Genomic DNA, 72,089 nt, shown 5'->3' with positions numbered 1-72,089 from the left:
ATATCTAGGGGGAAATCCTAGACTAAACCCAACTTTTGAAAGTCTAGTAAAATTGGAGTTTTGAAAACTGTTTTTCCTAGAATTTGAAAACAAAATAATAATAGTAAGATATCTATTCTACCCAACACATTCCTATTTGCCTTATAAGTCCACTGAACTCAAGTTCAGGTAAGGGTTTTGTAAAAATGTCAGCTAGGTTTGATTTGGACTCAACGTGGTTGAGTGCAATTTCACCTTTAGCTACATGATCCCTTACAAAGTGGTGTTTTACCTCTATGTGTTTGGTCCTAGAGTGGTGTATAGGATTTTTGGTCAGATTAATTGAGCTGATATTATCAATAAAGATTTTAGTATTTTTATAGTCTAGTTGATAGTCTTTTAGTGTATGCATCATCCATAACAATTGAGATGCACATTCTCCTAGAGCTATGTATTCAGCTTCTGTAGTGGATAGAGCAACACAATGTTGCTTTCTGCTTGACCAACTTACTAGGCACTGACCTAGAATCTGGCAGCCACCACTTGTACTTTTTCTGTCTAGCTTGCACCCGGCATAGTCTGAATCAGAATAGCCATAAAGGTCAAAAGTGCAAGTTCTTGGATACCAAAGTCCTACATTTAGAGTTCCTTTAATATACCTCAGTATTCTTTTAACATATGTTAGGTGTGACTCTTTTGCACAGGATTGGTATCTTGCACACATACCTACTGCAAATAATATGTCGGGTCGACTTGCAGTTAGATAGAGTAAGCTACCTATGGCACTTCTATAGTATTTTGAGTCAACTGGTTTTCCTTCAGGGTCAGAGTCAATGTTTATGTTGGTTGCCATTGGAGTATTTATTATTTTTGAATTTTCCATACAGAATTTTTTAATTAACTCTTTAACATATTTAGTTTGATAAATGTAGATTCCATCTTTAGTTTGTTTAATTTGTAAACCTAAGAAGAAATTAAGTTCTCCAACCATACTCATTTCAAATTCATTTTCCATTAATTTGACGAATTCTTTTAAGAATTTTGAATTGGTTGAACCAAAGATTATGTCGTCAACATAAATTTGGGCTATAAAGATGTCTTTTCCTATGGTTTTCACGAACAAAGTAGGATCGATTTGTCCTTGGTTAAATTCTTTGGATATTAAGTAATTAGATAATCTTTCATACCATGCTCTAGGGGCTTGTTTTAGTCCATATAGTGCCTTTTTTAATTTAAATACGTGATTATGGTAGTCTATGTCTTCAAACCCTAGAGGTTGGCTTACGTAGACCTCTTCCTTGATAAAACCATTTAAAAAGGCTGACTTAACGTCCATTTGGTACAATTTGAATCCTTTATTGGCTGCATAGGCTAATAACATCCTAATAGACTCGAGTCTAGCTACTGGAGCATAAGTTTCATCATAGTCTAAGCCTTCGACTTGACTAAACCCTTTGGCTACTAACCTTGCTTTGTTTCTTACTATATTACCGTGATCATCCAACTTGTTCCTAAAAACCCATTTAGTGTCTATTATTGATTTATCTATGGGTTTAGGTACAAGGTCCCAGACCTGGTTTCTCTCAAATTGGGCTAATTCTTCCTGCATCGCAATGACCCAGTCTGGATCAGGCAGGGCTTCTTCTATAGTTTTAGGTTCAATTTTAGAAATTAGAGCAATCTGACTAAGGTTTCAATAGGACGATCTAGTTCTGACTCATCGGTTTGGGTCACCCAAAATTTGGTCAGGTGGGTGAGAGGAGCTTATTCTAGTTGGTCTTATTTGTGAGTCAGAAACTGGTTCTTCTGACTCATTAAGGTTAGATTGGATTTCATCATCGTCTGCTGCTCTAGGATTAGTGTCAATATTTTCATTTATATTAGGTAAATTGTTTTCTTCATCAAATATTACATTAGTTGTTTCTTCAACTTTCAAGGTATTTTGATTAAATACTCTAAAGGCTCTACTGGTTGAGGAGTATCCTAAGAATATTCCTTGGTTAGATTTGGGTGTAAATTTTTCTAAGTAATCTTTAGTATTTAAAATGTGAACTTTACACCCAAATACTTTTAGATAGTTTAGATTGGGAATTTTATCATAGTAGAGTTCATATGCTGTTTTATTATGAAATTTATTAATTAAAATTCTGTTTTGAATGTAATTTGCAGTATTTATTGCTTCATCCCAAAATTGATGATTTAAGTGATATTCATTTAACATAGTTCTAGCTGCTTCTTGTAAAGTTCTATTTTTACGTTCCACTAGTCCATTTTGTTGGGGGGTTCTAGGATATGAAAATTCATGTTGGTATCCATTTATTTTACAAAATTGGGTGAACTTATGATTTTCAAATTCCCCTCCGTGATCACTTCTTATTCTTTTAATTTTAGTATCTTTTTCATTTTCCGTTAAGTTGCAAAAATTACTAAATATTTCATAGGTTTCATCTTTTGTTTTTAGAAATTTCACCCAAGTGTACCTAGAGTAGTCATCAATTATCACTAAGCAATATTGGTTCTTGTTTAGTGATTTGGCTCCATGTGAATCAAATAGATCAAGGTGAAGAAGCTCAAGTATGGTGTTGGATCTTTCTAGGTTAGTTGACTTGTGGGTTGACTTGGTTTGTTTTCCTTTTTGACATGCATCACAGATTGAATTTTCAATAAATTTTAATTTGGGCAAACCTCTAACTAGACCATTTTGACTCATTTTTGAAATAAGTCTTGTGTGTGTGTGACCCAGCCTTCGGTGCCACAGTTGGGTTTCCTCTTGCTGTGTTAGGAGACACTTTATTGAGGAAATTGATAAATCAATTGTGTAGATGTTATTTTTTCTAAGTCCCTTAAGTTTAATTTCTGGATGTTCAATATTTTTAACTAGACATCCAGATTTATCGAAATTAACTAGGTATCCGCTGTCACACAATTGACTTATACTTAGTAAATTAAAGTTAAAATTTTCAACCAATAAAACATTTCGAATAATGAAATCGGAACTAAGTTCAATATTACCTTTTCCGATTACTTTAAGTTTACCGTTGTTGCCGAATGCAACTGATCCTAGACTCTTGTACTTGAGTTTGGTAAACTTCAATTTATCTCCAGTCATATGTCTGGAGCATCCACTATCCAACATCCATTGATCCAATTCCTACACATGAAGTAGTTGAATTGGTTTCTTTTTAATGGAGATAGCGTGATTGAAGCAGACACTATGTTTATTGATTGAGATTTACGGTCTTCAAATAATTTTGAATTTTAAGTTTTTCAAATAATTTTGAAATTGATTTTTGAAAAGATTTTTAAGTAATTTTGAAATTCATTTTTGTAAAGATTTTTAAATAATTTTGAAATGATTTTTTAAATAATTTTGAAATTGATTTTTGTAAAGATTTTTAAGTAATTTTGAAATTCATTTTGAAAAGATTTTTAAGTAATTTTGAAATGATTTTTGAAAAGATTTTTAAATAATTTTGAAATGGTTTTTGAAAAGATTTTTAAATAATTTTGAAATGGTTTTTGAAAAGATTTTTAAATAATTTTGAAATTGATTTTTGAAAATATTTTGAAATAATTTTGAAATGATTTTTAAAAAGATTTTTAAACAATTTTGAAATGATTTTTAAAAAGATTTTAAAACAATTTTGAAATGATTTTTAAAAACAATTTTTAAACAATTTTGAAATGATTTTTAAAAAAAAAATTAAACAATTTTGAAATGATTTTTTAAATAATTTTGAAAAGATTTTTAAATAATTTTTGAAATTGATTTTTGAAAAGATTTTTAAATAATTTTGAAATGATTTTTTAGATAATTTTGAAAAGATTTTTAAATAATTTTTTAAATAATTTTTGAAATTGATTTTTGAAAAGATTTTTAAATAATTTTTTAAATAATTTTTGAAATTGATTTTTGAAAAGATTTTTAAATAATTTTGAAATGATTTTTAAAAAGATTTTTAAACAATTTTGAAATGATTTTTAAAAATAATTTTATTCCTTAGTCATCTCACCCGATTTACATTGTCAATCAGGGAATCATATAATTGATGTGAGATGAATTGAGGTTCAATTTACAGGTTTAGTTTAAATTTGTGTTAGATTCAGGTTTAGCTTTGGGTTTAACAAGTAGGCATTCTTTGGATAAACTTCTGGGCTATGGTGAGTCACAAGGAACTCATTTAAGTAACCATGCCTTCGAGGTTTCCCAAATAGTCCTACCCACTGAACTTAATACTAACCCTTGGTGTAACTAGTTAGGATCCATTTAAGGGTAGCTTCGGTCAGTTCCACTTGGCCAAATGCACCAGGTCGAAGCCATATCTTCCTAGACATGCGATGCCCAAGTTTCCCTAACGTACTATCATCCAAAAATTTCACCAGTACTGTCTTTCAAGTTAAATCCAACCCTTTTTAATCTATCCTTAATTACCCTACCTCCGGGTAAATTAGGTTCAGTTACCCTGTCGGGTAGTTCAGTTGGAGGTGCCAGCTAGTTTGGATCCTCTATCTACTTTTCACAATTTTGATTTGTTGAATTTTGAATTTGTTTTTTAATTTTGAATTTTGAATTTGATTTTTAATTTTAGATTTTTAATTTAATTTCGAATTTTGAATTTTGAATTTGATTTTTGATTTTAGATTTTTAATTTAATTTCAAATTTTGAATTTTGAATTTGTTTTTTAATTTTAGATTTTTAATTTAATTTTGAATTTTGAATTTTGAATTTGATTTTTAATTTAATTTCGAATTTTTAAATTAAGATCGTTTTCATTTTAGCTTTCCCTGGATCACGGCCTCGATATGGTCTATCGAGGTAGTATATTTGATCCTTCGGAACCCAGTATTGGCCAAGTCCAATTTGATTGATCAATTTGGACTTGGGGACCCATGCTTGGACTGATTTACTACTTTGTTTGTTTATTAAGGATAAATAGGATTTATATTTCTTTTTATATCCTAGCCCAGTTCTATTGTAGACGGCTCTTTGTGTCCCAAGAATTAGATCCAAATTCTTGGAGCCCAGAGAGAATTTTTCTAAAGTAATTTTTAAATCTTTTAACTGATTTTTCAGATTTAAATTTTCTTTCTCAAGTTGTTGTACTTGAGTTGAATCTTCAGTTAACGGTTTTGATTTAGTTACTTCTTTAAGAATGATTACCTCTTTTAAAAGTGACTTAATTTTCAAATTTGACTTGGCTAATTTGCGAAGTAAATAATTGACTAAATTATTAAGCCTAGGAATACTTACAGCGGAGTCTGGCCCTTCGGAAACGGATGCGGATCCGTGGCTTTGTTCGGAGTCTGCTTCTGACTCGCTCTCGGATTCGCTGATCTGGTCCTGGGCCATCAATGCGAGTAAACTCGTTTGGTTGAGTTCGTCGTCTTCGTCCTCCGAAGAAGATTCGTCCCAGGTTGCCTTTAGGACTTTCCTTCTTCTTTGCTTCTTGGCTTCCTTTTGATTGGGGCAGTTGGCTTTTATATGCCCCTTTTGGTTGCACCCGTAGCAAGTGACTTCGAACTTTGTCTTTGAGTTCTGTTGAGCCTCCTTGGATTGAACTGCCTTCTTTAGATCTTTCTTGTTGAAGCCCTTCTTCTTCTTGTAGAGTTTCTTTACAAGATTCACAAATTCGCTGGCCAGTTCATCTTCTGAATCTTCTGAATCGGGTTCGTCTTCTGATTCCGATTCAACTTTTCGTCGTCCTCTTGATTCCCGTGTTCGACTCGTTCCTGCAACCAAAGCAATCCCTTTCTCGGATGGCTGTGCATTAGTTTGTTCATGGAGTTCAAACTCACTAAATAATTCGTCTAATTTTAAGGAGGACAAATCCTTAGAGACTTTGTAGGCATCTACCATTGATGCCCACAATGTATTCCTTGGAAATGAGTTTAAAGCATACCTTATGACGTCCCGATTCTCTATCTTCTGCACGATTCCGTGAAGAGAGTTGAGGATGTCTTGGATTCTCGCATGTACAGAACTCGCCATCTCGCCTTCCTGCATTTTTAGATTATATAACTTATTAAGTAGAAGATCTCTTTTACTTACCTTGGTGTCATCAGTGCCTTCGTGGAGTTCGATTAGCTTTTCCCAGAGCTCCTTTGCGGAGGTGAATGGGCCGACCCTGTTGAGCTCTTCCTTGGTAAGGCCGCACTGGAGGGTGCAGGTAGCTTTGGCGTCGGCTTCCACCTTTTTGATTAGAGAGGCGTCCCACTTCTCGCAGGGAGTCGGTTTGCCGTCGTCATCGGATGGTAGCTGAAGTCCCGTCTTAATGATCATCCATGTTTCGAACTGAATCTTCAGATACGTCTCCATTCTTCCCTTCCAGTAACCGAAATCATCTCCGGAGAATAGTGGGGGACGAACAGTACTGAACCCCTCTTGTTGAGACATTTTGATCTGAAAAAGTGCAAAAACACGAAGATCTATTCCAAGACTGAGTCTTGGATTAGTAGTGCTGGAGGCAGAAAAACGAGCTCAAGAGGTATTGACCAACTTTGAGCAAAAACCGATTCGATAAAAGAATTAAAATATAGCTATATAGCTAAATGTTAATTGACCCTTTTTTTTTTTTTTAAAAAAATACCACGGAAAAAATTTGTTTTGAAAGGTGGTTGCACCAATTCAAAACGACCCCGCTCTGATACCAATTGTTGGATCGAGACCGCGCTAGAGGGGGGGGTGAATAGCGCTCGTGGCTAAAATCGTTCGATTATCGGAATCGTAAAACGTAAGAGTTAATGCAGCGGAAATTAAGCTAAGAGACACAGACACAAAGGAGTTACTTCGTTCGGAGCCTAAGGCGACTCCTACTCGAAGGCCCGCGATCCTTGATCGCTTTCGGTGGGCAACAACTATAAATCCGTTAAATAGTTACAGATTGCAAGTACAATAATAAACTATACCAACAACAATGTAGAATCGAAAAGACTGAACTCCGGGTCGTCGGGGTGTACTTGGAGCACTTCAGGATGGTCGTATTCGCAGCACGTTGCAGAAGATCGCTTTTCCAAGTTCTGTTTGAAGCTGCACCTCAACCCTCCTTTTATATGCGGTTCCGGGCGCCTGGATCCCTTCCAGGCACCTGGAGTGTGACGTGGTCAACCAACCTGGATGCTCCACGTGGCGAAGTCGCGCAGGGGATAAACTTTGGTCCCGGGCGCCCGGACCTGTTCCGGGCGCCCGGACCTCCGGGCGCTCGGATCCATTCCGGGCGCTCGGACACTCTTTTTCCAGCAGGTTCCTCACCTGCAAACAAAGGTTAGTCTGAGCAAAATACCCTGTAAGACAGTGTTAGAATATGATAAAACATAGTAAGGAATAAACGACAGTCTTCGGACTGTCCGAGTCTGACTTTGGATTTCCTGTAAGATATCACAAAATTAAATAATAAATATTATTGGACGAAAAATCTTATTGGATTTTCAGAAATTTTTAGATATTTTTCGGGATTTAAACGGAGTCTTTTTGACCCGTTTTGAGGGGATGAATTCAGGGTATAGTAAAAGCCTATTTGAAACATCATTTAAGTAGGAGTTGATTTAGGATTTAACTGAAGGTTTAATTAACTTAAACCTAGGTTTTTATTTCCTTTTTCTCTATTTTTCCTTTATTTCCCCCGATTCTTTTTCTTCCCCGATTCGTGCCGAGACCTTCCTTCCCCGATCTCTCCCGGCTCTCTCGCGAGACCTCCTCCTCGCCCGATCGCCGGCCACCGCGAGTTCACCGGCGGCAGCGACCTTTCCTCCGCGTGCCTCACCAACGCCAAGCTCTCTTGGTTACCAGGTGGCTCGATCCTCTCCTCCCTCTCCCTCGCGATTCCTCCCCAAACCCACGACGCCGACCCTGTGCTGCTCCGATTCGTCGGTCGCCGGACATCCATGAGTAGCCGATGCTAGCCACCGCTTCCTGAGCCCTAGCTTCGGGTCTATAACCTCTTTCTTGACCCACGACGCCACCCTAGCTCAACTTGATCTTGGACCAGAGCAAGAATCGGAGCATAGCTCCCATTCCTCGTCGCAGTAGCTGTGGATCGCACAACATCAGCTGTGGGGATTGGTTGAGGAGGCGATGTCGGATCAACCTAGTGATGGATTTTCCTTGAGCAGGACTTCATCTTCTCCATTTCTTGTGGCTGTCAGGGCCTTAGGTGAAGAAGTGGAGGGTTGTTTAGGTGAGTTTGGTACTGTGAGTTAGGGTTTCAATAAATCCTTTGCTATATGATTGGATTTATGGATTGAATTTTGGAAGAATTGGTGTAGGTAGTCTGTTGTAGCTCCCGGATAGTGGATGGCTGGATGTTAGCTACTGGATTGCTGCCCTACGTCAAGGTAAATGCCTTACAGTGATGTATTGCTGGGTTACTCATTTGTAGGTTGCTAAATTAAGTTTTTCTAATGGGTTGTAGGGTTTTGTGCTTGCTTAGTTTATGAGTGGTGTGATGTGGATTGGTTGATATTGTGGATTAAGGATTAAGGTTTTGCCTCTAGTGGTAAGTATTGTTTTGGTTGATATAGATTATTATGTGATCATTTTTAGGAGCATTGGATTGGTTGTTGATTGGATTATCAGATGAGGTAGGTTGATGATTTGGTTGTTTGGTTGATGTGGATTTATGATGGAGATTTGAGCTTATGATAGGTTTAATGGTTGATATCATTATGTGGTGGGTTGGTAATTAAGAGAATAGATTTATTATTGGATTAAATGTGTTGTTTTGGGGGAGTTTTGGAGGTGTATCATCTATGACCTAATCTAATTAGGTTATATTATGATTAAGGTTAGTTGGAGGATTAATCCATAAGCATATTTGATTAGGGTTATCCTAATTAGGTGGGGGAAAGTTGTTTAATTATTTACTTCATATGTAATTAGCTAAATATACTATATAATCGCAGGACTTGGATTCGGGACGAGCGTCTCGACGTGAGATTTATTTTGGACACGATCTACAGATAAAGGCGGGTATTTCTTCCTTTGCCTCTATGTATTTTATTTGAGCTAAGTGCATGGTTGTTGTTTGACGGATTAGGTTGCTTTACCCTATATCGTGTTCGTTTGCTGTTTTCCCTGCTTGATACTTTGCTTGAGCTTTGAGATGATCTAGTTTTATCATATACAGTCTCAACTTTTGATATCTACTCTGCTGGGATTACACGTGTAGAGTATGTATAGTGGGGATTGTCGAGTTGTTGGATTTATCATGCTGATTTATGCATATAATGTTGATTGTATGTAGCTTGGTATGTATTTTAGGAGTCATCATGTTGACCCTACATTTGCATGTTATATGTACACACGTGTTTGGTTATGTATTTTTGGAGGAGTTGTGTTGATTGTATGTTTATGGTTTATACACGTGTCTGATGTGGTTATTATTGGAGGATACATGTTGATTGTACTTACGTTCGGTGCATATGTGTCCAGTGGATTATTGGAGATTTTTGGTTGATTATACGCATATAGTTGTGTATATGTGTTTCGTGGGATGTGTGGATTTATCATGACGATTATATTCATGTTGTGGAGTGCTTATGAGGAGTTAGAGTTTGCATGGATGATGACGGTGTCTGTATCATGATTATATATATATATATATATCATGTTCATCATTCATTGCATACTGACGACTATCGTCTCCTTTGTAGTTGAGAGGGTTGTCAGTTTTTATAGCTGTCCACTCTACCACTGATCGAGAGTGGTAGCTGGGAGTGGAGCTATGTCCTGTCGTGCCACCCGGTCACGAGGTTTAGTGAGATCCGGCGTTGTGAGCAGTCAGGGACCCTAATACTATGTAGCTAGATAGTTACTAGTGGACTGTCCGCCTCGACCACTATATAGTGGGCTGGAGGGTAGTACAGTCGTCACAGACCCAAGCCTCTCGGCCATACAGGGGTCGTGGTGTCTGGAGAGGTGGCGGGGGTGACCATGGAGCATGCATACGCAGTTATTATTCTTGCATTTGATGCGCGGTGCATCTGCATTTGCATACATGCCTAGTAGATACTAGTTGCATGTGATTGTCGTTGTTGCACTTGATTGAGATATAGTTGTTGCATTTGGTTGCCATACTGCATACATGTCATTTATTTTACATGTATATGCAGTCGTATTTATATTGCACAGGTGTCACGGGTATATCTATTGCAGATCCAGTGAGTTTACTGATCATTGTACCATGTGTCGATTCCAGATTGGGTATGTATCTGTCATTATGCTAGTTGTGGTTTGTACAGTTTATACGTCAGGTTATTATGTCAGATATGTTTAGGTGCATTGATTATGACAGTATGATCATGTTCTTTATTCCCTACTGAGACTGTATACTTTTGATCTCCATGTTTTATTTGTAGACCGTGCACTGTCTTTGCTATTACCCGCTGAGTTACCTATACTCACCACCGCATGTATACATTTATGTTTTCAGGTAGCCTGTAGATGGTTGGTGTCGCTCGGAGTATCCTGTCTGCCGGGTCCTACGTCACATCCGAAGGTTGTTTTTAGTTTTGTATATGTTTTATTTGTATTTGTTGTATTTGGTGGGTTGTTGTATTTGTTGTTGTGGTTGTTGTATAAAGCCTAGCCGGCTAGCAGTGTGTTGATTGTGTTGTATTGGGCTTTCCGTTTTTATTTTTCCGCTGTGTTGGTTTTGTTTTATATATAACTGCGTGGTTGTGATTGTTTCATTCCAGCCGTGTGGGCTGTTATTATAACTGCGTAGTTGTGTATATAAATATTCCAGCCGCATGTGGCTGATGTATATTTTGTTTGTAGTGATGCTTCATATTGTCACCCGTACAGGGGAGATGCTGCCGGATTTTTGTCTAGCAGAGACTCCTTTGGGGGCGTGACATTTCCAGCCGGAAACCCTAGGTCGACCCGACGCCTACTGTTCCCTCTGCGGGGAACGCGTCCTCACCTACTCCACTCAGGAGATTTACCTGTTGCCAGCCGATCCTCCAGATCGACTGGACTTTTGCTCAGCACCCGATGCTTCCGGACTTTCTGCTGGACATCCGCTTCCCCGGCTAGTCCAGTCTTTCACCTGGTTCGCGACACCAGGACTTTTCACCTAGGGTTACCACCCCCTAGGACTTTTGCCTGAAGCCCTCGACCTGCCAAGACTTTCCGCATAGGGTTACCACCCCCTATGACCTAGGGTTACCGCCCCCTAGGGTTTTCCCTTTGCCTAACCGCAGCTAGGACTTTCCTGAAATCCTCAAGTAGACTTGTTAGACTAACAAACATCTTAACTTTGAATTCTTTGCCGTTATCAAAACACGAGTTCGATCGTCGGGTGCTTCCCGCACCAACAAATTTGAAACTACCCAACTAAACAATTAATCAAGCATCAAATAAGACTTAAACTAAGCTTCAACAAGGTAATAAAATACTAACTACTTGCGAAAAACATAACGAACATAAAATGAATCTGATCTAAGCTATAAAACAGTAATAAAATCAACTAAAAAGGTAAACCAATCCATTCTCACAATCAATTCCACAAGTTTCACACTCTCGTCACACAAGAGGCCGAAATCGAAACCACCCAATTTCGGACCTCAGTGGAGCATCTCAGTGTCGTATCAGCTCGAGGAATGCTCACAAGTGCCGACGGACCACCCCCGGCACGTTAGAAACAACCCAAACCCCCAAGAATGGCCGAAATCTGAAATCTGGTCTCTGGATCTGATGGAAGGCTGTGGAACGCGGATGAACGTCGAGTAAAGCTCAGGAACACCGGAAGACCACCTCCGAATGTTGCTGATGGGAATCAGAGCCGTCGATTGGAAGACCACCTCCATATCGAGCTGGAAAAGGGAGATACCGCGAGCCAAATTCCACCGGAGAGAACACACTCCAATGGCTCCAGAAGATCGGGATGATGCCGCCGAGATGCTCACTACCGAGATTGAAGCTCGGGAGAGTGATTGGAGAAGGAAAGGGGCCGAAATCCGGAAGATTACCACGAGGATGAGGTTGTTGCGCGTTGTGGAGTCGACGAAGAAGCTGGACACTGTAGCTTCTCTGTTTTAAATAGATCTCAGATTTGAACCAACGGCTGAGATTGATTTGGAGCTAAATCAACGGTGAAAGTTTGCCCAAAATCTGATCCGAAGGTACTGATCTTGATCTAGGGTCTGGATCTACCCTCCCGTAGGTCGGATCGATTAGACCATCACTGGATGGCCCAGATCGGCCCAGTCTTCATTGAACGACCCAGATTAATTCGGCTTGATCAATGGCTAGATGAACTCAGATCTGGATCAAAACTTCTGGATCTTCATCAATGGCTCAGATCTGCTCTCCATTAAGTTGAATCAGCCAGATCTTCAACGGATGGTCCAGATCTGCCCTATTCTTGATAAACGGCCCATAATGCTTCAAAGCTTGATCTTCTTGTTTGAACTCCGATTCGAGCCCAATTTCGGTCCAAATCCAAGATCCTTTGATGCCTACAAAATAAGAATCAAATATTAGCATCAAATAACACAAAAATATAATAATTTACAATTAGGTCCAAAATAGATACAATGCACAAAATATGATGTAACCATGATTTAAACCTATAAAATCAACATCAAACCATGCATATATGAATCAAAATAATGCAATGAAATCATGGTTATCAACTACCTTCTAATAGACCGCGGCGACTGACCGTCTCCTTACCATCTGGTGATACCTTGGATGTCACACAGGAGGTCAGAGGTTGCCCGTTAGATTTTGGTAGCATTATACTCACTGTAGATTTGTTAGTACTGGAAATGGTCGAGTTCGATATTATCCTGGGCATGGATTGGTTGTCTGCATATCATGCCACAGTTGATTTCCAGAAGAGGTGGTTACGTTCCGACCTCCGAACCAACCCTCTTGGGATTTCACTTGCATTAGAGACGATGGGATATCGACCATTTCTGTGATACAGGCGCAGAAACTGCTATCACATGGATGTCAGGGATTCCTATTATCTTTGATTAGTACTGACGACAGCAGTAGTCCTCAGCTCTCAGACGTTCTGGTGGTCCGAGAGTATCCAGACGTTTTTCCAGACGAGTTACCAGGTTTGCCTCCCCGAAGGCAAGTGGAGTTTGCTATTGAGCTGATTCCAGGGACTGCGCCAACATCGAAAGCTCCTTATCGTATGGCACCGAAAGAGTTGGACGAACTGAAGGTTCAACTCCGAGAGTTATTGGATAGGGGATTTATTCGCCCTAGTGTATCTCCGTGGGGTTCTCCTGTACTATTCTTCAAGAAGAAGGACGGTACTCTGAGGTTGTGCATCGATTATAGGCAGCTGAATGCAGTGACTATCAGAAATAAGTACCCCTTGCCACGGATTGAGGATTTATTTGATCAGCTTAGAGATACATCAGTGTATTCTAAGATCGATCTGCGGTCTGGATATCATCAGCTGAGAGTTAGAGATTCTGACATTTAGAAGACAGCATTTCACACCAGATACGGACATTACGAGTTTTTGGTAATGCCATTTGGGCTTACCAATGCTCCTGTAGTATTTATGGATATGATGAACCGTATCTTTCTGGAGTATCTAGATCAGTTCGTCATTGTGTTTATCGATGACATATTGATCTATTCGCGTTTCGAGGAGGAACATGCACAGCATCTTCGCATAGTCTTGGAGACTCTGCGACGACATCATCTGTATGCGAAGTTCAGCAAGTGTACATTTTGGCTATCTTCAGTTGGTTTTCTGGGACACGTGGTGTCAAGACAAGGTATTTCAGTAGATCCTCAGAAGATCGAGGCTATCACCAGCTGGGAGCAGCCGAAGTCAGTCCAGGAGATTCGTAGTTTCTTGGGCTTGGCTGGATATTACCGACGATTCGTTGAGGGTTTCTCCAGTATTGTTATGCCGTTGACACGTCTGACCAGGAAAGGCGTGAAGTTCACGTGGTCAGAGGCTTGTGAGACCAGCTTCCAGGAGCTGAAGAGGAGATTGGTATCAACACCAGTTTTGGTTTTGCCTTCTGGTGACGACGGATTCGTACTTTACACAGATGCATCTCTACAGGGCTTGGGCGCTGTTTTGATGCAGCACGGCAGGGTAGTCTCCTATACTTCTCGTCAGTTGAAGGAGCATGAGAAGAACTACCCAGTACATGATTTAGAGCTAGCCTCTATTATCTTTGCTTTGAAGATTTGGCGACATCATCTTTATGGTATTACTTTTGAGATTCTTACTGATCATAAGAGTCTCAAATATATTTTCACACAGAAGGAACTCAATCTCCGACAGAGGGGATGGATGGAGTTCCTGAAGGATTATGATTGTACTATTAGCTACCATCCGGGTAAAGCTAATGTTGTTGCTGATGCACTTAGCAGGAAGTCCAGAGGGACTTTAGCTTGTCACCGAGATTTAGTCACGGACTTGATTCAGGGATTCTCTGAGTTGGGCCTTGAGGAGCAAGGACGGACAGAGAAGGGTATTCTTGTTACTATGGTTGCTCAGTCGTCGATCAGGATGAGGATTCGAGAGGCCAAGGCCGGAGATCAGCATTTACAGTTCATTAGCAGCCAGATAGCTTCCGGAAAGCAGACCGAGTTTACACGAGATGACGAGGGTATTGTTTATTTCCGAGGCAGATTGTGTGTGCCTCAGTCTCACCCGGTCATGGAGGAGTTACTTCAGGAGGCTCATCGTGCTAGATTTGCTATCCACCCAGGTGGGACTCGTATGTATCGTGATTTGAGACGTTCCTATTGGTGGAACTACATGAAGAAAGGCATCGCAGATTTTGTAGCTAGATGTCTTATTTGTCAGCAGGTGAAGGCCGAACACCAGAGACCTGCTGGGTTACTTCAGAGGATCCCTATTCCCGAGTCGAAGTGGGAGCATATTACTATGGATTTTGTGGTAGGATTACCTAGGTCTCGACGAGGTCATGATGCGATTTGGGTAATCGTTGACCGATTAACCAAATCCACACACTTTTTAGTGATCCGAAAGATTGATTCTCTGGATCGATTAGCTGAGTTATACTGTCGTGAGATTATCAGATTGCATGGAGTTCCGTTGAGCATTATATCTGATAGAGACCCACGGTTCACTTCTCGATTCTGACAGAGTCTGCAGCAGGCCTTGGGCACACAGCTTCGTTTCAGTACGGCATTCCATCCGCAGACAGATGGGCAGTCAGAGCGGACTATTCAGACTTTGGAGGATTTACTGAGGTCTTGTGTTATGGACTTCGGGGGCAACTGGGAGGACCACCTGCCATTAGTGGAGTTCGCCTACAACAACAGCTATCATTCGGCTATCCAGATGGCACCGTTTGAGGCGTTGTATGGTAGACCGCGTCGGACACCCATCCTTTGGGAGGAGGTTGGGGAGGCCCAGCTGTTAGGATCTCAGAGAGCTCAGTAGGAGGCAGAGTTGGTTCGTACAATTAGACGGAGGATGTCTGAGGCTCAGGACCGTCAGAAGAGTTATGCTGATCAGAGACGGAGACCCCTGGAATTCTCCATTGGTGATCATGTATCTCTTAGAGTTTCACCCACGAAAGGGGTGAAGAGATTTGGTCTCCGAGGTAAGCTAGCTCCCCGATATATTGGGTCATTCCAGATCTTGGAGATGATTGGAGCAGTAGCTTACCGTCTGGCGCTACCACCATCACTAGCTGGCATTCACGATGTATTCCACGTATCTATGCTGAGAAGATACGTATCTGATCCGGCACATGTTCTGTCAGATACATCTGTTCCTATTCATCCTGATGTTACTTACAAGGAGGTTCCGGTGCGGATTCTGGACCACAGAGAGCGTCAGTTGCGGAACAAGATGGTCCGACTAGTTAAAGTCGGATGGCAGCATCATTCTGATGAGGAGGTTACTTAGGAGTTGGAGGATACCCTCATCTTTTTACTTGAGGTATGTGGGTTAGAGTTTCTTTCAGCATTTATACTGTTAGGTTATATTCTAGTGTTTGTTGTTGGTTATAGCGAAATTTGGGGACCAAATTTTTATTAGTAGGGGAGGATGTAAGATATCGGAAAATTTAAATCAATAGGTTAATTGGGAAATAGCCTTACAAATTTTTATTGGAAATTTAGGAATTTTCTGGGAATTTTTCGGAGCTCGTACAATGAGTTTTGAGGGGATCAATTACGGGTACGGATAAAGCCTGTTTGGGATACCCATTTAAGAGAGGAAATGTTGGATTATATAAATTCCTCTTCTTATTTCCTCCCCACACGCCGAACCCAACCCGCTCCTTCACTTCTTCCCCGACTTCTCCTCCTCCTCCCCCGATCTCCCCTCTGCTCGAAGCCGATCTCCTTCTTTCCCTCTTCTTCTTCTCGCTACCCCTCTCATGGACGAATTGGCGCCGAGGTTGGAGGAGCACGTCACCGGAGCTCGACGGGAACCAGTGGGCTTCAGGTCATCTTCGGCCGAGGGTTGTTGTTCGGTGGATTCGGCGGTCGGACGTTGACGGCACGGTACCTAGGGCACGACGGAGGCTTGATTCGCGTTGTCTCCCAACCGATCGACCTCCCCTTAGCTCTCATCGTGCTGCTTACAGTGCGATCCATCTCGGATTGGATCGGGCGACACCACCGAGGAGCAATCGTTTCCTCGGCCGGTTCTTGCGCACAAGTGACGATGGCTAGGTGGCTAGGGCGCGGTGGAGGGCTTGATGTGCATTGTCTCTGATCAATTGACCCTTCGTTTCCTCCTTCTTGAGTTGTTCACAAAATGATACGTGGCTCCTCAAGGTGGATCGGATTGGGTGATACCTTCTGGAGACAACCGATTGAGGTAAGCTTAGGTCTTCTTCTCTGTTACCGATCCTCATCTTCTTTTCAGTTGAATTAGGTCACAGATTTGGAGATGTTGGTATCAGGGAGGTGTTCTTGAGTTGTCGGGCAGAGGCTAGAAGGATGGTTGTGCTTGATCAGTAGTCTTCCTGCTGGATTCCTGCTTGATTCGATTGATGGCAGCAAGGTGAGGTTCTGTTCCATTTCTATGGTGTTGATTTCTTGATCGCCTGAGATGTTATCTTCATCCGATCAGTAGGAAGGATTTTAGCAGCGAGGTTGTGTTGCTGTGATGCTGGAATTGTGGTCATTGAGGTGGTTTACAGCAGCGTTTCTAGTTCCGACAATTCTCCAACAGCAGCTACCTTTCCTGGCAGCACCATTTCTTTGTGTGGATCTACAGAACAGTGCTAGGAATTTAGGTAAGGTATTGTATTTTCGATCTTAGTTATAGATCATGGTGTGATTTGATTTCTAGATGGTTATGCATGATGTAGATGAATTATACTAGTTGTTAATTGTATGTAGGGTTCTTTATCTTGCTGTAGAATAATTATTTTAGGTTTATGTATTGCATTAGGGATAATTTGATTTCATGATTAGTGTGATTAGATTTAATTACTTAAGTTAATCTAATGGAATGATTAGGGTTAAAACAATTAACCCTAGTCAATTATTAGATTTAATTTAAGTTTATGTTTCTAATCTAACTGGTGATTAGGGATTAAGTAACTAACCCTAATTGACCGTTAGATTTTATTTAGGTAGGATGCGATAGACTTGATTAGGGTTTTGCCCTAATTTGGTTTTATGGATTTTATATAGCTATTCATTTGAATTTATCTAAATAAAATATATATATTGTTTGTTTGACACAGGACTTTGATTCGAGACGGGCGTCTCGACTTTGAATCGCTTGATTGTACCTTCTATTTGAGGCGGGTACCCTTTGACTTATCTTTTCATACTGTTTATGATATGTATAGTTATATATAATTACTAGTGGTAGATGGTAGATTTATCTCTTCCCTGGTCTTAGCTTAGTTGATACCTATCACATGCTTCTTCTGTTAGTTGCTTTACTTTAGAACTGGATGCTTTTATCTTTTGCCATCTATATATATGTTTATGGAGATGGATAGGTACATTTAGTGTTACTTTCCACTGGATTAATTGCTGTAGGTACTTGTTATATGTGGTTGGATTTATGTTGCTTATATTTCTGTTATATATGCATTTACCTTTTTGGCACCTACGCATATGGAGGAGGATATGTTCGGGTATGACATACTGTAGCCGCACGCACCATATTACATGATTGCATGCTGGGCGATTGACGACTCCATTATTGTTGAGCTCGTCGGCCGGCTACATAAGGGCCTACACACAGTGTGACTACTGCATGGGTAGTGGCACATCACTCAGGGTGTGTATGGCAGGTTGCTCGGTGGTGCACCGCCGGGGTGCTCATGGGTAGCACGATACAGCGGGGTTGCAGCCGAGATCCCTCCCCGTCATCGCGTACCGGGAGATGAGAGCATTGCGCTCCCTCACTATGTCTGAGGTAGGAGTATAGGTGTACTCCGACAGCATCCCGTCCACTCGGTCACTCATCAGGGGTAGTGACGGTAGAGTGCACGGTGTCACAGCCCTACCCACTCAGTCTCGCCATCGCGTGTGAGACGGCTGACTGGCGTCAAGGGTGACCATGTCATATTGCATCATATGCACGGATTGCATTCTTTATGATTGATGCATTTTGGTGATTGCATATGATTGACATGCATACAGGTGTCACGCTCCGCAAGTGTACGGAAATGTCGCAAGTAATATAAAAGATTATCGTATCCACAGGGACTGGAATAATCACTAGAAATGTCTCAATGCGAATTAGCTAAACAACTATCCAATCGTTTCAAATGCAAAGTGAAGGTAAACAAATATAATATTATAGATCAACAAACAAGAGTTTAGTGTTTTGGGTTATGATAAGGGAGATTCTAGGAGTTTCGGTTTCTTTGTAAGTTTTCTTGAATGTAAATGGTTCACCAATTCTTATCCCTCAATTGCCAAACACTTGTAGAAAGTTGCCGGTTCTCTCTTGCAATAGATAACCGGCTAAGTACTGAGAAATGTTTCTAAATATGATCAATTAGATGTGAACCTACGTTGTCCTTACACAGAAGCGCACCTATTACTATGCCTTCCTCGGATATCAACATAGAAGCCCACAACTTATTAATCTATCAAGATACAAGAAACTAATCACAAAATCCATCCTACTCTCTTGAATATTCCTATTTCCTCTTCAAAATTATCTCTCAAACGTCCTTACACGGGCTTGCACCTATCACGTGGATCCCTCGGATGATCGAGTGAGAGTTTATCTTTACAAAGTCCACAAGAAATCCAAACAATCAATCAAGAATGAGAATTAAGCACAAATTACCATTAATCATTCAAGATCTAATTGATACAAGCAAGACAATGTCATTGAAACAATAAAATGGCAAATCCATAAGAGATTACATCAATCCATCATACAAATACTCCCTTAATCCTAGAATACAAGATCTACTCCATGAATCGAGGAAGAATATCCGAAGAAATGAAGATTACAAGCATTTCTTAAATCCCCAATCCAAGAAACCAAGAAAAGGGGGAAAGAGAAAACTTATCTACGAAGAAGCCTCGTCTTCGGATCTAATCCTCGCTCCGGAGTCGAAATCGTCAAGAACTCCCTTAGAATCGCCCAGAAATCCTCCCAAGAATGGGAGGAAACCACCAAATCTTGCCTTCTCCCAAAGGAGGAGAGATCCCCTTTCAATTCATGAAGGAGGGTTTAAATAGAGGAGGGAATCGGGCGCCACACGACCCCGTGACACGGCCGTGTGAGATTCACACGGCCATGTCCAGTTCCTTCTCTGCCAAAGCTGCACGGCCGTGTGACTCACACAGCTAGGACCCTTCTGCTCTCTGGAAATTCTACACGACCATGTGGTGCACACAGCCACAACCTGCTTGGTTTCTGGAAACCTCACACGGCCGTGTAGATCCACACGGCCATGTAAGGCTTCTGCTCTGGTTGGCTTCAAATCTTGACACGGCCGTGTGAGGTTCACACGGCCATGTCATCTTCCTCTTCTGTTGCCGAGCTCCATACCAGTGCAGGGCCGTGTGAGGTACACGGCCTGGTGCTTTCTCCCTTTGTTTCCTCCAAGGCTTGCCCAAAGATGTAGATTCTTCACCAAATCGACTCCTGTGTACAAAAAATGCACAAAAAGCAGATCTCCGAACCAAAAGAGTAAATATGCTAAAAGGAAAGCTGGAAGTATAAAAATGCATAGATCAAGCATGCTCAAAGTATGTAAATGTGCGTAAAAACATGCATAAAAGAGTATATAATCTATGCACATCACACCCCCAGACTTAAACCTTTGCTTGTCCTCAAGCAAAATGCCGCAGTCTAAATTCATATGTTCTACAACACATTCATAAAACCTAGTGCACTTTCCTAACTCTATCAAAAAGTTTCATTAACAAGCATGATCATAGAAACAAGTAAAGTATGGTTCAAGCATAAGAATCTTGTGCACAGTGTAAAAGTAATTCAACACCCTTCAAGTTTCAATCCATGTCCTAGTCAAGTTGTTATCAAATTTGAATTCCTTGTGTTTCCAGTGAAAGACAAGTAACCAGTGATAGGCACTTACTCACCATTCACTTGGTTCATATTTCTCAACTAACCCAAGGTCTCAAAGGTGTGCTCAATCTCAAGGGAAGCTAAGCAGTCATTTCCCCAGTAACCTAACTCGGTCTCAAAGGGGTGACTTGCTAGATTCCACTCATGACAACTGTTTTTTATATCCCTTATTTTTTTTTATAAGTGTTTGCATTGTGCAAAACTTATTCACAAATGTACTTTTTAGCACACATGTTGGGATATTTTGATTTTTCCAAATGAGCTTTAATGATTTGAGCCTCATCCAGTAACCAAAATGAAAGTTGAGAAATCACCATGGAAACCAAGTACTAAGAAAACAAGATGAATCATGACTATTTCAATGACATCAACTATTCAAGCATCAAGCACAAGTGTAGTGAAGATAAAATCCTTAAGGTTGAACCAAAACTAAAACTCATCACCATAAGATTCTCAGCTTATTAATGCTTCCCAAGATAGAAAAAAGAACTACACAAAGTTTACTACTAGCATCATTCGAACACCATGAATCATGACAATAATCGTGCTAACATTTCACTTCAATCCAAGAAAGCATATAAGTGAAGATTTGATGTTCTCAAATTTTTTTGCCATGATTATTTCAAAAGCAAGCAAAATAAAGCAACAAGCAATGAAAATAAGAACCAACATGAAAAACTAACAAAACTAAAAACTGAAAACCAAACCATGACAGTACATAACACCCCCCCAGACTTAAACGTTTCATTGTCCCAATGAGAACTAAAAACAATGTGGAGAAGATTTATGAAATTTAGAGAAGTTACCAAGTGATGAGCTCCAAATGGTTGACATTCATATTTTAAAAATACTCCTCTATCCAATGCTCACATTCCTCTACAACTTTGAATTCTATAAAAATAGTAGACAAGAAAAATTAAGTAGAGGATACATGTTTATTATAAAGAAAGAACTAAAGACATAAAAGAAAATAAGGAAAATGAACTTGGGTTGCCTCCCAAGAAGCTCTTGTTTAAGGTCATTAGCTCGACCACCTCATTAGATTCATCGAAATCTCTCTCTTGGAGGGGTAAGATATTTTAGAACCTTCTTACCAAGGGTTCTTATTATGGAGGGAGCTTTCAATATTGGAGTTAAAAAGTGAAGTATCGCCCTCTCCATCTTTGCCTTCTTTAAAGTTCTTTCAGGTGGTCGAAGATGGTTCAGTATGAGCTTCCAATTATTGGCTTCTTGAAAACCTTCACACCAAAAAGAAAAACAAACCTCCCACAAGCATGTTATATAAGAAGGAACTAAAACCATATTAGTATGAATTGAGTATGTATCAAAAAATGAATCACATCCAACAAAATCAATTATAGGTACATCTATGAAATTTTCTAAAAGATCACTAAGAATACTAACCTTGCATTGTTGAGATGTACTTGAAAGTTCTAAACAATGGGATGTGACTTCTTCAGAATTATATAGTGTCTCTAGCTCAGACTCAAATGGTGGTGCTTCTGAAAATGGTGATTCTTGGCACTTTGCTTCCATTGCATAAGTCCCTACACAATTATCATCAACCAATTCTATTCTTACACATTCCATAGTATCAATTGGTTGTGTGACCAAAGGAGGTGATCCTTGGGACATATCCTCCATAGTACATGTCCCTACACTTTTATCCACCACATCATCATCATAAGTAGTGAAGAGTCCACTAACATCAATATCATCAATAGAGGAATCAACAACTTTATTGGAATTTTGTAGTAGTAGTCGTAAAGCTAAGATTCCCCGTTGTACCATTAGCTCTTCAGAATCTTGTGTTGTGGTCTTCATCTGATTGGGAGCAAGAGTATTTGAGTTTTGGGAGTCCTCCCAAACAATTGGCTCATCAAATTGTGAACGATGTGGTCCATCTAATGAAGAATCATCCTGAAATTTTGACAAACTCTGATTTACTTGGGAAGTATACACAACATTTTGTATGTAGTTGTAGTCCAAATTTTGTTGATTCATCCAAAAGTGATTATAATGTTGAGGAGGGTCAGAGATCTGCTGCTGGAATAATGACTGCTCACTCTGCTCTGAAATTAGCTGGGGTTGAAGGTACTGAATTTGATGATCTTCCCAGTCATAGCCATAAGTATCAGGAACTTGCTCATATGTATCTTGATATTGAGGTTGAACCAAACACTGAAGTTCCGGAGTTATAGCAGTCTTTTGAAAAAAATGGCAAATAGCAGCTGGATGAGATGTGCTACCACACACTCACAAAGAAACTCAAATTGATCATCTTCTGAACCACAATATTCATCAATGGAAGATCTTATGCTCATGGGTGTGAAAAATACTCTTGAAGCTCTGCTTGACATGTTAGTGCTCAAGATATCTAAAAAAAATTACAAGCAAAACTAAAAATGCAGAATTAAAGACAAGAAATAAAGTGCATAATGAAAACAAGAAAGAAAAGATAAAAGGAAAAAGAAAAATGTCTAGAATAATTCATATGCTAAAGATTGCAAGATATGTTTACAAAAGAAAAGAAGAAAGCAACTAGATCAAAAGAGAAAACAGAGAAAAGTTAGATTAGAGTGCTAGAAATCAAGAATGCAAAGTTAGAATTAGAATTAGAATTGCAACAAAAAGAATTGTCAAGAATGTTATTCAAGAAAAGAAAAGCTTATAGAAATAGAATTCTAAAAGAAAATTAGTTACAACTATGGAAATGTAAAGAAAGAAAGAAAAGTTATGTTTAGTCTAACTCAATTGATAATTCCTAATGTTATAGCGCAGTCCCCGGCAACGGCGCCAAAAACTTGTCACGCTCCGCAAGTGTACGGAAATGTCGCAAGTAATATAAAAGATTATCGTATCCACAGGGACTGGAATAAGCACTAGAAATGTCTCAATGCGAATTAGCTAAACAACTATCCAATCGTTTCAAATGCAAAGTGAAGGTAAACAAATATAATATTATAGATCAACAAACAAGAGTTTAGTGTTTTGGGTTATGATAAGGGAGATTCTAGGAGTTTCGGTTTCTTTGTAAGATTTCTTGAATGTAAATGGTTCACCAATTCTTATCCCTCAATTGCCAAACACTTGTAGAAAGTTGCCGGTTCTCTCTTGCAATAGATAACCGGCTAAGGACTGAGAAATGTATCTAAATATGATCAATTAGACGTGAACCTACGTTGTCCTTACACAGAAGCGTACCTATTACTATGCCTTCCTCGGATATCAACATAGAAGCCCACAACTTATTAATCTATCAAGATACAAGAAACTAATCACAAAATCCATCCTACTCTCTTGAATATTCCTATTTCCTCTTCAAGATTATCTCTCAAACGTCCTTACACGGGCTTGCACCTGTCACGTGGATCCCTCGGATGATCGAGTGAGAGTTTATCTTTACAAAGTCCACAAGAAATCCAAACAATCAATCAAGAATGAGAATTAAGCACAAATCACCATTAATCATTCAAGATCTAATTGATACAAGCAAGACAATGTCATTGAAACAAGAAAATGGCAAATCCATAAGAGATTACATCAATCCATCATACAAATACTCCCTTAATCCTAGAATACAAGATCTACTCCATGAATCGAGGAAGAATATCCGAAGAAATGAAGATTACAAGCATTTCTTAAATCCCCAATCCAAGAAACCAAGAAAAGGGGGAAAGAGAAAACTTATCTACGAAGAAGCCTCGTCTTCGGATCCAATCCTCGCTCCGGAGTCGAAATCGTCAAGAACTCCCTTAGAATCGCCCAGAAATCCTCCCAAGAATGGGAGGAAACCACCAAATCTTGCCTTCTCCCAAAGGGGGAGAGATCCCCTTTCAATTCATGAAGGAGGGTTTAAATAGAGGAGGGAATCGGGCGCCACACGGCCCTGTGAGATTCACACCCATGTCCAGCCTTCTCTGCCTGCAGTGACTCACACGGCCAGACCTTCTCGCCTCTGAAATGCTACACGGCCGCAGGTGGTGCACACGCCACACCGCTTGGTTTCTAGAAACCTCACTGCAGTGTAGATCCACACGGCCATGTAAGGCTTCTGCTCTGGTTGGCTTCAACTCGGAGGTTCACACGGCCATGTCATCTTCCTCTTCTGTTGGTGCCAAACTCCACATGGCCCGAGCTCCATACCAGTGCAGGGCCGTGTGAGGTACACGACCTGGTGCTTTCTCCCTTTGTTTCCTCCAAGGCTTGCCCAAAGATGTAGATTCTTCACCAAATCGACTCCTGTGTATAAAAAATGCACAAAAAGCAGATCTCCGAACCAAAAGAGTAAATATGCTAAAAGGAAAGCTGGAAGTATAAAAATGCATAGATCAAGCATGCTAAAAGTATGTAAATGTGCGTAAAAACATGCATAAAAGAGTATATAATCTGCGCACATCAACAGGATACACGCTTTTTCTCTAACTATTTTTATCTGTGTATGTTCATAGTCAGTTGCACAAGCCTCACAGGTGAGTATAGTTTATTTCAGTTATGCATTTCTTATTATTCTTGCAGTAGACTGTACTTTATGCCTATTGTTGGTTATTGTAGTTTATCCAGTTATGCATACCTGTTATACTGTTAGGAGACTGTACTATACATTGTACTGTTAGGAGACTGTACTATATGTTGTACTGTTAGGAGACTGTACTATATGTTATACTGTTAGGATACTGTACCGTAGGATTGTTACTGGTAGTTATATGTTGCTGTACATGTCTATTTGATTACCTGCTGAGTTCTTTGGACTCACACCGTTACCTTACTACTTTTCAGGTTGAGGTCGTTGGGAGATATTCCAGTCGCTAGCCCCATTTTCGCGAGGATTTTCTTTGTCGGATTATATTTTGCTTTTGCATCTTATATACTTGTATTGTGGACATTGAACATTCGGGTTTGCTACTTTGTTTTTCGCTGCGGATTTTCTCATTACTTCGTGGATTTTATTTTCTTCGTTGTGGTGGAGTAGGATGTTTACATATATCTTTGAGGATTCTTTATCGTCTTTCTATATTAAACTGCGTGGAATGATTATATGTTGAACTGTGTGGAATGTTGATATAAACTGCGTGGTTTGTTTCTTATTTGTATTGTATTGTTCCGGTCGTGTGTGGCCGAGGTATAGATATATATATTCTGGATTCATATTGTCACCCGTACAAGGGAGATGCTGTCAAAATTTCTTCTGACAGGGACTACCTGGGGCGTGACAGTTGGACTCTGATACCACTTGTTGGTCCCTGGTGGCCAGTAAGAGGAGGGTGAATTACCCTACACAACAAAAATAGCAAACACATTTCTTGATCTTTTTAAACTAAGTTAAAAACACATGTTTAATAAGAAACTAGGAAAGAAAGAAGAGGCAGATCTTTTTTACTTGGTTTGAAATAAGGAGATTGCTAGTCCAAGACGTTGAAAGGTCACTATCAAATCTCCTTCTGGTGGAGAAGCCTCTTATAGCAGTTAAAGCACTAGACTATGAAGCTAAAAGAAAGAAGAATGTTTACAAGTGTTGTGTTTAACTGCTGAGATCAGGGTTGTATTTATAGCCTTACTCCAAGCGCCTGGAAGAGCTCCAGGCACCAAGACGTGGATAAAACTTTATCCATATCATAATGGATTGTAATGAATCTGGATAAACTTTTCTGGTCCGGGGGCCTGGACCCTCATAAATCTTATCTATATCGTTGAGAAGAATGAGGTGGCCCAGGGTTGCCTCGAGGGATCTGAGCGCCCGGACCATGTCTAAGTGCCTGGACGGTCTGGTATTGGGTTTTTCGGGCCGCGAAAACCGCTTTTCGCGTCGCGGAAATCCCGAAACCCCCGCCACCAGATCTGTGCGAAGAAAAATAAAACAAAAAAAATACGAGTACGAGTTTCTAAAGTCTAGATCTACACTAGATAAGAGCGTTACCCTCGATGTGATGCCCTTCGCTATCCCGCTAGTCCAACGCTTTGCCGGATCTCAAGATTGTCAAAGTAGACAACCCTCTAGAAGTATCCACATGAACAAACTTAGGTGGAGAGGACCAAAAAAAGGTGTGCTAGCACCTAGGGTGTTCGGCCAAGATAGGAGAGGGAGAGCAAGAAGAGAGAGCTCTAGGAGGAATAATATGTGAATTAGCCTCGAATGAAAAAAAATGAATTCCATTCATTTTGAGTGGTTGAACACACCAAGTGTAACTCCTCTCATTAATGTGGCAGGCCACATTAAGGCAAAGGAGAAGATGTAACTTCCATTAGGTGGCACAATCAAGTGTTAACTATGATGATGTGGCACATCATCATTGGCCACTTAATGCCAAGTCACAAATGATGTGGCATAAAGTCAAGTCAAACTTGACTCTTCCTCTTCCTCTCAAGTCAAGTCAAACTTGACTTAATCTCTCTCATGGTTGATCTAATCCAACAATTTAATTCAAGCTAATTTAATATAATGAATCTAATTCATTTAATTAAATTGATTCAATGAGTCATAATCTAAATTAGACTCATTGAACACATGAATCAACTTGAGTCCAACTCAATTATCCCAATAAGGATTACTCTAAATCCAATTTGATTCATCACATGAATCTAATCCTCTTGGTTCATCATATGAACCAAATCTCCATCTAATTGTCCTTTGTGTGTGACCCTATAGGTTCTTGTAACGTTGGCAATGCCCCTAAACCCATTTACGAGCATAAGTAATGAGCGGTATCTAGCAACACATCATTACTACCCAAGTTAAAAGAATGTTGAGATCCAATATCACCTTGTGACTACTAATTGTGACTCCTCACAATATATGACAAGTGTCCTTCTATCCTAGACATCTAGATTGATCAATGTGAGGCATAGACTGTGTCATCCTCTGACCAATTTAAATCTTGATCTCTAAGTAGACTCACTAAATCAAATGAGCTTAATATCTCATATTGACTCATTTGAGCATGGTCATGCACTTCGTGGTCTCACTCTATCAAGAATATCGATGTCGCTCCCGTCATATAGGAGGGATAGATCCCATCTACATCACTCACATCCCTCTGCATAATTTGTTACATACCCAGTAATCGCCTTTGTAGTCCACCCAGTTACGGGTGACGTTTGACAAAACCAAAGTACATAACTCCTTATGTAGGGATCCATGGTGACTTTAGGTATAAGGACTAGTAGTCATACTAATAGCCATATGAGAAAGTATATGACACTCATATAATGATCCATGATACTTTTTCATGGCGGGTCATTCAGTATACATTCTCCAATGCATACCCATGTGTCAACTTGATATCTCTATATACATGACTTGTGAGATCAAGTCATCGAGTTGACCTACATGCTAGTCTTATTGCATTAACATTGTCCCTGAATGTTAATACTCGACTAGGAATGATTAAAAGTAGTGTTCCCTATATCATCTCACTATCAGTTTAACTAATCGAATGATATAGGTGAGAACCTTCTACTCAAGGATGTTATTATACTTAGTTTATTTAGCACCAATACAAGTAAGTATAATAACCAAAAACAAATGCCTTTATTTATATAAGAGTATGATACAACAAGTCCATAATACAATCATCAAATGATTGGCTCTAGGGCTCTAACTAACAATCTCCCACTAGCACTAGTGCCAATCAATGTAGGCTCTAAGCCCCAATGACCTAGTGTGACCATCATGCTTCCTCTGTGCCAAAGCCTTGGTCAAGGGATCTGCGATGTTAGCCTCTGTAGGTACTCTACATATCTTCACATCTCCTCTCTCGATAATCTCTCGAATGAGATGGAAGTGCCGTAGTATGTGTTTGGTCCGCTGGTATGAGCGAGGTTCCTTCGCCTGTGCTATAGCTCCATTGTTGTCACAATATAGCTCAATAGGGTCAGCGATACTGGGAACCTCCCCAAGTTCAGTGATGAACTTGCGGATCCAAACTGCCTCCTTTGATGCCTATGATGCAGCAATGTACACGGCCTCTATTGTAGAATCAATGATTGTGTCCTGCTTCGAACTTTTCCAGCTCACAGCACCACCATTAATGGAAAACATGAACCCCAACTGCGATCGATAATCATCCTGATTGGTCTGGAAGCTGGCATCACTGTAACCCTTTACAGCTAGCTCGTCATTCCCTCCGTATATCAAGAAATATTTTTTAGTCCTTTTTAAGTACTTAAGAATATTCTTGACCGCTATCCTGTGACTTTCACCTTGATCTGACTGGTATCTGCTCGTCATGCTCAAAGCATACGAGACATCAGGTCGAGTACATAGCATGGCGTACATGATAGATCCAATGGCTGAGACATAAGAGATCTGATCCATGTGGTCTCTCTCCTCTCTAGAAGAGGGACCCTGAGTCTTTGAAAGACTCACGCCATATGACATCGGCAGAAATCCCTGCTTGGAGTTCTGCATGGCAAACCGTAGGAGTACCTTGTCAATATATGTACTCTGACTTATGCCAAGCAATCTCTTAGATCTATCTCTATAGATCTTTATCCCTAAAATGTGGGATGCCTCATCTAAGTCCTTCATTGAGAAGCAACTCCCTAGCCAGGTCTTGACAGACTGAAGAAAAGAGATGTCCTTCCCAATGAGTAGTATGTCATCCACATACAATATGAGGAAGACAACTATATCCCCTACAACCTTCTTGTAGACACAAGGCTCATCTTCATTCTTGATGAAACCAAACTGTTTGATTGCATCATCGAATCGAATATTCCAGCTCCGAGAAGCTTGCTTTAGTCCATAAATGGACCTGTGCAGCTTGCATACTCTGCTAGTATGCTGTGGATCTACAAAACCCTTAGGTTGTGTCATGTACACATCCTCGAGTAGGTTTTCATTCAGAAATACGGTTTTGATATCCATCTGTCATATCTCATAGTCATGGTATGCTGCAATAGCAAGCATGGTCCTAATGGACTTAAACATCGCTACTGGAGAAAAGGTTTCATCATAGTCAATACCATGAATCTGCTTGAAACCTTTAGCTACCAAGTGACCCTTATAGATAAGTCCATCCATGTCAGTCTTTCTCTTAAAGACCCACTTACACCCAATTGGTTTTACCCCTTCAGGTGGATCAACCAAAGTCCATACTTGGTTGGTGTACATGGATTCCATCTCGGATCTCATGGCCTCTAGCCACTTCTCAGAATCTGGTCTCATCACAGCTTCCTGATAGGTGGTAAGCTCATCATTATGAGCACAACGTCATCATGGTCAGACAAGAGAAATGAGTATCTCTCAGGCTGACGACGTACCCTATCAGACCTGCGAAGAGGTATGTCAACTTGAACTGGTTGTTGTTCCTCAACTCCTTGTGGAACAACATCATCCACAACACTTTGTGGTTCCAGTTCAACTTCCATCGAGTCTTCAGTGCTATGGTCCGCATCTTGAACTTCTTCAAGATCGAACGTACTCCCACTAGTCTTTCTAGAAACAAAGACCCTTTCTAGAAAGACCTCAGTCTTTGCCACAACTACCTTGTGCTGACTGGGAATGTAGAATTAATATCCCTTAGTTTCCTTGGGATATCCTATAAAGTAGCACTTGTCGGATTTGGGTCCTAACTGTTGGTGCAGGAAGCATCCGACGATCGAACCTAAGTTTTGATAATGGCAAAGGGATTCAAAGTTAAGATTCTCTGTTATCTAACATGTTGAATGAGTATTTCAGGAAAGTACTAACTGCGGTTAGGCAGGTGAAAACCCTAGGGAGTGGTAACCCTAGGTCCTAGGGGGTGGTAACCCTAGGTAGAGAAAAGTCCTAGCTGCGGTTAGGCAAAGGGAAAACCCTAGGGGGGGTGGTAACCCTAGGTCATAGGGGGTGGTAACCCTATACGGAAAGTCTTGGCAGGTCGATGGCTTCAGGCAAAAGTCCTAGGGTGTGGTAACCCTAGGTGGAAAGTCCTGGTGTCGCGAACCAGGTGAAAGACTGGACTAGCTGGGGAAGCGGATGCCCAGCAGAAAGTCCGGAAGCGTCGAGTGCTGAGCAAAAGTCCAGTCGATCTGGAGGATCGACTGGCAACAGGTAAATCTCCTGAGTGGAGTAGGTGAGGACGCGTTCCCCGTAGAGGGAACAGTAGGCGTCGGGTCGACCTAGGGTTTCCAGTCGGAAACCCGAAGTCAGACTCGGACAGTCCGTAGACTGTCTATACTTCTTTTATCATGTTTATTGTGCTAACTTTGTGTTGCAGGATATTGTTTGGGACTAACGTATTGTTGGGTTCGTCGGGCCGCGAAAACCGCTTTTTCGCGTCGCGGAAACCCCGAGTCACCCAAAGCCGTAGATCCGTGCAAAGATTCGTAAACAAAACTTTTCGAAAAACCTTTTCTTGTACGAGTTTGTAAAACCTTTAGATCTACACTAGATAAGGGTTATACCTTCGAAGCGTGCCTTTCGCTTATCCCGCTCGTCCAAGGAGTTGCCGGATCTCTAGACCGTCAAGCGCTGGTCCTCTAGAAGTATCCACACGGACACGTAGGTGGAGAAAACCTCACACAAAGGTGTGCTAGCACCTTGGTGAGATTCGGCCAAGCAAGGAGGAGAGGGAGAGGGAGAGCTTGAGAGGAAGAAGGAAGAAGATGCACCACACTTGAATGAAAAAATGAATTCACCTCCATTCACAAAGTGGCCGGCCACTTTCTTCACATGAGTAACTCCCCATTAAATGCAATTAATGTGGAGTCAATAAGAAAATGGCTTTGTAACTTCCATGAGGTGGCACACCATGATGATGTGGAACATCATCATTGGTCCACCTAATGCCAACTCACCAATGAGGTGGCAAAAGGTCAAGTCAAAATTGACCTTTGGTCTTCCTTCTCTAGTCAAGTCCAACTTGACCAAATCTCTACCATGGTTGATCTAATCCAACCATTTGATTCGAGCCAACTTAATATAATGAATCTAATTCATTAAATTAAATTGATTTAATAAGTCATAATCTAAATTAGACTCATTAAATACATGAATCAACTTGAGACGAACTCAAGTTAGCCCAATTAGGATTACTCTTAATCCAATTTGATTCATCAAATGAATCTAATCCTCTTGGTTCATCATATGAACCTAATCTCCATCTAATTGTCCTAAGTGTGTGACCCTATAGGTTCTTGTAACGTTGGCAATGCCCTAAACCCATTTAGGAGCATAAGTAATGAGCGGTATCTAGCAACACATCATTACTACCCAAGTTACAAGAATGTCGAGATCCGACATCACCTTGTGACTACTAATTGTGACTCCTCACAATATGTGACATTGTCCTTCTATCCTAGATATCTAGATTGATCAATGTGAGGCATAGACCGTGTAATCCTCTAATCAATCTAAATCTTGAACTCCAAGTAGACTCACTCGATCAAATGAGCTCAACATCTAATGTTGACTCATTTGGGCATGGCCATGCACTTAGTGGTCTCACTCTATCAAGAATAGCGATGTCGCTCCCGTCATATGGGAGGGATAGATCCCATCTACATCACTCACATCCCTCTGCATAATTCGTTACATACCCAGTAATCGCCTTTATAGTCCACCCAGTTACGGGTGACGTTTGACGAAACTAAAGTACATAACTCCTTATGTAGGGATCCATGGTGACTTCAGGTCTAAAAACTAATAGTCATACTAATAGCCACATGAGAAAGTATATGACACTCATATAACGATCCATGATACTTTCTCATGGCGGGTCATTCAGTATACATTCTCCAATGTATACCCATGTGTCAGCTTGATATCTCTATATCCATGACTTGTGAGATCAAGTCATCGAACTGACCTACATGCTAGTCTTATTGCATTAACATTGTCCCTTAATGTTAATACTCGACTAGGAATGATTTAGAGTAGTGTTCCCTATATCATCTCACTATCGATTCAACTAATCGATTGATATAGGTATGCACCCTCTACTCAAGGACGCTATTATACTTAGTCTATTTGGCACTAATACAAATAAGTATAATAACCAAACAAATGCCTTTATTAATATACAAGAATATGATATACATGAGTCCATACAATCATCAAATGATTGTCTCTAGGGCTCTAACTAACAATCTCCCACTAGCACTAGTGCCAATCAGTATAGGCTCTAAGGCCTAATGACCTAGTGTGACTATCATGCTTCCTCTGTGCCAAAGCCTTGGTCAAGGGATCTGCGATGTTAGCCTCTGTAGGTACTCTGCAAATCTTCACATCTCCTCTATCGATAATCTCTCGAATGAGATGGAAGCGCCGTAGTATGTGCTTGGTCCGCTGGTGTGAGCGAGGTTCCTTCGGTATAGCTCCATTGTTGTCACAATAGAGCTCAACTGGTCGGCGATGTGAACCACCCCAAGTTCGTGATGAACTTGGATCCAAACCGCCTCCTTTCTGCCTCGATGCGAATATACTCGGCTTGTAGAATCACCATCGTATCACCGCTTGAACTCTTCGACCACCATTAATGTAAAATACGAATCCTGACTGCGATTGGTAATCAACCTGATCGGTCTGAAAGCTGGCATCACTGTAACCCTTTACAGTTAGCTCATCATTGCCTCCATATATCAAGAAATATTCTTTAGTCCTTCGTAAGTACTTAAGAATATTCTTGATCGCTATCCAGTGACTTTCACCTGGATCTGACTGGTATCTGCTCGTCATGCTCAAAGCATACGAGACATCAGGTCGAGTACATAGCATGGCGTACATGATCGATCCTATGGCTGAGGCATAAGGGATCTGATCCATGCGGTCTCTCTCCTCTCTAGAAGAGGGACCTTGAGTCTTCGAAAGACTCACGCCATGTGACATCGGCAGAAATCCCTTCTTGGAGTTCTGCATGGCAAACCGAAGGAGTACCTTGTCAATATATGTACTCTGACTTAGGCCAAGCAATCTCTTAGATCTATCTCTATAGATCTGTATCCCTAGAATGCGGGATGCCTCACCTAAGTCCTTCATTGAGAAGCAACTCCCTAGCCAGGTCTTGACAGACTGAAGCATAGGGATGTCCTTCCCAATGAGTAGTATGTCATCCACATATAATATGAGGAAGACAACTATGTCCCCTACAACCTTCTTGTAGACACAAGGCTCATCTTCGTTCTTGATGAAACCAAACTGTTTGATCGCATCATCAAATCGAAGATTCCAGCTCTGAGAAGCTTGCTTTAGTCCATAAATGGACCTATGCAGCTTGCATACTCTGCTAGTATGCTGTGGATCTACAAAACCCTCAGGTTGTATCATGTACACATCCTCGAGTAGGTTTCCATTCAGAAACGTGGTTTTGACATCCATCTGCCATATCTCATAGTCATGGTAGGCTGCAATAGCAAGCATGATCCGAATGGACTTAAACATCGCCACTGGAGAAAAGGTTTCATCATAGTCAATACCATGAATCTGCTTGAAACCTTTATCTAACAAGCGACCCTTATAGATAAGTCCATCCATGTCAGTCTTTCTCTTAAAGACCCACTTGCACCCAATGGGTTTTACCCCTTCAGGTGGATCAACCAAAGTCCATACTTGGTTGGTGTACATGGATTCTATCTCGGATCTCATGGCTTCTAGCCATTTCTCAGAATCTGGTCTCATCACAGCTTCTTGATAGGTGGTAGGCTCATCCCTTATGAGCACAATGTCATCATGGTCAGACAAGAGAAATGAGTATCTCTCAGGCTGACGACGTACCCTATCAGACCTGCGAAGAGGTATGTCTACATGAACCGGTTGTTGTTCCTCAACTCCTTGTGAAACAACATCATCCACAAAACTTTGTGGTTCCAGTTCAATTTCCATCATGGCATTAGTGCTACTGTTCGCATCTTGAACTTCTTCAAGATCGAACGCGCTCCCACTAGTCTTTCTAGAAACAAAGTCTCTTTCTAGAAAGACCCTAGTCTTTGCCACAACTACCTTGTGCTGACTGGGAATGTAGAAGTAATATCCCTTAGTTTCTTGGGATATCCGATGAAATAGCACTTGTCGGATTTGGGTCCTAATTTGTCTGAGACTTGACGTCGTACGTAAGCCTCACAACCCCAAATCCTCATGAAAGACACCTGGGCATCTCTCCCAATCCATATCCTATATGGTGTCTTTATCACGGCCTTTGATGGAACTCGGTTGAGTATGAAAGCTGTCGTGTCTTGAGCATATCCCCATAGATATGTCGGAAGATCTGTGTGACTCATCATAGATCGTACCATATCTAATAAGGTACGATTCCTCCTTTCGGACACACCATTCCATTGTGGTGTTCCAGGAGGAGTGAGTTGAGATAAAATCTCACACTCAGCTAAGTAGTCACGAAACTCATGGCTTAAGTATTCACCACCTCGATCTGATCGAAGTACCTTAATACTCTTGCCAAGCTGGTTCTGTACTTCATTCTTGAATTCTTTGAACTTTTCAAAGGATTCAGACTTATGTGTCATCAAGTACACATAACCGTATCTACTGAAATCATCAGTAAATGTGATGAAGTACCTATAACCGCCTCTAGCAGCAACATTGAAAGGGCCACATACATCACTATGTATGAGTCCTAACAAATCAGTTGCTCTCTCGCTATGCCCACTAAAGGGCGTCTTGGTCATCTTGCCTCGTAGGCATGACTCGCATATCTCATATGATTCAAAATCAAATGAGTCCAGCAAACCATCCTTATGGAGCTGGGATAAGCGCTTGTCATTTATATGACCAAAGCGACAGTGCCAGAGGTATGTTTGGTTCATGTCATTTGACTTGAACCTCTTGGTACTAATGTTATAGATAGAGCTCTCAAGGTCTAGAATATAGAGTCCGTTTATTAGTGGTGCACTACAATATAACATATCTTTCAAATAAACAGAACAACATTTGTCTTTTATTATAAAAGAGTATCCTTTCTTGTCTAAACAAGAAACTGAAACTATGTTCTTAGTAAGAGCAGGCACATAACAACAATCATCTAAATCTAGTACAAGCCCAGAGGGCAGAGATAGCTGATAAGTTCCTACAACAACAACAGAAACCCGTGCTCCATTGCCTACTCGTAGGTCCACCTCGCCCTTTGCCAATGCTCTGCTATTTCTCAGTGCCTGCACATCAGTACAAATGTGAGAAGCACATCCAGTATCTAATACCCATGATGTAGAAATAGATAGATTGACTTCTATAACATATATACCTGAAGTGGAAGTCTGACTTCGCTTCTTCTTAAGATCCTCCAAGTATACCTTGCAGTTCCTCTTCCAGTGCCCGGTCTGACCGCAGTGGAAGCAGGTAGCATCCTTGGCGACCCCTCCTTTAGGCTTCAGTGCCTTGCCTTTGCCCTTGGTTTGGGACTTTCCCTTACCTTTGGGCTTGCCCTTGCCCTTGTGCTTCTGGACCATCAGAATGGGCTTAACCTTCTTAAGGTTAATCTCAGCAGTTCGTAACATACTAAGTAGCTCGGGCAGTGGCTTGTCAATCTCGTTCATGTTATAGTTGAGAACGAATTGACTATAACTATCCGGCAAGGACTGCAAGATCAAGTCAGTGGCCAGCTCTTGGCCAAGTGGGAACCCCAGTCTTTGTAGGTTCTCTATGTACCCAATCATCTTGAGTACATAAGGACCTACAGGAGCCCCGTCTGACATCTTGCACTGAAACAGTGCCTTCGAGATCTCAAATCTCTCATGCCTCGCTTGTCCCTGATATAGTTGGCGAAGATGCTCAACCATATCAAAAGCGCCCATCAACTCATGTTGCTTCTGAAGCTCGAGTTCATGGTCGCGAGCATTAGACAGGACACATCTAATGCGTCGTCTTGATGCTTCTTGTAAGCATCTTTGTCGGCTCATGGGCATTGGCGGGAGGAGCCTCCGAATGGGCTGCTCCAACGTCATACCACGCGCTCCGTGTGAGAACTATTCTCAAGTTCTGTATCAGTCCAGGAAATTCGGCCCGTTGAGCTTGTCCTTCTCAAGCACGCAGGGAGAAGGAATTCGTGTTCGACGTCATGGTTATCTACAACAGAAAATTTGCAGAAATAAATATCATATTCTTTAAAAATCATTTAATTAGGCCTTTTAATTAAATGATGCTCCCACTGAATTCTATAATTCTTGTGGGACAAGATCCACATCATACTAACCCTTGAGTTAGCTTTGGCTAATATGCCCAAGGCTTAGTATGATCGGTAGGTAACGATTACCAATTACATCTCTATGCAACTCTGTTTTATAGAATCAATATCCGCATTTATATTAAAACTTGAGTTAGCTTTGGCTAATACGCCCGAGAGTTAATATAGATGTGATATTGACCTATCTTTCCAACTATTGGAAGAATGCCTATAGTTGACTCGATCCAACCGAGTAACTATGAATACTCAATCTAATTGAGTTTGTATTCACCCATGCGTTGATAGACGGGACCAAGATTGTCCCTCCGTACCCTACCAAGATAATATGTATTGCTCTGCTTTGGCAGATTCAACAATACATGTGATCGAGGTAGTGATAGGTATCACGGCACGGTTAGGCATTAGAGTTGAGTCGATTGAGATCTATTCTAATCGAAAAGGGATGCATCTTGTGCACGACTTAGATCTAATCTAATCGCAAGGGTGCATCATGTGCACGACTTAGATCTAATCTAATCGTAAGGCACTAATTAATTAACTACTTATTAAATATGCTTCACATACACAAGCAATTAATTAATCTATTTGTGATTTAGTCATGGCCCTACTACGATCTTCTCAAGCCAATGAGAAGATCGATTGGTCAACCTAGGGTCAACAGCTTCTTCAAGCTCCTCCCTTTGACCACCTTGTGTTGCTCGTGCCCGCCTCGGAACTCCGTCTCGTGTGGACCCTCCACCGCTCCAATTTGTACATTACAATTTGAAACTCGAGTTACATTCGAGTCTAAATCTAATTTACAACAAGAAAATAAGAGAAGGCACGACGCAGTCGCGAATATAATACAACACTCATGAACACATAGCACGCAGCCGTAGTATTATGAATTACAACACAACCAATCATATTGGGCTTTGGGCCATGACTATCACATATTAATATATAATTCAAAATTATATATTTTTCATAATTTTATATAATTTTAAAATAATTTTTTACAATTTTTATGAATAAAATTTCCCGGCGGTCCCGTTTAGCGGTTTCGGGCGTAATCGCGGAACGGATCCCCTTGCGGGGCCCAGGGGCAGCGCCCCTACCCGCGATCTAACCATCGCGAGGGTTCCATTGCGATCCAACAGCGCCTAAACCCGCTGTCCCAAAAAGATTTGGGTCGAGACATTGCCGTTTCGGAAAAATCTTCCCGGCGGGTTCGTTTTTTGCAATTTCGGGTGCAATCGCGAAGCAAATTCCCTTGCGGGGTTAGGGGCTATGCCCCTACCCACGATCTAACCATCGTGAGTTGCTCCTTTGCGATCTAATGGCACACGACCCCGCTGTCCCAAATGGATTTAGGGCAAAACGAAGCCGTTTAAAAGAAAACTTTCCGGTAGCCGAAGCCTACAAGTGCCGAGACACTTGTGCTTCGCTTCTACGGAAAAATTACTCATAAAAACTTTAAAAACTCAATTTTTACAGAAAATTACAGAAGGTTTATTTTTCATAAAAATACAAACGAACTCGTACAAGTCTTTGCACGAATTCATGATCTAGACCACTGTTGGACTTGACAAGATACGGTTATGTGCCAACTATAGGCACATAACCGTATTAGCTACCTCGTGATCTAACCATCGTGAGTTGCTCCTTTGCGATCTAATGGCACCCGACCCCGCTGTCCCAAATGGATTTGGGGCAAAACGAAGCCGTTTAAAAGAAAACTTTCCAGTAGCCGAAGCCTACAAGTGCCGAGACACTTGTGCTTCGCTTCTACGGAAAAATTACTCATAAAAACTCTAAAAACTCAATTTTTACAGAAAATTACAGAAGGTTTATTTTTCATAAAAATACAAACGAACTCGTACAATTCTTTGCACGAATTCATGATCTAGACCACTGTTGGACTTGACTAGATACGGTTATGAGTCAACTATAGGCATTCTTCCAATAGTTAGAAAGATAGGTCAATATCACATCTATATTAACTCTCGGGCGTATTAGCCAAAGCTAACTCGAGTTTTAATATAAATGCGGATATTGATTCTATAAACAAAAGTTGCATAGAGATGTAATTGGTAATCGTTACCTACCGATCATACTAAGCCTTGGGCGTATTAGCCAAAGCTAACTCAAGGGTTAGTATGATGTGGATCTTGTCCCACAAGAATTATAGAATTCAGTGGGAGCATCATTTAATTAAAAGGCCTAATTAAATGATTTTTAAAGAATATGATATTTATTTCTGCAAATTTTCTGTTGTAGATAACCATGACGTTGAACACGAATTCCTTCTCCCTGCGATCTGTCCTTGAGAAGGACAAGCTCAACGGAGTGAATTTTCTGGACTGGTACAGGAACTTGAGAATAGTTCTCACCCACACTACAACAAAAATGTTAAAAGACAACACCCCTACGACAACGGTTTTAGAAGGAAGTGTTGTTAATTTGATTAAAGACAACAGTTTTTAACAAAACCGTTGTCTTTGAGCTTTCAAAAAAAACAAAAGACAACAGTTTTATAAAAACTGTTGTCGTTGAGCGACTTTTTGTAAAATCAACAACAAATTTTACAACGGTTTTCTAAAATTGTTGTCTTTAAGCGCTTTCTTAGGGGGTCAAAGACAACGGTTTATTAAAACCGTTGTCTTTGACTTTTTTCTTTCGCCGTTTTTTCCCTTCACAGTTTTTGTTATGGCAGTGTTTTGCATTCCCTCCGAAAATTTTTTGGCACCCTATTTTCCCCCTTAGCCTTCCCGAACCCTAAACCCCTCTCCTCATATGATCTCCCCCCCGACCTTCCTACCGAAACCTTCAGAAGGGGTGAGAGGAGGGATTTTAGGGGCTCCCTCCTCCTCTTTCACCCTCTGCTCATCGTCATCGCTAGAGTCCCGTTCGCACTGCCGTTTCGGTGCCCCCGACTTCACCCTCAGCCCCAGCACGCTGTACGACGTGCTCGGCGTCGCCGCTGCCACATCGGGGCTCGAGATCATGGTGGCTTACTGGAGGCTCGCCGGCGCATGCCACCCGGATGCGGTGGTCGTGGCGGACCGGCTGACGAGTTCATGTGGATCCACGCGGCCTACGAGATGCTCTCCGACCCGGACAAGCGCACCGAGTATGATCGAGGGGTCCTCGTCGCCGATCGGAGATGGAGGTCGTTCCATTCTTCCTGATCATCGTATCCTTCTACGCCGGCCGACGCCAACCGCGGACGTGGGAGATGGACCAGTGCTGGTAACTAACAAGATGCATCAAAGGTGTTTGATTATATGCCGATCTCAAATTTTCTACCCCAAATTGCTTTATTGCTGTTCTTTTTACATGTTCACAGATCGAATAATCTTTGATCTCGCCAAACAACCTCTTCCTATTTCAATTTTGTTTTCCCTTTTCCTTAGGCAATCGTATTAATCTAATATTGCAATCAAAACTAAAGAAAACCTTTGACTTCATGTTCTGTTTGCTTTAAAAACAAGAAGTTCTGAGATTTCTTGGATCTCTATTTGATCTGTGAATTGATTAGCAACTCTTTGGTTTTTTCAAGAAAGGTTTTTACTCAAGTTGCTACAATTAATTCATAGATGCAAACGAAGGAAGCATTTGATTGTGATGGTTTCGCTTCACCTTCCTTTAGAGGAACAGCTGAACAACTTTGTAACAAATGAATAAGCCTTCTTGGCTCATCTAACCTTAAAAAGTGTACCAGCTTCCTACTTCCTTGATTTAGGACATGGAGGCAGTGAGGATGGCAGCAATTATGAGTAAGAACATGGAGGCAGTGAGGATGAGCGAAAGGTATGTCTCACCTAGGTTTTGTTTGGAAAAGTGATTTTTTTTAAAAAAAATAATTTTATTAAACATATTTAAAATCATTGGGGTAAGTGACAAGGCTTGCAAAGATGAAATGTGAGTTTTTCCAGGTTGTGTTGTTTCATTATTTGTCAGCATTTTGCAATCAATTGGTTTATAAGAATCTTTGAATTTTTGAAGCATATGTAATGAAGCATTATATTAAGAACTAGGAGAAGCTGCTTTTATATAAATGTGAGTTTGTACAACTTCTGTGTTTCTTCCTTTGGCGATAAGAATTTATTGCTTGGAACTGTAGAATTCTCCTTTTTCTCTGCTTATGTTTGGAACTAATCTTGCTTTCTGAAAACCATTATATTACTATTTGTATAATGGTGTTGTATCTGCCTCAAGGTTGGAATTGGTCTTGCTTCCTTCCTTTGAGAAATGGAAATGAAAATTCATATACAATTGAAGTAATTGTTTATGATTATTTTCTATGACAACAGAGAATTCAATTGTGTTACTCTGCTGATTTTCCTTACTTAAATGTTGGAAAACCAAAAGGACCATCATATGTGCCCCTTGAGGTTTTTGAGCTCATTCTACTTCACTTTTTTTAAATTTTTTTTGAAAGAACCTTTATTTTTATCCTGACAAATTTGGCAAACTATTCAGTTCTGCTCCTTAGTTTCACTGCAAAGATATACCAAATCACTGTCAACATTTCAACAAGCTTCCCTGGTGGAAAAATCAAGGCTGAAGCCTTATGAATGAATAAGTGTCCTCAGTGAGGTATGTGTCGATCTTTAAGATTGGTTTTGTTGGTATGACATGTATGCTATTTTTTCATGCTTATCCTTGGATGATAGATATGCTTTGAGATTCAATAATTATGATGCTCACCCACTCCTACATGCATGTAGCGTTAGCATTGCCACTGCTTTTACTCAAATAGAAGGCATAGTATTGCAACCTCCCCGGGTATGATTTTATGTTTTGTATTTATATTTTTACGTATTATTTGAGGTTATTTATGACAAAAGCAAATGCTGCAGCTCAGAGTTGGCAATGGAGAGGACTTTATTCCATCAAGGGGGAGATGGAATTTTAACCAAAAGGTGTTTTTTTTGCTTTCAATGAGTTTATTATTGTAGTTAAAATATATACCTCTTTCAGAAATTGATGGAGCCGTCTCAAATCACTCGTTGGGTTGTTGTTAATTTTTTAGCTCGACGTGATGTTTCAAGCCTCATACATGACATGCGCAAATGCACAAATATGAAGCGCATTGTATGTTTTGACATTACTTTTTTCCCATGGAGTTTTAAATGCAGGGACAATTATTTTTAACCAAATTTGTCATCCAAGGAATTATGACTTCGACATGTGCTCTAATGTTGGCATGATTATAAGCTCTGTGTTTCAAAAGTTGTACTCTATTTAAAGCCTTTACATTTATAAATTTTTAGCATTCTTGGTCGGTGTGGATTTTATTTGGGTGCTTTCTTTTTTACAAGTACCTGCTTTGTGAATTACTAGGTATATTTTCAAAATTAAATTATCAATGTTCTTGACAGGAACTTGCTTTGTGGATTAAATTATGCCATTTGTCTAAATAAATTCAATATTTCAAGAGCTATAAGTAATTCAAGTTTTTCTTATATTTGTGTTTGTAATTTCATAGGGTACAACCCGACCCACTCGTTACCATGTGCTAATGGATGAGAATGGATTTATTACTGATTTCCTGCAGGAGCTTGTTCATTCCCTTTCTCATGTGTAAGTACTTGTTTATATATACGTAACTAATATTTTAGTTCTCCAATGATTAATATTGTAATTGAGATATCCTATTCTATGTCCAAATGTACAAATATAAGAGGAGTACAACTGCGATATCTGTGGGTAAGTTGGGCAGTGCTCTTAAGTTTTTTCGTGATTTGTGCCATACCTTATAAATTGTTAGGACCCCTGTATTGAAAAATCTGGACTGTGGTTTCATTTGAAGGTTTGACTATTCTTTCCAAGTTAAACTTGTGAAAATTTTAGGTTAACTAGAGTCCATCCAATCCTACCAGACAAGATTAGTGACTGGTTCCAGTTTTAACCTGCTGAAGTGAATTGTCCAAGATTTTGAAACTTGTCTCCTTTGATCATAAATAACTTGCATGTTTTTACAAGATCTAATAAACATTTCTTTTATTTATATGATTGTTTTTACAAGATCTAATGATTTTTTTTCTATAATTGTAGATTGTGCCTTGTCCATTGTTAGCACTTGCAATTTACTTGGAAGTTGTTTTGGTGTTGCCCTACATAAGGTCAACGACTGATGCAAAACATAAAGGTAAAACCTAAATTATCATATCTTTGCATATTCATAAATAAAATATGTTGTCTTTTAACATTTTAGCTTCTGTTGTGTTTTTTGTTTTTTTAACTCATGTAGTTCAATGAAATAATGGGTCAAGCTTTCGAATCCAGGTTCGGTCTGGAGAAGGACCATAGTGAGTACTTAACCAAATACCAAAGGTTTCATTGATTCAAATGAAACTTGAGGGACTAAATTTAAGTATTCAAACCTCTATCATGATCATGGATATTGGCTAAGTCTCAACTTATTGGGATGTAAGAAATTACCCCTCTTTCTTCTTTAGAAATCTAGCACATCATATTAATATTTTTTTTTTCTTCTTTTCATCCTGAAGGAAAGTAATCTCCAGGACGTTTATTTTCAGAAAAGGGATAAAGCTGGGTTTGCAAGCTAAGTTTATGAAGTTTTGTATGCAGAAAAAGGACCAATACGTGAAGATTGTTAGCACATCCTGATCACTTGATCTATTCAGAAACGGATAAGTTAATTTGCATGGTTGTGGTTTGATAAACTTAATTTTGTGGTTGTCATGAACTTATGGTCATGTTTGGATAGCTTAGCTTGTAGTAATTGTAGAAGTTTATAAACTTAACTTAAGTGAATGTACATATATGTTGTACCAGTTTTTGGTTGAGACAAGATGTATAAAACGCAACTGAATGTATATATGTTGACAATGGTTTTGTGAATGTATATATATTGTACAGGTTTGTGTGCAAAAAAATTATTTTATCTATTCGTGATGCATTTTCTAATCAACATAGACAACAATTTTTTAACCGTTGTGAAAAGTATGCAAAGACAATGGTTTAAAACTAAATTTGGAAGAAAGACAACAGTGTATTTGTTGTCAAAAGCATATCTGCGATCAAAATTATTGCAAAACTGGCAATTACAACGGTTTTATATGTTGCAGAACTGTTGTCATTGGTATTAAAAGACAACGCTTTAAATCCGTTGCATGACTGTTGTCTAATGTGGTCAAAGACAACGGTTTTTAACCGTTGTCTTTTACCGCACATTTAACAACAGTGTCAGTTACAACGGGTTTAAAGGGCCTATGACAACGGTTTTTAACCGTTGTCTTTTAACAAATTTGTTGTAGTGCCAGGAGCGTAAACTGTACGTTCTGGAGCAGCCCATTCCGGAGGCTCCTCCTGCCAATGCCCCGCGAGCCGACAAAGATGCTTACAAGAAGCATCAAGACGACGCATTAGATGTGTCCTGTCTAATGCTCGTGACCATGAACTCAGAGCTTCAGAAGCAACATGAGTTGATGGGCGCTTTTGATATGGTTGAGCATCTTCGCCAACTATATCAGGGACAAGCGAGGCATGAGAGATTTGAGATCTCGAAGGCACTGTTTCAGTGCAAGATGTCAGACGGGGCTCCTGTAGGTCCTTATGTACTCAAGATGATTGGGTACATAGAGAACCTACAAAGACTGGGGTTCCCACTTGGCCAAGAGCTGGCCACTGACTTGATCTTGCAGTCCTTGCCGGATAGCTATAGTCAATTCGTTCTCAACTATAACATGAACGAGATTGACAAGCCACTGCCCGAGCTACTTAGTATGTTACGAACTGCTGAGATTAACCTTAAGAAGGTTAAGCCCATTCTGATGGTCCAGAAGCACAAGGGCAAGGGCAAGCCCAAAGGTAAGGGAAAGTCCCAAACCAAGGGCAAAGGCAAGGCACTGAAGCCTAAAGGAGGGGTCGCCAAGGATGCTACCTGCTTCCACTGCGGTCAGAGCCGAAGAGGAACTGCAAGGTATACTTGGAGGATCTTAAGAAGAAACGAAGTGAGACTTCCACTTCAGGTATATATGTTAGAGAAGTCAATCTATCTATTTCTACATCATGGGTATTAGATACTGGATATGCTTCTCACATTTGTACTGATGTGCAGGCGCTGAGAAATAGCAGAGCATTGGCAAAGGGCGAGGTGGACCTATGAGTAGGCAATGGAGCACGGGTTGCTGCTGTTGCTGTAGGAACTTATCAGCTATCTCTGCCCTCTGGGCTTGTACTAGATTTAGATGATTGTTGTTATGTGCCTGCTCTTACTAAGAACATAGTTTTAGTTTCTTGTTTAGACAAGAAAGGATACTCTTTTATAATAAAAGACAAATGTTGTTCTGTTTATTTGAAAGATATGTTCTATTGTAGTGCACCACTAATAAACGGACTCTATATTCTAGACCTTGAGAGCCCTATCTATAACATTAGTACCAAGAGGTTCAAGTCAAATGACATGAACCAAACATACCTCTGGCACTGTCGCTTAGGTCATATAAATGACAAGCGCTTATCCCAGCTCCATAAGGATGGTTTGCTGGACTCATTTGATTTTGAATCATATGAGATATGCGAGTCATACCTACGAGGCAAGATGACCAAGACGCCTTTAGTGGGCATAGCGAGAGAGCAAGCGATTTGTTAGGACTCATACATAGTAATGTATGTGGCCCTTTCAATGTTCGCTAGAGGCGGTTATAGGTACTTCATCACATTTATCGATGATTTCAAATACAGTTATGTGTACTTGATGACACATAAGTCTGAATCCTTTGAAAAGTTCAAAGAATTCAAGAATGAAGTACGGAAACCGACTTGGCAAGAGTATTAAGGTACTTGATCAGATCGAGGTGGTGAATACTTAAGCCATGAGTTTCGTGACTACTTAGCCGAGTGTGGATTTTATCTCAACTCACTCCTCCGGAACACCACAATGGAATGGTGTGTCCGAAAGGAGGAATCGTACCTTATTAGATATGGTACGATCTATGATGAGTCACATGATCTTCGACATATCTATGGGGATATGCTCTAGACACGGCAACTTTCATACTCAACCGAGTTCCATCAAAGGTCCGTGATAAAGACACCATATAGGATATGGAGGGAGAGCCCAGTGTCTTTCATGAGGATTTGGGGTTGTGAGGCTTACGTCAGCGTCAAGTCTCAGACAAATTAGGACCCAAATCCGACAAGTGCTATTTCATCGGATATCCCAAGGAAACTAAGGGATATTACTTCTACATTCCCAGTCAGCACAAGGTAGTTGTGGCAAAGACTGGGGTCTTTCTAGAAAGGGACTTTGTTTCTAGAAAGACTAGTGGGAACGCGTTCGATCTTGAAGAAGTTCAAGATGCGAACAGTAGCACTAATGCCATGATGGAAATTGAACTGGAACCACAAAGTGTTGTGGATGATGTTGTTTCACAAGGAGTTGAGGAACAACAACCGGTTCATGTAGACATACCTCTTCGCAGGTCTGATAGGGTACGTCGTCAGCCTGAGAGATACTCATTTCTCTTGTCTACCCATGATGACATTGTGCTCATAGAGGATGAGCCTACCACCTATCAAGAAGCTGTTATGAGACCAGATTCTGAGAAATGGCTAGAAGCCATGAGATCCGAGATAGAATCCATGTACACCAACCAAGTATGGACTTTGGTTGATCCACCTGAAGGGGTAAAACCCATTGGGTGCAAGTGGGTCTTTAAGAGAAAGACTGACATGGATGGACTTATCTATAAGGGTCGCTTGGTAGCTAAAGGTTTCAAGCAGATTCATAGTATTGACTATGATGAAACCTTTTCTCCAGTGGCGATGTTTAAGTCCATTCGGATCATGCTTGCTATTGCAGCCTACCATGACTATGAGATATGGCAGATGGATGTCAAAACCACGTTTCTGAATGGAAACCTACTCGAGGATGTGTACATGACACAACCTGAGGGTTTTGTAGATCCACAGCATACTAGCAGAGTATGCAAGCTGCATAGGTCCATTTATGGACTAAAGCAAGCTTCTCGGAGCTGGAATCTTCGATTTGATGATGCGATCAAACAGTTTGGTTTCATCAAGAACGAAGATGAGCCTTGTGTCTACAAGAAGGTTGTAGGGGACATAGTTGTCTTCCTCATATTATATGTGGATGACATACTACTCATTGGGAAGGACATCCCTATGCTTCAATCTGTCAAGACCTTGCTTCTCAATGAAGGACTTAGGTGAGGCATCCCGCATTCTAGGATACAGATCTATAGAGATAGATCTAAGAGATTGCTTGGCCTAAGTCAGAGTACATATATTGACAAGGTACTCCTTCGGTTTGCCATGCAGAACTCCAAGAAGGGATTTCTGCCGATGTCACATGGCGTGAGTCTTTCGAAGACTCAAGGTCCCTCTTCTAGAGAGGAGAGAGACCGCATGGATCAGATCCCTTATGCCTCAGCCATAGGATCGATCATGTACGCCATGCTGTGTACTCGACCTGATGTCTCGTATGCTTTGAGCATGACGAACAGATACCAATCAGATCTAGGTGAAAGTCACTGGATAGCGGTCAAGAATATTCTTAAGTACTTACGAAGGACTAAAGAATATTTCTTGATATATGGACGCAATGATGAGCTAACTGTAAAGGGTTACAGTGATGCCAGCTTTCAGACCGATCAGGATGATTACCGATCGCAGTCAGGGTTCGTATTTTGCATTAATGGTGGTGCACCGGTGGAATAGTTCGGTGATACGAGTGATTCTACAATGAGCCGAGTATATTCGCATCGAGGCTGACAAAGGGAGGCGCTTGGATCCGCAAGTTCATCATCGAACTTGGGGTGGTTCCTAGCATGACCCCAGTGAGCTCTATTGTGACAACAATGGAGCTATAGCACAGGCGAAGGAACCTCGCTAACACCAGCGGACCAAGCACATACTACGGCGCTTCCATCTCATTCGAGAGATTATCGATAGAGGAGATGTGAAGATTTGCAGAGTACCTACAAAGGCTAACATCGCAGATCCCTTGACCAAGGCTTTGGTACAGAGGAAGCATGATGGTCACACTAGGTCATTAGGCCTTAGAGCCTATACTGATTGGCACTAGTGCTAGTGGGAGATTGTTAGTTAGAGCCCTAGAGCCAATCATTTGATGATTGTATGGACTCATGTATATCATATTCTTGTATATTAATAAAGGCATTTGTTTGGTTATTATACTTATTTGTATTAGTGCCAAATAGACTAAGTATAATAGCGTCCTTGAGTAGAGGGTTCATACCTATATCAATCGATTAATTGAATCGATAGTGAGATGATATAGGGAACACTACTCAAAATCATTCCTAGTCGAGTATTAACATTCAGGGACAATGTTAATGCAATAAGACTAGCATGTAGGTCAGTTCGATGACTTGATCTCACAAGTCATGGATATAGAGATATCAAGTTGATACATGGGTATACATTGGAGAATGTATACTGAATGACCCGCCATGAGAAAGTATCATGGATCGTTATATAAGTGTCATATACTTTCTCATGTGGCTATTAGTATGACTATTAGTCCTTAGACCTGAAGTCACAATGGATCCCTACATAAGGAGTTATGTACTTTAGTTTCGTCAAACGTCACCCGTAACTGGGTGGACTATAAAGGCGATTACTGGGTATGTAACGAATTATGCAGAGGGATGTGAGTGATGTAGATGAGATCTATCCCTCCCATATGATGGGAGCGACATCGCTATTCTTGATAGAGTGAGACCACTAAGTGCATGGCCATGCCCAAATGAGTCAACATTAGATGTTGAGCTCATTTGATCGAGTGAGTCTACTTGGAGTTCAAGATTTAGATTGATTAGAGGATGACACGGTCTATGCCTCACATTGATCAATCTAGATGTCTAGGATAGAAGGACAATGTCACATATTGTGAGGAGTCACAATTAGTAGTCACAAGGTGATGTCGGATCTCGACATTCTTGTAACTTGGGTAGTAATGATGTGTTGCTAGATACCGCTCATTACTTATGCTCCTAAATGGGTTTAGGGCATTGCCAACGTTACAAGAACCTATAGGGTCACACACTTAGGACAATTAGATGGAGATTAGGTTCATATGATGAACCAAGAGGATTAGATTCATTTGATTAATCAAATTGGATTAAGAGTAATCCTAATTGGGCTAACTTGAGTTTGACTCAAGTTGATTCATGTATTTAATGAGTCTAATTTAGATTATGACTTATTAAATCAATTAAATTTAATGAATTAGATTCATTATATTAAGTTGGCTCGAATCAAATGGTTGGATTAGATCAACCATGGTAGAGATTGGGTCAAGTTGGACTTGACTAGAGAAGGAAGACCAAAGGTCAATTTTGACTTGACCTTTTGCCACCTCATTGGTGAGTTGGCATTAGGTGGACCAATGATGATGTTCCACATCATCATGGTGTGCCACCTCATGGAAGTTACAAAGCCATTTTCTTATTAACTCCACATTAATTGCATTTAATGGGGAGTTACTCTTGTGAAGAAAGTGGCCGGCCACTTTGTGAATGGAGGTGAATTCATTTTTTTCATTCAAGTGTGGTGCATCTTCTTCCTTCTTCCTCTCAAGATCTCCCTCTCCCTCTCCTCCTTGCTTGGTCGAATCTCACCAAGGTGCTAGCACACCTTTGTGTGAGGTTTTCTCCACCTACGTGTCCGTGTGGATACTTCTAGAGGACCGGCGCTTGACGGTCTAGAGATCCGGCAACTCCTTGGACGAGCGGGATAAGCGAAAGGCACGCTTCGAAGGTATAACCCTTATCTAGTGTAGATCTAAAGGTTTTACAAACTCGTACAAGAAAAGGTTTTTCGAAAAGTTTTGTTTACGAATCTTTGCACGGATCTACGGCTTTGGGTGACTCGGGGTTTTCGCGATGCGAAAAAGCGGTTTTCGCGGCCCGACGAACCCAAATCAGTTGCTCTCTCGCTATGCCCACTAAAGGGCATCTTGGTCATCTTGCCTCGTAGGCATGACTCGCATATCTCATATGATTCAAAATCAAATGAGTCCAGCAAACCATCCTTATGGAGCTGGGATAAGCATGATGGTCCACCTAATGCCAACTCACCAATGAGGTGGCAAAAGATCAAGTCAAAATTGACCTTTGGTCTTCCTTTCTAGTCAAGTCCAACTTGACCCAATCTCTACCATGGTTGATCTAATCCAACCATTTGATTCGAGCCAACTTAATATAATGAATCTAATTCATTAAATTAAATTGATTTAATAAGTCATAATCTAAATTAGACTCATTAAATACATGAATCAACTTGAGTCGAACTCAAGTTAGCCCAATTAGGATTACTCTTAATCCAATTTGATTCATCAAATGAATCTAATCATCTTGGTTCATCATATGAACCTAATCTCCATCTAATTGTCCTAAGTGTGTGACCCTATAGGTTCTTGTAACGTTGGCAATGCCCGAAACTCATTTAGGAGCATAAGTAATGAGTGGTATCTAGCAACACATCATTACTACCCAAGTTACAAGAATGTCGAGATCCGACATCACCTTGTGACTACCAATTGTGACTCCTCACAAAATAATGACAAGTGTCCTTCTATCCTAGACATCTAGATTGATCAATATGTGGCATTGACCGTGTCATCCTCTAATCAATCTATATCTTGAACCCCAAGTAGACTCACTCAATCAAATGAGCTCAACATCTTGTTGGGTTTTTCGGGCCGCGAAAACCGCTTTTCGCGTCGCGGAAACCCCGAATCGCCCAAGCCACGGATCTCGTGCAAGGTAAAACCGAACGAAAATATGAGTACGAGTTTGAAAAACTTTAATCTACAGTAGATCTACATAAGGATAAACCATTTATACCTTTGATGCGATGCCCTTCGCGTTCCCGCTCGTCCAAATGATGCCGGATCTCAAGACCGTCAAGCGCCGGTCCTCTAGAAGTATCCACACGGACACACTAGATGGAGATGACCAAAAACCAAGGTGTGCTAGCACCTATGTGGTTCGGCCAAGGGAGGAGAGGGAGAGGGAGAGCTTGAGAGGGAGAAGGAGGAAGATGCACACAAGTGAATGAAAAATGAATTTTTCCACCCAAAAACCAAGTGGCCGGCCACATTTCAAAATTCACATTAATTGCATTAATTGCAATTAATATGAAACCATAAAATCACATTAATTGCATTAATTGCAATTAATATGAAACCATTAAAGTGGCTTTACTTCCATGAGGTGCACCATGATGATATGGAACATCATTATTGGTCCACCTAATGCCAACTCACCAATGAGGTGGCAAAAAGGTCAAGTCAAAATTGACCTTTGGTCTTCCTTCTCAAGTCAAGTCAAACTTGACTCCATCTCTACCATGGTGGATCTAATCCAACCATTTGATTCGAGCCAACTTAATATAATGAATCTAATTCATTAAATTAAATTGATTCAATGAGTCAAAATCTAAATTAGACTCATTTAACACATGAATCAACTTGAGTCGAACTCAAGTTAGCCCAATTAGGATTACTCTTAATCCAATTTGATTCATCAAATGAATCTAATCCTCTTGGTTCATCATATGAACCTAATCTCCACCTAATTGTCCTAAGTGTGTGACCCTATAGGTTCTTATAACGTTGGCAATGCCCTAAACCCATTTAGGAGCATAAGTAATGAGCGGTATCTAGCAACACATCATTACTACCCAAGTTACAAGAATGTCGAGATCCGACATCACCTTGTGACTACCAATTGTGACTACTCACAAAATAATGACAAGTGTCCTTCTATCCTAGACATCTAGATTGATCAATATGAGGCATAGACCGTGTCATCCTCTAATCAATCTAAATCTTGAACCAAGTAGACTCACTCGATCAAATGAGCTCAACATCTAATGTTGACTCATTTGGGCATAACCATGCATTAGTGGTCTCACTCTATCAAGAATACCGATGTCGCTCCCGTCATATGGGAGGATAGATTCCATCTACATCACTCACATCCCTACATAATTCGTTATATACCCAATAATCGCTTTTATAGTCCACCCGATACGGGTGACGTTTGACGAAACTAAGTACATAACTCCTTATGTAGGGATCCATGGTGACTTCAGGTCTAAGGACTAATAGTCATACTAATAGCCACATGAGAAAGTATATGACACTCATATAACGATCCATGATACTTTCTCATGGCGGGTCATTCAGTATACATTCTCTAATGCATACCCATGTGTCAGCTTGATATCTCTATATCCATCACTTGTGAGATCAAGTCATCGAGCTGACCTACATGCTAGTCTTATTGTATTAACATTGTCCCTGAATGCTAATACTCGACTAGGAATGATTTAGAGTAGTGTTCCCTATATCATCTCACTATCGATTCAACTAATCGATTGATATAGGTATGAACCTTCTACTCAAGGACGCTATTATACTTAGTCTATTTGGCACTAATATAAATAAGTATAATAACCAAACAAATGCCTTTATTAATATACAAGAATATGATATACATGAGTCCATACAATCATCAAATGATTGGTTCTAGGGCTCTAACTAACACATCTCATGTTGACTCATTTGGGCATGGCCATGCACTTAGTGGTCTCACTCTATCAAGAATATTGATGTCACTCCCGTCATATGGGAGGGATAGATCCCATCTACATCACTCACATCCCTCTGCATAATTTGTTACATACCCGGTAATCGCCTTTATAGTCCACCCAGTTACGGGTGACGTTTGACGAAACCAAAGTACATAACTCCTTATGTAGGGATCCATGGTGACTTCAGGTCTAAAGACTAATAGTCATACTAATAGCCACATGAGAAAGTATATGAAACTCATATAACGATCCATGATACTTTCTCATGGCGGGTCATTCAGTATACATTCTCCTTGAGTTTCGATACCTTTGATAGATCTATAGAGATTGGTGAGATTCGGCCAAGCAAGGAGGAGAGGGAGAGGGAGAGCTTGAGAGGAAGAAGGAAGAAGATGCACCACACTTGAATGAAAAAATGAATTCACCTCCATTCACAAAGTGGCCGGCCACATTCTTCACAAGAGTAACTCCCCATTAAATGCAATTAATGTGGAGTTAATAAGAAAATGGCTTTGTAACTTCCATAAGGTGGCACACCATGATGATGTGGAACATCATCATTGGTCCACCTAATGCCAACTCACCAATGAGGTGGCAAAAGGTCAAGTCAAAATTGACCTTTGGTCTTCCTTCTCTAGTCAAGTCCAACTTGACCCAATCTCTACCATGGTTGATCTAATCCAACCATTTGATTCGAGCCAACTTAATATAATGAATCTAATTCATTAAATTAAATTGATTTAATAAGTCATAATCTAAATTAGACTCATTAAATACATGAATCAACTTGAGTTGAACTCAAGTTAGCCCAATTAGGATTACTTTTAATCCAATTTGATTCATCAAATGAATCTAATCATCTTGGTTCATCATATGAACCTAATCTCCATCTAATTGTCCTAAGTGTGTGACCCTATAGGTTCTTGTAACGTTGGCAATGCCCTAAACCCATTTAGGAGCATAAGTAATGAGCGGTATCTAGCAACACATCATTACTACCCAAGTTACAAGAATGTCGAGATCCGACATCACCTTGTGACTACTAATTGTGACTCCTCACAATATGTGACATTGTCCTTCTATCCTAGACATCTAGATTGATCAATGTGAGGCATAGACCGTGTTATCCTCTAATCAATCTAAATCTTGAACTCCAAGTAGACTCACTCGATCAAATGAGCTCAACATCTAATGTTGACTCATTTGGGCATGGCCATGCACTTACTGGTCTCACTCTATCAAGAATAGCGATGTCGCTCCCGTCATATGGGAGGGATAGATCCCATCTACATCACTCACATCCCTCTCTTTACATACCCAGTAATCGCCTCTATAGTCCACCCAGTTACGGGTGACGTTTGACGAAACTAAAGTACATAACTCCTTATGTAGGGATCCATGGTGACTTCAGGTCTAAGGACTAATAGTCATACTAATAGCCACATGAGAAAGTATATGACACTCATATAACGATCCATGATACTTTCTCATGGCGGGTCATTCAGTATATATTCTCCAATGTATACCCATGTGTCAGCTTGATATCTCTATATCCATGACTTGTGAGATCAAGTCATCGAACTGACCTACATGCTAGTCTTATTGCATTAACATTGTCCCTGAATGTTAATACTCGACTAGAAATGATTTAGAGTAGTGTTTCCTATATCATCTCACTATCGATTCAACTAATCGATTGATATAGGTATGAACCCTCTACTCAAGGACGCTATTATACTTAGTCTATTTGGCACTAATACAAATAAGTATAATAACCAAACAAATGCCTTTATTAATATACAAGAATATGATATACATGAGTCCATACAATCATCAAATGATTGGCTCTAGGGCTCTAACTAACACGTATCTTGCAGGTGCAAAGGAGCAACCTAAAGCCTCGGATAAACAGTGTCCGAGGCGCCTCCATGGAGCTTGGAGGCACCTCGGGTGCAAAAGCTGAGCTGGCTGCGAAATTTCCTCGAAGGCGCCTTGAAGGGAGTATAAGGTGCCTTGGAAGGCGCCTTGAGCAGGGTATAAGGCGCCTCCAAGGGATGAAGTTCGACCAGTTCAGATCTGATCCACGCGGAAGACTAGGCAGCATGGAGGCACCTTGAACAACCTTCAAGGCGCCTTGAACACCCTTTATAAGGGGGTTTCGACCAGCATCTCAAGTAATAAAGTTCTGAGCTTTCCTTCTTCAACGTGCTGCTAACAAAGTCATTCCGAAGTGCTGTTGCAACATTCCGACGACCCGGAGCTTCGTTTTTTTCTTCTTTAAGTTGTCGGTACAAAGTTATTCTAATTGCTGTTACATTTTGTAATCTGTAATTCTTATCGAGCTTATAGTTGTTTCCCACCGGAAGCGATCAAGGATCGCGGGCCTTCGAGTAGGAGTCGCCTTAGGCTCTGAACGAAGTAATCCCTTTGTGTCTTTGTGTTTATTTTATTTCGTTGCATTTTAATTACTCCGATAGTTTTCCGATAATCGAACAGATAGCCACGAGTGCTATTCACCCCCCCCTCTAGCGCGTCTCGATCCAACAATTGGTATCAGAGCGGGGTCGCTTTGAACTGGTGCAACCACCATTACGCCTTTCGTTTTTTTTCCTCCAAAACTGTTTTAAAAAAAAATCCATTTTCATCTTTTCACCATTGGTTGGAATTAGCGAAATATTGCGTTTTCAAAAATTTGTGGTAATATTTTTTAATATTATTTTAATAATATTTTATTATTTTTTCTCGAAATTCCTGAATCACTATCTTTATTTTTCTCCCGCACTACTAATCCAAGACTAAGTCTTGGAACAAGTTTTATTGTGTTTATTTTGCGAGATTGTCTTTCTAAAATGGCCCATCAAGAAGGCTACAACACTGCTCGTCCACCGCTCTTCTCCGGAGATGATTTCGGAGATTGGAAGGGTCGGATGGAGGCGTATCTCTAGACTCACTTTGAAGTCTGGATGATCGTCAAAACCGGGTTTCAACTGCCAACTGACGGCACCGGCAAGCCACTACGACGCGAACCTTATCAAAAAGGTAGAAGCAAACGCAAAAGCAACGTATACACTTCAGTGTGGCTTAACGAATAAGGAGCTGAATCGCGTCGGCCCATTCTCAAGTGCCAAAGAGCTGTGGGAGAATCTGATTGAGTTACACGAAGGTATTCCTGATACAAAAATCGGTAAGCATGTTTTAATAAATAAACTATTTGAGCAGACTAATACTAGTCCGGCCGAGGAAGGTATTACGATGGTTGTAGGTACAAGTAAGACACAGAAACATATGTTGAAAGCAACCTGGTCTGAGTCATCAGATGAATCCGGATCCGTTGAAGAGCAACCGAGCCTTCTCGCTCTACCAGTACTAGCGAACATTATCGACACCGAGTCCGAGTTCGAGTCCGATTCAGAGACCGAGAGAGAATCAGACACCGAGTCCGAGCGAAGCCACAGATCCGCATCCGTTTCCAAAGGACCGAAACCCACAGTAAGTGCTTTAATGACTAGTATTAACTTAGATGACTCGCAAAATTTAATTCCATACTTGCTTAAAAAATTGGCTAAATCCAACGTTCGGGTTAAGTCGCTCCAAAAGGAGGTAACAACCCTTAAGGAAGCGACTGACTCAAGTTCTTTAACTGAGTCAGTTCAAATTGGAAGTTCAACTCAAGTCCAACAACTTGAGGAAGAAAATTCCAATCTGAAAGCTCAAATTAAAGAACTCAAGAACACATTGGAACGGTTCACCTTGGGTTCCATGAATCTGGATCTGATTCTTGGAAAACAGCGAGCTGTTTACAATAAAACTGGACTTGGATTTAAGACCAAAACGAAATACAAATCGTATTTATCATTAGTTAATAGAAATAATATAAAGGTAGTCCAAGCATGGGTACCTAAGTCCAACTTGGTCAATCAAGTTGGACTTGGTCAATATTGGGTCCCGAAGGATCAAATACACTACCTCGATAGACCATATCGAGGCTATGATTCAAGGGGAGCAAAAAGAAAAACAATCTTAAAAACTTAAAAAACAATAATAATAATTAAAAATTCGAAATTAAATTCAAAAATTCAAAATTAAATTCAAAAATTTAAAATTTGAAATTCAAAATTAAATTTAAAATTCGAAATTAAATTCAAAAATTCAAAATTTAAAATTCGAAATTAAATTCAAAAATTCAAAATTTGAAATTCAAAATTAAATTTAAAATTCAAAATTCAAAAATCAAAATCAAATTAAAAATTTGAAATTAAATCATAAATGGAGGATCCAGAATATCTGGCACCCCCACTGAACTACCCGACAGGGTAACTGAACTTAATCTACCTGAAATGGGTAAAACAAGAGTATATTACCCGGCAGGGTAATTAAGGTTAGATTAAAACGGGCTAGGTTTAACTTGATCCACAGTACTGGTGAAATTTTTGGATGATAGTACATTAGGGAAGCTTGGGCATCGCATGTCTAGGAAGATATGGCTTTGAGCTGGTGCATTTGGCCAAGTGGAACTGACCGAAGCTACCCTTAAATGGATCCTAACTAGTTATGTGAGATCTCGGAAAATTTAATTAATAGGGTTATTTGGAAAATAGCCTTATAGAATTTTTCCGGAATTTTTAGAAATTTTCTGGGGATTTTTTGGAGCTCGTACGAAGGGTTTTGAGGGGATCGATCGGCGGGTTCGGATAAAGCCTGTTTAGGATACCCGTTTAAGTGAGGAGAAGTTTTAATTATATATTCCTTTTTCTTTTATTCCCTTCCCAGAATCGCCGATCCCTAACTTGCTTCTTCCCCTCTGCCCCGACGCAAACCTCTCTTCTTCCCGATTCTCTCTGGCCAGCGACCAATCCTCTGTGCTCTCTCTCGCGGACGAGTGATGCCACGGGATTAGGGTTTCCAGCTCCGGCGATCTTTACCCGCCGCCGGCATCGGCATCTATTGAGCTTCTATTCAGCCGCTGACCTTCTCTCTCGCGGACGGTCCGACGACCTCTCGGTGGCTAGGGCACGGCGAGGAGCCGGATCTTGCATCCTCTTCAACCGGTAGGCCTTCCCTTTCCCCTCTTTTGGTTTCCTTCATCCCGATTCTCTAAGATCTTATCCAATTGTTCTTGCCGAGCCCTAGCTCTGTTCCAGTGTCATTGTCGGCTTTGAAGGTAAGCAACCTATTCCTTCTCGTCTCTTGGTTGTCGCTTATCTTTGAGGTAGGTGAATTGTTTAGCTATGGTTTGATCCGTGATCTCCAATCTTGAGCTTGATTCCAATCTTGATCCGATCAGGAGGTGAGGCTCTGATCTAGGTTGTGGTGGTTTTCTTTCAGTCCTGAACTAGGAGGGAGAGGTCGGATCTAATTACTTGTTGTAATTCCCGGATCAGTGCTTGGACGTCTCCTTCTTGTTGTGATTGAGGTATCAGCTGAAGTGGGGAAGAATTCCAGTAGGGTTAGCTGTGATTCCTCTGATCCAGCAAGGAAAATTCCTCTCACTGTGCTCTGTGGTGTTCTTGATCAAGCAACTCACCTTTGTTTCGGCAGACACCTCATCCAGCAGCTGTGCTGGTTCTAGCATCAACAACATTTGAGATCAAGGTAAGTTGTGAGGTAATTGATCTTGGTTGTAGATTCATGTTTTGGATTAGGAATACATTGGATTAATCCATGATTAGTTGATACATGATGTGTAGATTTGAATTAGGGTTATGTTGATTGTGATTAGATTTAATTGCTTAGATTAATCTAATGGAATAATTAGGGTTAAGACACTTAACCCTAGTCAACTATTAGATTTAATCTAAGTTTAGATTTCTAATCTATTGGTGATTAGGGATTATATAACTAACTCTAATTGACCGTTAGATTTAGTTAGGTAAGTTGTGGTTATGATGATTAGGGTTTTGCCCTAATTTGATTTTAGGGATTTTATTTGGCTATTCTTGGGATTTAGCTAAATAAAATATACATATGTTGTTTGACGCGGGACTCTGTTTCGAGACGGGCGTCTCGGCTTAGGATTTGGATTGACTGTACCTTCTATTGGAGGCGGGTACCCTTTGACTTATCTCTTGATAGTGTCTTATGATATGTGCAGTTTATATATACTTACTAGTGTTGGTAGTTAGTATTTCCTTGGTTTAGTTTAGTTGATACCTATCATGTTTCTACTGTTAGTTGCTTTACATTAGAACTGGATGCTTTATCTTTTGCCATGTGTATCTATGTTTATAAAGATGGATATGTATATTTATAGTGCTCCACTATACTGGATTAGTTGCTTTACATGTTTGATACATGCTCTTGGATTTATGATACTTATATCATTGTTATATGTGATGTTCTTGGACTTATGCTGTTTATATCATGGTTATATATATATGTGTTTACCTTTTTGGCATACACATATATGGAGGAGGCTATGATACTGTAGCCGCATGCACCATATTGCATGATTCCATGCTGGGCGATTGACGACTCCATTATTGTTGAGCTCGTCGGCCGGCTACATGGACCCGCACACAACGTGTTCACTGCATGTGTAGTGGCACAGCACTCAGGGTGTGTAGGGTAGATTGCCCGGTAGTGCTCCGCTAGGACGCTCATGGGTAGCGTGACAGGAGCGTGGTAGCACACCGGGGTCCCTCCCCGTCATTGCGTACCGGGAGATGAGAGCGTTACGCTCCCTCACTATGTTTGGGGTAGGAGGATAGGTGTACTCCGACAGCATCCCGTCCACTCGGTCACTCATCAGGGGTAGTGACGGCAGAGTGCACAGTTGTTATAGCCCTACCCACTCGGTCTCGCCATTGTGTGTGAGACGACTGAGCATGGCAGTAGGGGTGACCAGGACATGTCATTTGCATTATATGCACAGATTGCATTATTTATGAGTGATGCATTTTGGTGATTGCATATGATTGACATGCATACAGGTTATATGCTTTTACTCTGACTATTTTTATCTGTGTATGTTCACAGTCAGTTGCACAAGCCTCGCAGGTGAGTACAATTTATTTCAGTTATGTATTTTCTTATTTTTCTTGCTATAGACTGTACTTTATGCCTATTGCTGGTTATTACAGTTTATTTCAGCTATGCATATCTGTTATACTGTTAGGAGACTGTACCATAGGTTGTACTATTAGGAAACTGTACTGTAGGTTGTATGGTTAGAGAACTGTACTATTGATCATATGGTTTAAGAGGCTGTACCTTAGGTTTTTACTGGTGGATATATATTGTTGTACATGTCTATTAGTTTACCTGCTGAGTTCTTGAACTCACCCCGTTGTTACTATTTTTCAGGTTGAGGCCGTCAGGAGAGATTCCAGTCGCTAGCCTCTTGGTCGGGAAGATTTCTAGATATCGTTTTCTGTATTCGCTTTTATACGTATACTTGTGATGTGGGTTTGTATTGTAGACTTTATGACGCACATTGGGTTTACTACTTTTGTTTTCCGCTGCGAATATTTCATTACTTCGTGGATTTCGTTTCTTCGTTGTAGTGGAGTAGGATGTGTACGTATATCTTCGTTGATTTCTATATCATCTTTTCTTTATATAACTGCGTGGATTGTTCATATTATATCTGTGTAGAAATGTTGAATATAACTGCGTGGATTGTTTTACTATTTGTATGTATTATTCCGGCCGAGTGTAGCCGAGGTATAGATATATGTATACTGAGCTTCATATTGTCACCCGTACAGGGGAGATGCTGCGGAAATTTCTTCGGACAGGGACTACCTGGGGCGTGACAATTTATTTGGTATCAGAGCCAGGTCTGTGATACATGTTTTTCGTATTCTAGATTTTTGGAGTTTATCTGATACCAATTTATTTGGTATCAGAGCGTGGGTTACGATGCTCTGTATTTTCTTTTTATCTGATACCAATTTATTTGGTATCAAAGCTAGGCTAACGATACTTGCTCTTCGTTTTGGATTTTTGAGGTTTATCTGATACCAATTTATTTGGTATCAGAGCTAGGCTCACGATACTTGCTCTTCATTTTGGATTTTCGAGGTTTATCTTATACCAATTTATTTGGTATCAGAGCTAGGCTCCGATTCGGATTTTTATGTTCCGGAGTTTGTGAGCGTATCTGGATATTTTCGGATTGTACGGATTTCCGTCGATTTTCTCGTTTCGGAATTCCGAGGCATTTTGACGAGGTTTTATTGGATCTATTTGGGGGCTATGCAGCGACAGTACATCTCCAGACGGCAATAGGTAAATCAGGTAATTTTATAGTTTTCATACCTGTAGTGATATCTGGGTAACATTTTGTTTACTGATATGACACATACACATGTTTTAGTACTTAGACGTGATCACCCTCGTAAGAGGGTGATAGATTCTCCGGAGACTGAGTCTCCAGAGAGATCTGCTAGGGTCGAGCCTGTCCGTCAGGGACAGACTCGTCAGGATATTATAGGCACGTCGAATTATGAGATCCCGACGGTTTCGACATCAGAGGGACATACCTCGATTGTACCACTAGTGGTATCACCTTCAGTATACCTGACCCCCCTCCAGTCGTGCCTATTACTGTGTACTTGAGGTACGAGTTGAGGCAGAGATCTAGTGGGACACACAGCGCTCGATTATAGGCGAGCAGCATATAACCTGGACGAGATTTAGGGAGGCATTCGAGAGTCAGTATTTTCCCCGCGCGTATCAGATGACACGTCGGCGGAATTTCCTGAGTCTTCGGCAGAATAACCGTTCAGTGATGGAGTATAATGCCGAATTTAATTGGTTGGCTAGATTCTGTCCTGAGTTAATTGTCGAGGATAGATCTCGTATGCTTCAGTTTGTCTAGGGACTGGACAGACATCTTCAGGTGAAGATCGCCGGTCTTGGTAGTTCATCATACGCAAAGGCACTGGATAGTGCGCTTATGATTGAGTCTGCTCATCAGAGAGTGAACGCAAACAAGAAGAGGAAGCAGACTGATCGAACTTCCGGACAGATCCAACAGCCACAGACTACTGGGCAGCAGTAGAGCGGTCACACTCAGACGAGTCAAGGTACTTCTGGGTCATCTGGACGACACTAGAAGTCAAGACGATCTTCATCTGGACGCTCCCGGTCTTCTCAGCAGAACCGAAAACTATCCACCGGTGACTCGCACTACACCCGATGTGGATCTCGAGATCACATCACCTCTGCATGCACCCTGGGACAGTCAGTTTGCTATTATTGCAAACTGCCGGGGCACTTGAGCTGAGACTGTTCGCCGAAGGCTCAGCATGTAGCTTCCGGGATTTCTGTTCCAGGAGGACAGTTTGATCAGTCTGGGACTCAGCGAGGTGGGCCAAAAGTCCAATCTTCGCATCGTCAGCAGAGGACAGCTCCCCTTGCAGCAACTGCTTATGGCATACACGGGCAGGAGCATTCCGGTGTCCTTGTGGAGAACCCCATGGTATTCCACCTTAGTGTTCTCCTGTATTATTCGTCAAGAAGAAGGATGGTACTCTGAGGTTGTGCATCAATTATAGGCAGCTGAATGTAGTGACTATCAGAAATAAGTACCCTTTGCCACGGATCGAGGATTTATTTGATCAGCTCAGAGATACATCAGTGTATTCTAAGATTGATCTGCGATCTGGATATCATCAGCTGAGAGTTAAAGATTTAGATATTCAGAAGACAGCTTTCCGCACCAGATACGGACATTACGAGTTTTTGGTAATGCCATTTGGGCTTACCAATGCTCCTGCAGTATTTATGGATCGGATGAACCGTATCTTCTGGAGTACCTAGATCAGTTTATTATTGTGTTTATCGATTACATATTGATCTCTTCACATTCCGAAGAGGAACATGCGCAGCACCTTCGCATAGTCTTGGAGACTCTTCGACGACATCATCTGTATACGAAGTTCAGCAAGTGTGCATTTTGGCTATCCTCGGTTGGTTTTCTGGGACACGTGGTGTCAAGCCGAGGTATTTCTATAGATCCTCAGAAGATTAAGGCTATCACTAGCTGGGAGCAGCCGCAGTCAGTCCAAGAGATTCGCAGTTTCTTGGGACTGGCTGTATATTACAGATGATTCGTTGAGGGTTTCTCTAGTATTGCTATGCCGTTGACACGTCTGACCCGGAAAGGCGTGAAGTTCACGTGGTCAGAGGCTTGTGAGACCAGCTTCCAAGAGCTGAAGCGGAGATTAGTATCAGCACCAGTCTTGGTTTTACCTTCTGGTGATGACGGATTCGTACTTTACACAGACGCATCTCTTCAGGGCTTGGGCGCTGTTTTGATGCAGCACGGTAGGGTAGTCTCTTATGCTTCTCGTCAGTTGAAGGAGCATGAGAAGAACTACCCAGTACATGATTTAGAGCTAGCCGCTATTATCTTTGCTTTGAAGATTTGGCGACATAATCTTTATGGTATTACTTTTGAGATTCTTACTGATCATAAGAGTCTCAAATATATTTTTACACAGAAGGAACTCAATCTCCGACAGAGGAGATGGATGGAGTTCCTGAAGGACTATGATTGTACTATTAGCTACCATCCGGGTAAAGCTAATGTGGTTGCTGATGCACTTAGCAGGAAGTCCAGAGGGACTTTAGCTTGTCATCGAGTTTTAGTCACAGACTTGATTCAGGGATTCTCCGAGTTGGGCCTTGGTGAGCAGGGAAGGACAGAGCAGGGTATTCTGGTTACCATGGTTGCTCAGTCGTCGATCAGGACGAGGATTTGAGAGGCCCAGACCGGAGATCAGCATTTACAGTTCATTAGCAGCCATTTGAGTTTACACGAGATGATGAGGGGATTGTTTATTTCCGAGGTAGATTATGTGTACCTCAGTCTCACCCGGTCATGGAGGAGTTACTTCAGGAGGCTCATCGTTCTAGATTTGCTATCCACCCAGGCGGGACCCGTATGTATCGGGATTTGAGGCGTTCCTATTGGTGGAACGGCATGAAGAAAGACATCGCGGAGTTTGTAGCTAGATGTCTTGTCTGTCAGCAGGTGAAGGCTGAGCACCAGAGACCTGCTGATTTACTTCAGAGGATCCCTATTCCAGAGTGGAAGTGGGAGCATATTACTATGGATTTTGTAGTGGGATTACCTAGGACTCGACGAGGCCATGATGCGATTTGGGTAATCGTTGACCGATTAACCAAATCCGCACATTTTATAGCGATCCGGAAGACAGATTCTTTAGATCGATTAGCTGAGTTATATTGTCGTGAGATTATTAGATTACATGGTGTTCCTTTGAGCATCATATCAGATAGAGACCCACGGTTCACGTCCCGATTCTGGCAGAGTCTGCAGCAGGCTTTGGGCACACAGCTTCGTTTCAGTACGACATTCCATCCGCAGACAGATGGGCAGTCAGAGCGGACTATTCAGATATTGGAGGACTTACTGAGGTCTTGTGTCATGGACTTCAGAGGCAGTTGGGAGGACCACCTACCATTAGTGGAGTTCGCCTACAACAACAGCTATCATTCGACTATCCAGATGGCACCGTTTGAGGCGTTGTATGGTAGGCCTTGTCGGACACCCATCCTCTGGGAAGAGGTTGGGGAGGCCCAGTTGGTAGGACCTCAGAGAGCTCAGCAGGATGCAGAGTTAGTTCGTACTATCAGACGGAGGATGTCAGAGGCTCAGGACCGTCAGAAGAGTTATGCTGATCAGAGACGGAGACCCCTGGAGTTCTCCATTGGTGATCATGTATTTCTTAGAGTTTCACCCACGAAAGGGGTGAAGAGATTTGGTCTCCGAGGTAAGCTAGCTCCCCGATATATTGGACCATTCCAGATCTTGGAGAGGATTGGATCAGTAACTTACCGTCTGGCGCTACCACCATCTCTAGCCGGCATTCACGATGTATTCCATGTATCTATGCTGAGGAGATACGTATCCGATCCGGCACATGTTCTGTCGGATATAACAATTCCAATTCAGGCGGACGCTACTTACGAGGAGGTTCCGGTACGGATTCTGGACCGTAGAGAGCGTCAGCTGCGGAACAAGACGGTCCGACTGGTTAAAGTCAGATGGCAGCATCATTCTGATGAGGAGGCTACTTGGGAGCTGGAGGATATGATCTGAGCTTGATACCCTCATCTGTTTACTTGAGATATGTGGATTAGAGTTTCTTTCAGCATTTATAAGTTTTGGTTATATCTAGTGTTAGCTGCTGGTTATAGCGAAATTTGGGGACCAAATTTTTATTAGTAGGGGAGGATGTGAGATCTCGGAAAATTTAATTAATAGGGTTATTTGGAAAATAGCCTTATAGAATTTTTCCGGAATTTTTAGAAATTTTCTGGGGATTTTTCGGAGCTCGTACGAAGGGTTTTGAGGGGATCGATCGGCGGGTTCGGATAAAGCCTGTTTAGGATACCCGTTTAAGTGAGGAGAAGTTTTAATTATATATTCCTTTTTCTTTTATTCCCTTCCCAGAATCGCCGATCCCTAACTTGCTTCTTCCCCTCTGCCCCGACGCGAACCTCTCTTCTTCCCGATTCTCTCTGGCCAGCGACCAATCCTCTGTGCTCTCTCTCGCGGACGAGTGATGCCACGGGATTAGGGTTTCCAGCTCCGGCGATCTTTCCCCCCCCCCCCCCCCCCCCGCCGGCATCGGCATCTATTGAGCTTCTATTCAGCCGCTGACCTTCTCTCTCGCGGACGGTCCGACGACCTCTCGGTGGCTAGGGCACGGCGAGGAGCCGGATCTTGCATCCTCTTCAACCGGTAGGCCTTCCCTTTCCCCTCTTCTGGTTTCCTTCATCCCGATTCTCTAAGATCTTATCCAATTGTTCTTGCCGAGCCCTAGCTCTGTTCCAGTGTCATTGTCGGCTTTGAAGGTAAGCAACCTATTCCTTCTCGTCTCTTGGTTGTCGCTTATCTTTGAGGTAGGTGAATTGTTTAGCTATGGTTTGATCCGTGATCTCCAATCTTGTGCTTGATTCCAATCTTGATCCGATCAGGAGGTGAGGCTCTGATCTAGGTTGTGGTGGTTTTCTTTCGGTCCTGAACTAGGAGGGAGAGGTCGGATCTAATTACTTGTTGTAATTCCCGGATCAGTGCTTGGACGTCTCCTTCTTGCTGTGATTGAGGTATCAGCTGAAGTGGGGAAGAATTCCAGTAGGGCTAGCTGTGATTCCTCTGATCCAGCAAGGAAAATTCCTCTCACTGTGCTCTGTGGTGTTCTTGATCAAGCAACTCACCTTTGTTTCGGCAGACACCTCATCCAGTAGCTGTGCTGGTTCTAGCATCAACAACATTTGAGATCAAGGTAAGTTTTGAGGTAATTGATCTTGGTTGTAGATTCATGTTTTGGATTAGGAATACATTGGATTAATCCATGATTAGTTGATACATGATGTGTAGATTTGAATTAGGGTTATGTTGATTGTGATTAGATTTAATTGCTTAGATTAATCTAATGGAATAATTAGGGTTAAGACACTTAACCCTAGTCAACTATTAGATTTAATCTAAGTTTAGATTTCTAATCTATTGGTGATTAGGGATTAGATAACTAACTCTAATTGACCGTTAGATTTAGTTAGGTAAGTTGTGGTTATGATGATTAGGGTTTTGCCCTAATTTGATTTTGGGGATTTTATTTGGCTATTCTTGGGATTTAGCTAAATAAAATATATATATGTTGTTTGACGCATGACTCTGTTGGTGCGGAAAGCATCCGACGATCGAACCTAAGTTTTGATAATGGCAAAGGATTCAAAGTTAAGGTGCTTTGTTATCTGACAGCTTTTGCTGAGTGTTTCAGGAAAGTCCTAACTGCGGTTAGGCAAGGTAAAACCCTAGGGGGTGGTAACCCTAGGTCATAGGGGGTGGTAACCCTATGCGGAAAGTCTTGGCAGGTCGATGGCTTCAGGCAAAAGTCCTAGGGGGTGGTAACCCTAGGTGGAAAGTCCTGGTGTCGCGAACCAGGTGAAAGTCTGAACTGGCCGGTGAAACGGATGTTCAGCAGAAAGTCCGGGAGCATCGAGTGCCGAGCAAAAGTCCAGTCGATCTGGAGGATCGTACTGGCAACAGGTAAATCTCCTGAGAGGAGTAGGTGAGGACGCGTTCCCCGTAGAGGGAACAGTAGGCGTCGGGTCGACCTAGGGTTTCCGGCTGGAAATCCGAAGTCAGACCCGGACAGTCCGGAGACTGTCATGATTTCATATTCATACTATTATTTTGTGTTAACTTTGTGTTGCAGGTATCTTTGGATTAACATACTTGCAGGTACCAAAAACACAAAGAAGGACTCGGATGAACAGTGTCCGAGGCGCCTCGGGTGCGAGCCAGGAAAAGGCCAGCGCAGCAGAATGGAGGCGCCTTGGACCGGAGGTTGGAGGCGCCTTGGATAGGCTGAAGGCGCCTTGAACCAGATAGAATTCGACCAGGTCAGTGCTGATCCACGCGGGTGACTCGGCTCGTTCAAGGCGCCTTGATGAACAGTGTAAGGCGCCTTGAACCCCCTTTATAAGGGGTCTCGACCAGCAGCTTCAAACAACTTACAAGCGATCTTTCTACTACAAGCTGCTCACGAGACGATTCCGAAGTGCTGCTACGAGACACCGACGACCCGGAGCTCCGAATTTTCAGATTACGATATTATCGTCGGTATAAATAATTGTTGTCATTTATTGTACTTCAAATTGTAATTATTATCGAGTTTATAGTTGTTGCCCACCGGAAGCGATCAAGGATCGCGGGCCTTCGAGTAGGAGTCGATCAAGGCTCCGAACGAAGTAAAATCGACCTGTCTCTGTGTGATTATTTCTTTTATTCCGCTGCGTATTTAACTCCGATAGGATTCCGATACGATCAAAATAGCCGCGAGCGCTATTCACCCCCCCTCTAGCGCGTCTCGATCCAACAATTGGTATCAGAGCGGGGTCGTTTTGAATTGGTGCAACCACCTTTCAAAACAATTTTTTTTCGCAGTTTTTTTCGTTTTCGGAGTCGAATTAGAATTTAGCCTTATAGCTATATTCTAATTTTTGTTTCCCTCGAATCGACTTTTGCTCGAAGTAGGTGCAACACCACTCGAGTTTGTTTTTATTATCCTTTACTCTCGCACTACTAATCCAAGACTCAGTCTTGGAATAGATTTTGTTGTTTTTGTTCTTTTAGATCTAAAATGGCCCAACAAGAAGGATATAGCACCGTTCGTCCCCCACTATTTTCCGGAGAAGACTTCGGGTATTGGAAGGGGCGAATGGAGATATATCTGAAGATCCAGTTCGATACCTGGATGATCATCAAAACAGGACTGGAACTGCCAACTGGTACCGACGGTAAGCCTACACCCAGCATTTATCAAAAAGGTGGAAGCCGACGCAAAAGCCACCTGCACCATCCAATGTGGTCTTACCAAAGAAGAGCTCAACAGAGTCGGTCCATTCTCCTCCGCAAAAGAACTCTGGGAAAAGCTCATCGAACTCCACGAAGGCACTGACGACACCAAGGTAAGTAAAAGAGATCTTTTACTTAATAAATTATATAATCTAAAAATGCAGGAAGGCGAAACGGCGAGTTCTCTTCACGCGAGAATACAAGACATCCTTAACTCTCTTCACGGAATTGGCCAGAAGATAGAAAATCGGGACGTAATAAGGTATGCCCTAAACTCGTTTCCAAGGAATACATTGTGGGCATCAATGGTAGATGCCTACAAAGTTTCCAAGGATTTATCTTCTTTAAAACTAGATGAACTTTTTAGTGAATTTGAACTTCATGAGCAGACTAATGCATAGCCTACCGAGAAAGGTATTGCGTTGGTTGCAGGTACAAGCCGAACCCGGGAACCGAAACCTCGACGGAGAAACGAACCAGCATCGGAAGCTGAACCAGACTCTGATGATGAAGAAGGTGACATTACAACCGAGCTGGTAAATCTCGTGAAGAAGCTCTACAAGACGAAAGGATTCGACAAAAGAGATCTAAAGAAGGCAGTGAAATCAAAGGAAGGCCCACAAAATACAAAGATGAAGTTTGAAGTTACATGCTACGGGTGTAACCAAAAAGGGCACATCAAAACCAACTGCCCTAACCTGAAGGAGATCAAAAAGCAAAGAAGGAAAAAGGTCCTTAAGGCAACATGGGACGAATCTTCATCAGAGGACGACGACGACGAGCTCGAACAAACGAGTCTACTCGCATTAATGGCCCGGGACCAAGTCGTCGAATCCGGATGCGAGAGCGAGTCTGAGGCAGAGTCCGAGCAAAGCCACGGATCCGTATCCGTTTCCGAAGGACCAGACCCCGCTGTAAGTATCTCCCGGTTGAACAGTTTAGTTAGCTATTTATTGTGCAAATTAGCTAAGTCAAACCTGAAAGTTAAGTCACTTCTAAAGGAAGTAAGTGTCCTTAAAGAAGTGGTTGACACCAAACCCTTACCTGACCAGAGTCAGACTGAATTTCCAACTCAAGTTCAAAAACTTGAGGAAGAAAATTCAAGTTTAACAAATAAGGTTAAAGATTTAGAAAATACCTTAGAACGGTTTACTTTGGGCTCCAAGAATTTGGACTTGATTCTTGGGACACAAAGAGCCATCTACAACAGAACTGGGCTGGGTTACAAAAGTAAATATAGATCCTATTTATCATTAATAAACAAACAAGGTATTAAAACAGTCCAAGCATGGGTCTCCAAGTCTAACTTGGTTAATCAAGTTGGACTTGGCCAATACTGGGTTCCAAAGGATCAAATATACTACCTCAATAGACCATATCGAGGCCATGATCCAGGGGGAGCAAAGAGAAAAACAATCCTAAAAATATAAAATTCAAAATTCAAATTAATAAATTAAAACTCAAAATGAAGATAAGGGATCCAGACTCGCTGGCACCCCCAACTAAACTACCCGGGAGGGTAACTGAACCTAATCTACCCGAAATGGGTAAAACAAGAGTAGATTACCCGGCAGGGTAATTAAGGTTAGATTAAAACGGACTAAGGTTAACTTGAACCACAGTACTGGTGAAGTTTTTGGATGATAGTACGTTAGGGAAGCTTGGGCATCGCATGTCTAGGAAGATATGGCTTCGACCTGGTGCATTTGGCCAAGTGGAACTGACCGAAGCTACCCTTAAATGGATCCTAACTAGTTAGACCAAGGTTTAGTACTAAGCTCAATGGGTAGGACTATTTGGAAAACCTCGAAGGCATGGTTACTTTAATGAGTTCCTTGTGACTCACCATAGCCCAGAAGTTTATCCAAAGAATGCCTACTTGTTGAACCCAAAGCTAAACCTGAATCTAACACAAAGTTAACCCAAACCTTAAAATTGAATTATAAATCATCTCACATCAATCATAGGTTTCCCTGATTGAAAATTTAGATCGGGTGAGATGACTAAGTAATAACATTCATTTGAAAACCATTTTCAAAATCAATTTTAAAACTCAATTTCAAATTCAATTTTAAAACTCAATTTCAAAATCAATTTTAAAACTCAATTTCAAAATCACTTTCAAAACTCAATTTCAAAATTATTTTAAAACTCAATTTCAAAATCAATTTTAAAACTCAATTTCAAAATCAATTTTAAAACTCAATTTCAAAATCAATTTTAAAACTCAATTTCAAAATCACTTTCAAAACTCAATTTCAAAATCATTTTAACACTCAATTTCAAAATCAATTTTAAAACTCAATTTCAAAATCAATTTTAAAACTCAATTTCAAAATCACTTTCAAAACTCAATTTCAAAATTATTTTAAAACTCAATTTTCAAAATCAATTTTAAAACTCAAATTTGAAAATCAATTTTAAAACTCAATTTTCAAAATCAATTTAAAAACTCAAATTTCAAAATCAATTTTAAAACTCAATTTTCAAAATCAATTTTAAAACTCAAATTTAAAAATCAATTTTAAAACTCAATTTCAAAATCCTTTCAAAACTCAATTTCAAAATTATTTTAAAACTCAATTTCAAATTCAATTTTAAAACTCAAATTTCAAAATCAATTTTAAAACTCAATTTTCAAAATCAATTTTAAAACTCAAATTTAAAAATCAATTTTAAAACTCAAATTTCAAAATCATTTTAAAACTCAATTTTAAAACTCAAATTTCAAAATCATTTTAAAACTCAAATTTCAAAAATCAATTTCAAAAAATCCTTTCAAAACTCAATTTCAAAATTATTTTAAAACTCAATTTCAAAATTATTTTAAAACTCAATTTCAAAATCAATCTTAAAACTCAATTTCAAAATTATTTTAAAACTCAATTTCAAAATCAATCTTAAAACTCAATTTCAAAATTATTTTAAAACTCAATTTCAAATTCAATTTTAAAACTCAATTTCAAAATCAATTTTAAAACTCAATTTCAAAATCAATTTTAAAACTCAAATTTCAAAATCAATTTTAAAACTCAATTTTCAAAATCAATTTTAAAACTCAAATTTCAAAATCAATTTTAAAACTCAATTTTCAAAATCAATTTTAAAACTCAAATTTCAAAATCAATTTTAAAACTCAATTTTCAAAATCAATTTTAAAACTCAAATTTAAAAATCAATTTTAAAACTCAAATTTCAAAATCATTTTAAAACTCAAATTTCAAAACTCAATTTCAAAAAATCCTTTCAAAACTCAATTTCAAAATTATTTTAAAACTCAATTTCAAAATCAATTTTAAAACTCAATTTCAAAATCAATCTTAAAACTCAATTTTCAAAATCAATCTTAAAACTCAATTTCAAAATCAATTTTAAAACTCAATTTTCAAAATCAATTTTAAAACTCAATTTCAAAATTAGCTTTAAAAACTAAATTTCAAAATTATTTTAAAAACTCAATTTCAAAATTATCTTTAAAAACTCAATTATTTCAAAACCTCTTCAAAAAAAAAAAAAAAAAAAAAAAATCGGGTGGAGCTTATCAGAGGCGCCTCCCATCAAAAGGAGGCGCCTTAGCAAGCGACGGGAAAATTCCCGCCACTTCGTCTTAAGGCGCCTTGGATCAATCCGAGGCGCCTCCAACTTATATAAGGCGCCTTAAACCTTGGTTTATGGCGCCTTCAACACGTTATATCAAAACGAACAGAAGCCTTCTGTTCGTTTTCTGTCGACGCCAAGCACGCGTTACTCGTGCGGTTTCCTCCCAACTAAGGCGCCCTCAACCGGTTTTTTTTCCCTCTCTACGTGACAATGCCTCCTAGGTATAATCCTAATCCCTTCCGATCAAATTTTACTTAGAACTTTTGCTTATTTCTGTCAATTTTTGGTAAAATCGTTCAAAATAGGAAACGCCGACATGTTGATCTTAATCCAGCTAGAATTCCATCAGCAGATATCAGATTCCCGACTATACATCTTAGGGATACCTTTGCTAATTACATCTTTGAACCTATCAAGCCTAGATATGTGAATAAGACTTTTTATACCCAGTATTGTCAACCAACTATTCAAATGATAGAGCACTATCAACTGGATCAATTGGTTTACTGCACCGATACAGTAAACCAGGAGTTATGTGCCCAGTTTTATCACAATCTTGAGAGGATTGATGATAATAGGTACAGCACCAGAGTTTCTGGCGTGGACATTGAGCTTACTCCCACTCTACTACGCACCACCCTAGGTCTTAGGGCTTCTGAGTCTACCTTTCTATGCTATCCCAGTAGGGATCTGCCATTTGGCGATCCTTACTCCCACATTACGTTAGATACTATCTATACGTATTTCCTCGGGGGAGAGAGACCTGCTGACTTGACTGAGTTCAGGTCAGTTACTCTTCGGATTCAGGACTACATGATGTATAGGGTCCTGACAGCATGTATTCTGCCGATCTCATCTCGGGATGTCCCGAAGATGAGATCTTCACACTCATTCTTCTTGTACGCCCTGTGTCATCGGTTTGACATCGATATTGCCCTGCATATGTTCCAGAACATTATCTGTGCATC

This window comes from Zingiber officinale, chromosome 11B, assembly GCF_018446385.1.
Source record: "Zingiber officinale cultivar Zhangliang chromosome 11B, Zo_v1.1, whole genome shotgun sequence".
NCBI lineage: Eukaryota > Viridiplantae > Streptophyta > Magnoliopsida > Zingiberales > Zingiberaceae > Zingiber > Zingiber officinale.
This window is presented reverse-complemented; position numbering follows the sequence as displayed.